This window comes from Lepisma saccharinum, chromosome 1 (assembly GCF_977018435.1).
Source record: "Lepisma saccharinum chromosome 1, izLepSacc3.1, whole genome shotgun sequence".
Lineage (NCBI taxonomy): Eukaryota > Metazoa > Arthropoda > Insecta > Zygentoma > Lepismatidae > Lepisma > Lepisma saccharinum.
Window position 1 is genome coordinate 74,053,182 of NC_139229.1, and position 61,090 is coordinate 74,114,271.

Consider the following 61,090-nt stretch of genomic DNA (forward strand, 5'->3'; position numbering starts at 1 on the left):
AACAATCAGGCTGCGTGGCTTATCGATGGTGGCAACTAGAGAACCGAATGAGGCCTTCCAATAGTCCTGTCCACGTACATCCACAGTATCCTGTCCTGCCGCCTCTATACTTCCTTCTTGTAATTGTCCAATTACGTCTTCATAACTTCGGGTTCCGTTTCAAACACGAGAGAACGACGATCAAAACGGCCAATTGTCAAAACTGCTTCACATGGTCGTATCCTCTGCTTACTGTAGTTCCTCCAAAAAAACCAACTGGAAACTCCACGTATTGCTCCTCACTCAAATACGAAACAGGGGCAGCTTCACGCCGTGTTTGAATGAAATAGCGTGGTCCCCCTTCTACCGAAGATCATCGAAGCAAAGATGAGGTATGTCTAGCCATACGAGTTCCTGCTCACCCCAAGTCGAGGTCGTGACTTCTTACTCCTATGCAACTGACGAACTGATTTTGCTTGCTTGCTTGGTTTCATTAATGGCCTTCACCACGAACTGATTTTTCCTTTCGATCGTGATCGCACAAAAAAAAAGGAATTTACCACTGAGGGCCTCTAGCGGTCAATCGACCAACTAGCCGCCAAATAACAGACTGACGCACGGCGTACCGAAGAATGAGGGGAATGTGGGGCATTTTCACGCGATAAATTAACGTAATACTTTTTTATTACAGTTTGCGTGGAAAAACGTCACAAATTGAACATTCCGTATCTTTGAGGAAAGTATCGTAGAGTGAAATTCATTTAGAAAACTTGTAGAATACAATAAAGGCAAAAATCGTATAGTTTACCTTTCATACTTACAATCTCTCGCCTTTTGTGTATCAAAGTCTTCATTTATTTATTTACTTATTTCAGTCACGTTATCGAAGTCAAATTTTGACAATTGGCGACTGTGGTGAGTGTTTTAAAAAAGACATGGTTCTCAAATCAAGGCCGCCCGCAGGAGTCTTTCTAAAAAGGGGGGGGGAGGAGGGAGTCAATTCCCATAAAGCATTCCACACTCGGGGGAAGCCACTTTCGCAACTTGCTACTTTTGTCGGCGGTTAGACGATTTTTTTTTAACATAAACCGGAAATGAAATAATTTGATGGAAGACGAATGCACTACTGCTTCAAATGATGATAATTTATTTGACTAGAAACTTGTTGGCCCCAAGCCCGTAGCTAGAGGGGCGCAACGCCACCCCCCCCCCCTGAGTGCCTGCTTTGCCCCCCCCTGTGAAAAATACAGAATACATTCCTACCTTGGAATTCTCACTAATCTTTACAATTATATCATGTGGTACTCTAGCAACATAACAAAGACACTTACTGTTTTTGTGATTTATTAGGGTGTATGGGATTCCGTATAATGTCGTATCAGCATTGGGGGAAATAAATTCCCTTCCAGATTCAGACTTCGGGAAATGATTTCGCAATTTTCAGTATCTAGAACAGTTGTGACATTTTGAGTAGTCTTGTATTAGAGATGCCTAATGTGTTTCGATGTTTTTCTTGGGTATGTTGCTATGAACTTGGAACTGCTTAAATTTTTGTTTCCTAAGTCTACCCTTTGGTAATAGCACCTAACTTTTCTATGGTAATAGTGATTCATGTGGTAGAGGGAGGGAGTTGATATTTGATTTTTGTTACTTAGCATTGCTTTCTGCCACTTCTAGCTAATCTCATCAATGAGTGATGACGTGAAATTGATGAAGAGACACTCATAAACGGTGCCGCAGCCGCACAGGGCATTGCTCCCCCCTTCCCACCCCGACCTTGGACGGAAGTCCATTCTAGGCGAAGCAAACATTGAAGTAAAAAAGAACAAGACTAGGAGAATCTAAGAATAGCAGGACAATTGGATACGCATGATGGAATTAGTTTTTACGTGTTCCCTCCATTGTTCTTCCAGACGGCCAAGGGCACTTGCAAGAGGCACAGAGGGGACAATTGCCTCTCCCTCGATTTCACATTTTATACAAATAAAAATACATTTCGTAAAAATTTTTTGCTCGCTTCGCTCGCAATTTCTGCTATTCTTATAGTTCAAGTTCAGAGCCATAGATAGCTATGGGGCGGCGGGAGTCGGTCCTGGTAGTCAAAGGATCTGTATTATTATTTATTTAATTCGATGTTTCTTGCATAATACAACACAATGGTGTTGTTGGATTCTCGTTCGATTCATTTTTGCGCAAAAATCTTGCATGCAGGAAACTAGAGGGAATCATTATGAAGCATGATTTATAAAGGCTCCCTTAATCAGTTCAGAGAGGCCCAAAGCTCTTGGTACATATTAATCGTCTATTAACATTATCGACCTGTAAATATCAAGTAGATACAGTCCCTATCAGCCTATTTATGTTAAACTTTATATTCTTTGGCAATCTGGAAAGGTCATTATCGAAATATTGCTATTTGATGTTGCTCGAAGTTTTCCTTGTTCGTTGCAGTTTCAAGATATCATCCCTTTTCTGTTACTTATCTCTTTTGAGGGAGGGAAGTGCCTCTGTGTCCCTGCTATATCTGCCAATGATACACGATATATTAAAAATTTGCCCCCTCTAGGATTGACTTCGCCTCCCCTACAAAGAATTCCTGGCTACTGGCCTGGTTGGCCCACTGGCATAGTGGTAATATCTGGCGAAATCTCTAGGAGGGGTTTTGAGGAATAAAAATAAAAGTATCTCCAGATCTTTATTTCGATTTGAGCTAAGGATGTTTTTCACACAAAATGGAATATCGACCCAGGACAAGTTTCCCTGTCACGGTCAGTCCTCTTCTTTTCATCTTTTCTCAGTTTACCAGATCGTAAAACCCAAGCGCGGGAGTCCAAATATTTGTACCCTAAAATTTGTGGCCTTAGCTTCACAAAGAATCACGTTATAGTTCCTGTACTCTCTCGGGCAACAAGTTATGGCAGAAAATCGGTCGAAGATTGTGGTCACAAACAAGAAATTCAACTACGTTCCTTCGGACACGTGCACCTTGCACCCGCGTTTGAAAATTGGTTTCTTTTTTCTACACTACATAAGCTTATTGAAACCGATTTCTATCGCTAATATAGATTTCCTTTATTTTCTTTCTTCTACTCTAAAGCGATCGCGTTTGCACAAAAAATGAATGGGAATAAAAGATTCAATAATATTAAATAAATATCTCGGAAGCACGAGGCCCTGTGCGATGGCACGCGTCGCACACCCCTAGCGGCGGCCCTGGTCCAAGCACTTTTACGTGGTTTTTGTTGAAGAGTACTGCAGGACGGCATGGGTTCGAGTCCACCTGGGTGCTTGGCCTGTGTATAGGACCGGTGGGAACCCACCATTGTGAGGAAATTGGGGAGCTACGAGTGAGTGGCGTAACCCGGTCTCGGAAATCTCCTATAACAACTGGGGGTTTCGACGTGCTGACCCCACATCATTCCATTACCGGTTGAAGATCTCCACACCTCTAGGTAATATTGTGGGAGGCAGACTGGCAGTCGAGAGATCGGCCTAGGCCCTTTAAGGGCCGTCGACCCACGGGTTGTTCCGATATTTAGTAGTGGGGGAATAATTATTTTCCCAATCTTCACATAGGGGTTTCTGCAGTAAACCACTTTTGTACATTTGTTTTGCGCCATTATCTGCGAGATTTCATAATGCTCATTCATTATCTATTATTTTGTTTATGGAGGGAGAAAATCGCAACGAATCACAAATAAGACTGCTGTTATTTCTTATTCATGAAATAGATGACATTGAGTGTGGAGAATATGAAAAACGTTGAAAACATAAATCTATTGTTTTCTTCAGAACAGTGGGTTCCAAAACCACCACCAAGCCTTCTTTCCCTTGGGTACGCCACTGAATTCACGACAATGCTAAACACATCACTCCACTTGGGAGAACACTTGTTCTTGGATACAATGTGGTATTGCCAAGTGAACGGATCGCGCGTACCAGTGGCGTAGCGGTAAAATATTGGTACCTTCAGTGAAAAAAGTTCTCGAGAATTCTATAACGTATTGATGATGCCAGAGGAGAATTGACGAAGAATAGTTATCTACCCCCCCCCCCTCTCCAAGAGAGTTGTATAAACAAATTAACATTTACTTCCTTTTTAATAACTCATCAGTGCTCGAAGTGCGTGGGGGGAGGCATGCGCATGGGCGTTTATTACCCCAGTTAACAAAATTTTCATAAATCATCCGCCTAGATAGAAAAATGTGCATATAAGCATTCCCCAACTTCTGCGTTGTTTTCATGTTGATCCATACAACAATCCACCTTTCTATCCCCAAACTTGAACAATCAGACCCGCAGGTAGGAATTTTCCACTTCGAGCACTGAAGACTACATCACAAAATCATAACAGTAGAAAGGAAAACTGGTTATACAGTAATGTCAACAAATATGAACTTCAGAAAATGATGGTAAAATTTAACTCGTGCACTTTATATCTCTGCACGACAAAAGTGATAGGTACTAGCCCTTATAGCAAGGGGGTAGTTGCCCCCTAGCCTTACTTCAGCTAAGTTTTGGGGCCCCTTTGAAGTGTTTAACATCATCATCCTTCGCCGTTTCCTGCCTCTGGCTGGGTCGACATAGAAGTGAAGCCTCTCCATTTTTTCCTGGTCTTCCACCACTCCTCTCTTTCCACAGTGTTCCAATCTTGTCCTCTTCTCCTAACACTGTCCACTATCTGCTCTTCCCACCGACATCTTGGTCTCCCCCTTGGCCTTATTCCCACTCTTTGTGCATTGTAAACTCTTACTGGTAGTCTTTCTGCACCCATCCTGTTCATGTGTCTGAACCATCTCATCTGTGACTAATCTATCCTGTCCTGAAGCTTCACCACACTCACTGTCTCTTGGATCTCCTCATTCCTTATTCTATCCCTTCTAGTCTTCCCCAATATACTCCTTAAAATTTCATCTAAACTGCCTGCATCTTTTGTCATTCTCTGTCATTGTCCAAGTCTGTGCTCCGTACGTAATTATTGGCACATATAGTAAGTAGCCTGGAAGTTTGGCAAAATGCCTCTTTTTATCTACTGCATATATTGATAATTTTTTTCCGGATATACATTTTTTATGTTGTTTCGAATGTTTTAGAAGCCTTTTCATTTTACCTATTTGGGACCACACTATTTTTAATTATAATGCCTTTTTTTGCCTTTTTCAATTAAATTTGACCATTTTCTTTAAAAAAATGTGTATATAAATTATATTTCTCCCAAAAAACGTTGTTGGCATTTATGTTTCTTCCGTTTATTATGTGAATAATTTTCACCTTTTTTAAGTAATATTGAACTCACGCATGTTGAAGGAGAAAAGTGTGAGAAAAAAGTATTTCATGCTGCGTTAGGATATTGCCTTTCGGTTAACATTTCCTTGTGCATGTTTGACTGCTGAAAACCTGTTGCAGAACACCTGCACAATTACGTCATCAAATCCAGCGTCCGTGTCAGGAGGTTATTGACAAGAAACAGCATTAATACCCAAGGGCCTTTGCATGGATTCCAAAATCAAGTTCTCTATCTTTAGTTTAGTTCTGCACTTTGGAGGGAAAGGATCATGTAGTTGTCATCATGCCGAAATTTAGTGTGCCATTAAGTGGTAAGTTACATGGTTACGTGTGTGAATTTGATGAAAGCACATTTTCGACAGACGGTACTATTCTTCTCTGCAAGATATGTGAAAAAACAATCAACCATGAGAACAAATACTTTATATTTCAGCATGTGTCAACAGCAAAACATAAATCTGCAGCTGCTAAAATGATCGGACAGAAGAAGATATCCCTAATTTCAACAGTGGGCACTTCATCCAACAGGGGCCTCCCCCATGGTGCAGTGGTAGCGTCATTGCCTTGTAATCAAGGGGTCCCGGGTTCGATACCCGGTGGAGGCACAAGTGGTTCGGATCCCACTTTAAACTGTAGGTCCAGTCCCGATTAGCCTTACTGTGCATAAAGTGGACTTAAAACACCAACTCAAACCAAACCAAACTTCATCCAACAGGCAATCTCAGTTTTCTCTTGAACTGTGCAAAGCTTTCATGGAAGCAGGAATACCTTTCTGGAAAGTGGAAAACAAGTCACCGAGGAAATTCCTGGAGAAATACACTAAAGAAACGGCGCCGTCGGAATCTACGCTGCGGAAAACATATTTAAGGGTCTGCTACGAAGAATCTCTCCAAAGAATCCGTGCTGAAGCTGGTGGAAAGATGATCTGGATTTCAATTGATGGAACTACTAACACTTGGGACGCTACATAGGCAACGTCATCATAGAAACTATGGAAAACATGCGGAGAATCCTCGTCATTTCTTCTCACATCAGAACAACTAGAGAGAGCCAGCTAATGGTTCATCAATAGCTCAGTTATTCTCAAATTCCCTACTTCTGCTCTGGCCAGATGGTGTACGTCATGATGACGTGTTACTTTTTATCAGTGATGCAGCTCCCTATATGAAGAAGGCTGCCATAGCATTGAAAATTCTCTTCCCGAACATGCTTGATATCACATGTGTAGCCCACGCAATGCACAGAATCGCCGAAGAAGTTAGTGTGTTGCACCCAGAAGTGGACAGGTTGATTTCGAACACAAAGAAGATATTTCTGAAATATCCCTCTCGAACCAGAAAATTTCAGGAAGTTTCTATTATGAAAAACATTCTCTCTGACAGACGACTATCAATGAATGTTGAGAACTTAAAAAAACACCTTGTAGTTATGTGCAATCAAAATGGAGAAAATTGAAATGCTCTTCCCAATGCAGATTTTAACATTTTGCCAGAAATTAAAAGTAAGCGACTTCTTAATGTTATTTTTTCCGGTTTATTTTGCCTATTTTTTCTCATTTTTAGTGCCTATTTTCCACATTATAAATGCCTTTTTGCCTGCCTATTTTAACGAAAATAAATGCCTGAACTTCCAGGCTCTATATTACCATCTTGCATTTCATAGGTACATCCCTGTTCCATATTAATCTTCACACACTTTGATATAGTCCACCACCCACTTGTCCTCTTCTGTTTACCTCATCTATTCCTCCACTTCTCTTAATTATGCTTCCTAGATATGTGAAGCTCTTCTCAACTCTTCCATGTCCAGCAGTATTTAACGATTAAAATAAAAATAAACTACATTGTAAGAATATAAAATAAAATAAAATAAAAATCGAAAATAACCTATAACAAGCAACAGGTGTGGAAAATTTACCTTAGCTATTGTTTGTTTGTGAAGAGGCTTGGGGCCCCCTTGAAAATAGGTGGGAAGTTACTTTTTAAATACCATGCGTAAAATTAACATTAGTGGTAAAAGTTCATGAATTACCAAGTTTGATTGTTTATTGTGTGGCAATAAGACATCCAGTGTCTGAACTCCTGGATTCTCCTGCTAGATTCACAACTGTAGACAATTTACACTTTGTAAGTTTACAACAAACTGTGTAGCTATAAAGGTACGAAACGAGAATTTTTTTTCCTATCGATCACCATCTATGAGCAAATAAGCTAGAGAGTGACCACAAGAAGGAAAACCTTGGACGAAAAGTCCCTGTGCAGATTTCCCTTCTTCCGTTCAGTTCGGGCCATAAGAAAGCATGGTCCACTCTCCCCCTCCCCTCCATGCAGGAGTACGGTGCACAGGAGTCCAGGTCTGCGCAGGTTTTTTTGCTTGCGGTTCCACTATAATCATGGGTTTTGGAGAGAACCAATGTGTCAAATTTGCCAGGATCCCTGGCTGAATCATTTCGTATGATAGATATGGTACTGGGCGACAACCTCCCACACGTTAACAATAAAAAATAATAAAAAGAGTCCTGGAGTTATTTGTGGCATTCATTGACTTGAACAATACATATTATAAGTTCACCGACAAGATAGTAGAAAGGTTGTTTCCTTCAATTTAGTGACCACCTCAAAGAACTTGTTGTCCCAGTCTCACAGGTTTTTCTAAAATAGATTATTTTAATAAGCGACACTATCTCTTGAATTTCTGGAATTTTATAAAATTTCATGAGCACAGAGAAAACATACACCTCGGTTGGGTTGTTGAAACTATTCAACTACGTAAGTGTTTATAAGCAGCCCTTGTCCTAAATTCCACATGGGCATCCAGAAATCCCCTTACCCATGCTTACGTGTTGCGCAAAAGCATTCAAGATTTTCCACCAGCGTCTATGTGGATGTCCAGAAGGTGGCAGCACTGTTAGAAGGCATCACATAGAAGTTATTGAATATTGTAAGAATAATAGTTTTATAATTATTATAATTTAAAATAATGAATATCCCACATTTGCATTAATTATCCCTGGAAAACCTTTTTTTAGGTGGCAGTCCTCATTGCATTGATGGTTTCATACAAATTTGTTAGTTCCTTGAAGACCCAAGAAAGTTGACAAAAAAGGTATATGTAACCCCTCCCTTTCAAAAATCCTTGGCATGCCACTGCATGACACAAATGGTCATCTTGAGTAAGTTGAAACTGGTTACTCTGTACAGTATACGGTTCAATGAATTTTTTTTCTTCTTGAAATCTTAAATTATGGTCTATTAATATTAGATGCGAAAAAGCATGTATTAAATATGAGTTTCACTTAAAAATATTCAGAATTCACACCATATTTGTAAAGGTAACGACAGTAGTCTGGCAATCAAGCCTACACCTCTCATGCTGAACCTGAAATTTTGGGGAGGGCAATGAAGGTACCAAGTCACTCACTATGTGGAATTGCATTATTGTAACATTATTATTACTATTGTCTTTTGTATTTGTAGTTACACATTTGTGTATCAATTTAATTTTTGTGTATTTCTTACAGGTGTATCTGCATATGTATTATTTACATCCAGCTTACTACTCCATATGCAGATTATCATATATGAAGCAAGCATTACATTGACAAGGGTTAGGTGGCAGAGCAGCCCTTAGCTGAATCTCGCCTGCTTAATAAAGAAAATTTATTATTATTATTTGTGCATTCTTACAGAATAGCATATTCTGAATACAAGTTTGACCGATTCCACCTGGATCCACTGGCAATCATTTCTATATTGGATTCACATGACCACAAAATCTTAATTATCCCTTTCTGGCTGCCAGGTTACAGAAAGACGAGCAATTGAATTCCTTGTTCAGCATATTTGCTCAGGATGAAATAATGTATATAATAATAATAATAATCGTGGATCATTTACATATTTTATATGCAATTGGTCCCCTTGTAGGCTCTATGCAAAGATTGATTGTATTTATTTTCCATCGTTTCTCTGCCATTTTTACTACTTGTAGATCAAATACATGAGGAGAAACTCGCAAAGAACACCCACGTCCAGGCTGGGACTCAGATCCAGAACCTTGGGGGGGGGGGGTAAGGAAATGCTGTGTGTACACACTGCATTCAACAAATGTATCATGTGGACCAATGTAAAAATTCTGTTAACATTGAGATTTCATTGTTATTTGTGTTCACACTAAAAGTGACAATAAATGCACTAAAAACTATACTCTTTCCTTGTATTGGCAGAGCAGATTGTGGATTCCGTTGGACCCGGCATAATTTGATCTTTGCATTTCAAAAATAGCTATGCAGCCAAGAGTAAAGAGCAAGAACATTTCAGTGCTTTAAAAAAGAATACATGCAAGAATGTTATCAGATTGCCTTCTCGTAGTGATTGTTGTACGATAAACACCCCACTCGGCTTTTTTTTAAAAAAAAAAACAGGCCAATGCTCGATGTCGCATTCAGAAAATGAAGTCATTCGCCCAATAGTTTCTCTTCGTTATAAACGTTAACGCGAGTGCGTAATACTACAGTTTACGATCAGCGCACCGTATGCATTTTCAAAGACCGGATTAAATCAAGTGAACCACTGATAAACTGATATGAGCCGGCACCAACAATCTACACAGTAAAAATAGTTTGTCATATTTGTTTTAGCTTAATTTTCCTGAGTTGGCACCACTTGTAGTCTCAAGGCCAGACCAGTACGTAGAAGAGTGGTGGGGAAGATGATGTAATAGGAAGTGCTCCGCAGCGATCTGCGCACATCGGGACTTAACTTGTCAGGCTATAGATGGTTAAACATTTCTGGCTTTCACTCCACAAAAGTAATGGAAGATTTTATATATAATTTTAGCTTTTAGTACTTAAATTAAAGAAAAAAAGATGAAAAAGGGTAAAGTGCTCCCCTGTGCTTTGCACCACGCCATAGGAAATTCAATTGTAACAATGCACTACTTTTTGAACATTTATTGTTTTAATTGTATTGTTAATTGACCACTTGAAAATGTAACTGATAGTATTTAATTGTTTTAATCATGTTAGTGATTATGTGTAGTTCCAAACAAATCATCCTTTACCTAACTCTTGAAAAAGACTTGCCGGTAAGTAAAATTGTCAAAATTTTGAGGAATGAAAATGTTTAGTTACAACTGAGAAAAGTATAGTTCTAATTAGTGCTACCATGAATGTGATTACAAGAACAAGCATTTAAATTTGAGTCAGTAATTGATAAATATAAAAATATTTAAGAATCTAACAGGCAGGAAACTGTAAACATAACTTGAGGCCAGTGGTCCGTCAGAGCAATAAAAACACCATTAATTTTTTTTTCAATAATTAAAAATAAATCTTAATTATATCTAAAAATAAAACATATATATTCTTTACAGCATTTTATTGGTCATCCAAAGTGTTATAAGAGCAAATGTTGGTAGATTCAATTTACTAAGTATACAAAACAAAGCGACACACACAGTACATCATCTATAAAATCCTTAAAAAATTGGTTGTGGGGAAACATTATTTTTTCTTACACGACCGCAAACTAACGTACAAAATATTGGGAGAAATATTCTACACTACTATAAATAATCATGTTGCAACAGCAACTGTTACAGCTGATGACCTTTCACACTCTCTAGGTCACGCATTGAGCCACTACGTGGGGGACTAAAATTTAACTAACTACGATTTAGTGGTGATTTAGATTTCAACTGCAAAAATTCAGCTTACAAAAAGCACAATTTTGATTCAATCTTCTCTTTTTTTTATGCAAATTATATAAAAAAAGAGAAATGATTGTTTTATTTAAATACTTCATAGAATTGTGATAGTATTTTTAAAAATTGTTATTTAAAATATATCTACAGTGCTATATTTAGTTAGTAAATTTTATCAAATGCAATAGCAGTTGTGCTTTTTTTTTTTTACTTTGTGTCCACCAGTGAATGGTGAACACACCACCTACTATCAGCTACTGTGACCGCTCTACCATTTCTGCCTCTGAATGCGTGATAGCGTGTCTCATATATACTTATTGACCTCAGTGGCTCGCGTCTCTATAGCGACCAGAATGCCATTCTTCACCAAGCCTGCCGATTCTGCCACTTTCTCGTTCAACAGCGTGAACTTGTTGGAGTACTGCTTGCATCCATTCTCATCTCTCTCGCTCAAGAGGAGTTTCTCGGAGCATTCATCCTTTTCATGCTTCTTGTATGCATGGAAGTAGAAATTGCTAAAGAGGACGAACAGTGACGATACATAGACGATTGACCATCCTGTAAGCCACAGTGGAGCATCACACTTATTCCATATTCCCACGGCAAGGTGAGCAACAATGGCGACGAACTGGACCTGCAACAATACACTCAATTAATGTGAATACTTTCATCATATAATTACACAATGTAGTACTCATGTATTCCTTTCTTATTAATTGCACACATATATATTATATTGGAAAATGCTCAAAAAATATGGAAAGTACTGTATCTGCCAGCATATAAGATGCACTGTTTTCCTTTAAAAATAGGCCTGAAAAACAGGGTGAATCTTATGTGCTGTGCTGATACTCAGTTTTTGATTATCTTCATTTCTGAATTTTTTTTCTGTTGTGAGTTAAAACTATTTCTTTCTTGATTCCTTGCAGTGTGTGATGAAGAACATAAAAATGTATCCTTTTCTAGTTAGATTACGTTAAATTATTTGTTGAAAGTAGATCTACATATTGCTTTATATTACAAATACTGTAAAATTAATTATAAATTCAGTGATAAAGTTCTTTCCCTTAAAAATGAGTTAATTTCATTAAAAGTAGATTTCTCTTGGTTATCTGAGCAGATCCATTGCTTTATCATCATTTTCAAACGCAGCATGCCGAATTTGTTAAGAAATAGCTATTTTTCTTTCTGAAGTGAACAAAAAGTTAATTTTTGTTAACCAGTGTTTTCAAATTGCTTCTTGTTCTCTGCAATGAATCCTAACGATTGCAAAAGAGATAAAGAGGAACAGTAAAGAGCCTCAATTGCAAGTTTCTCATAGACAGATCGCTAAACTGTGGAATATAAAAATCTGGCAATATTTTATACCATGTTTGACAAAAGACCAGGAAAGAAAAATGTAAAAATGCAAGAATGCAACATTTGAGGTTGCACTGCATTCTTTCAAAAGTGATTCTTGTAGAAAGAATTACTTTTTCAAATATACTAGAAGAGTCAAATGAAAACCTTAAAAGTCCAATAAAAATTGTAGGACAGATTGTATACATTTCAAATTTACATGAGGCATCAACTATTATTTAAAAACGACCTCAAGGCTGCAACACTAATCTCTTGAGCTTCAAAATGCCATTATTGTCATTTTAAAGATGGCGCCTCCTCTACACACTTGCACCAGTGAAGAGGAGTGATATCTTGCCCTGTCAGCCTAAAAGTTACAGAAATTTCTCAGCAAATGATAATTCAATATGTTTGTGCATACATACCACACCAGCAAGTTTACTAATGGAGGATAAAGTTCGACAATGGCCTCAGTTTGCAGTAGATGGGCGGAAAGGCCTTTGAAGTGGCTGCATGTGGACCCCAAAGACTTATTCTTAAGGTATACAGGTACTAACTCAAAGTTGAAAATATGTGTAGATCAACAATAGGTCTGTGCTAAAATGCAGCAAACTTGTCTAACCCTACATACAGAAATGTACTAGATAAACAAAAACAAATTAAGGCTTTCCTTTGACTCTCCCTTGTACTTGACAGTTGCTCCAATATTTTTAAAAAATATAAAGGAATCATAAAATGATATGTATATTATCTCACATCACCTAGTGCAAAAGTTAGTTTCGATTTTTCCTTTGTGTCATCCCAAGGAAGAGTTTATAAGTCTGAGCTTCAAATACTTTACTCAGATGTCTTTGACAACACAAAGTTTTCAATGCAAAGTATTTCATTGCAATTCATGTTATCTTTTGAAGCATGTCTCCCATATCCTTGCTCATCTGACATGAAGTAAGGTTTCTCTTTTAGTGGAGAATTTTAGGAGAAGCTACCACTGTAATCAAATTCTACTTCCAATACACATTTCAGTGCAATTGAAGTCCAAGTGCGTTAAGTGGCTTACCAGTTGGATTTGCGTCAGGTAACGCTTCCACCATAGATACTTTCTCATGTGTGGACCCAAAGCAGCCAAGAAGTAGTACGTGTACATTATAACATGCACAAGCGAGTTCAGCATTCCGCTAAAGAAGGCTGGAAAGAAAAAAAATTATCATTATCATTAGTGCTCAGAAACTGAAGATGTAAAACTTCTTCAAAACAAACATAAATTGACCTAAAAATATTTTAAAAAGATCTAGAATCAGAGCAACTGAAGCGATACCGATGCACCTGTATCGGTCAGAATTTATTCAGATACAGGTCAATACTTCTCCAAAGTTTGGGTATTTCACGGGGTCCAGCAACACTTTCATGGAGCTATTTATCCTCAAACTTGAGCAAAATTCAAAGTTGTGTGCAAAAAATTATAAATTAGGGATGGAGCTGATTAATCGGTACTTTATCGGTATCGGCCGATATATCGATAAATATCTGATAATTTAGTGCAAAATTCTGCCATTTTGTTGTAATTTTATGGATAATCTCCATGCCCTAAATTCTAAAAAGTAAATGTCTAAATATGCAATTTCTTTTGCACTGCAGTCACCTTGAAACACATTTATCAAGGAGGTCAATGAACCTTTCAGGTTCTTCAAGGACCATTTCTAATTTTATATCGGATCAGTAGAACATTGGTTATCGGTATCCGCCAAAATTTCACATCGGCCCATCCCTATTATAAATAAATGATACCTATTTTAATATCCTGATGAAGACTGTTTCAAGGCAAAACTGGTAAATTGTAGAATATACAACCTTAGTGACAATGAAGTTCGACCAGTCACAAATATAGGAGTGCGTTGTGAAAGAAGGAGAACACATGCATATGCTGAACATATTTTATTCAGCAGGCTACATGGAACAAAGGAAAACAGAAATTTCCGCTGCAACGCAGCAATGTATGGTGTCCACACAAAATAAAACATTTTCGTCCATCTACACGTGACATTGAAGTTCGACCACTGTTAGAGGGGATCCTGTTTACCATGGTGTGACGCCGCCCCGTCGGCGAATAACTGCGGCAATGCGTCGGGGCATGCTGTGGACGAGTCTTTCAAGGTATTCCACATCGATGCGGTGCCATTCCTCCTGCAGGCAGGCGATAAGAGCAGCCACTGTCGTGGGTCCTCTCTGTTGCACACGTCGCTTAAGAACACGCAACACATTCTCAATGGGCGAGAGGTCGGGACTCGATGGTGGCCATGGCAGAGTTCGCACGTGATGGCGAGTCAACCATTCTCTTGTCAGCCGCGCTGTATGAGGCCTGGCATTGTCATGTTGAAAGATGAGACGCCGCCTGTGGAACAGGTGCCTTCGCACTGTGGGAACATGCCGCTCCAGTATGCGTGTATAGGCGTGTGCATTCACAATGCCCTCACAGACGTGTAGTGGGCCAACCCCAGATGCCGTCATGCATCCCCATACCATCACTGACGCAGGTTTCTGTACCCGACGTGCATAACATTTTGCTTCATTCTGTTCCTCCTTCCGACAAATGACTGTTTTCCGTATTTTCCCGTACACGACATTGAAAATGGATTCGTCCATCCACAAAACCCTGTTCCACTGCCGAAATGTCCATCCCCGGTACATTCGTGCCCACTGTAGTTCAACATGGAAAGAAAGGGTTTACATTTCGCCTTGTACACTCGGTAACCGCATCGCTGTAGGTAACGGCGAATGGTTCTGGTTGACACTTCAATGTGAAAGCGTTCTCGAGTCCACAGTCGTAATTCGGCCACAGAAACATGATTATTGGTCTGGATATAGTGCCTAAATATCCGTAGGTCACGCACGCTCAGCAGGCGTTTTCGACCGGGGGCCTTACCTGGCTCTGTAGTACCCGTATTTTGGTGGTGTTTGATGATGCAGTGGACGGTTGACTTGGTTAAGTTCAGTTGGTGCCCTATTTCCCGTTCACTGAGTCCATCCCATTGCAACTCCACCACTCTTCTCCTCACGGTGTTGTCAATAGGTTTGCCCCTGGTGATGATGATGCACTGCGGTTCCTCGGTGCACAGCACGCGCTTATATACAGCGGACTCCCTTATCGTGTCCGTGACGTCATGCTTCCGTCGAATGCGCCAGTATCTGGAATTTTCCGTATGGGTCTGGTGCCTGGTCGAAGTTCAATGTCACGCGTATAGTTCCCCGTTTTCGTTCTTTACGTGACCTTGGGTGCAACATGCTGAGATCACGATTCTTGCCTGCTCACACGCCTCCTCTTACACACATGCGTCACTTCTGCGGGTCACCCATTCCACCGCCTATGCCTCTGTGCATTTAGTCACGTATTCCTTTCTGGTCGAACTTCACTGTCACCAAGGTTGTACTTGCAGTAGCATCTTAAGCTGAGCCGATTCCGATGCTGGTGTATCGATATTGGCCGAAACCAGTGGTTTTGGTAACATTTTTGATTGAGTTTGGCATTTTAAGTTTACTTTATGCACAGTAAGGGTAATCGGGACTGGCCCTACAGTTTAAAGTGGGATCCAAACCACTCCACCGGGAATCGTGCCCGGGACACCTTGATTACAAGGTGACGATGCTACCACTGCATCTTTGGAGAGGCCTGGTTTTGGTATCAGAAAGTATAAATCAGATTTTATTTACAGATTCCGGCCAATATTTTTCTGGCATTTTGGTCTTTTGCATAAAGATGCTTCATGACATTTTGGTGCAGTCGAATCATCCTGGAAATTATGCAAAATTTAAAGCTCCCATTTATGTTGCACCAATATTGTGCATAAGGCTACAATGGAAAATTTATATATTGGTATTGGTTCAACTCAAGTTAGAACAGTTAACGGAGGAAAAACAATTTCTAAATAACCTTACATGCTAATACCCACCTTGTCCTCCCGGCAGATACAGTGTGCCAACATACCAATTGAAAATCATTGTTGAATGATGATACAAGTGCAGGAATGTTAACTGATTCAATTTCTTCCTTAGAACAAAGAATATCTGTAAAAATATAACAATATCAGGACATTTGTATGCAGTACAGTATCTGTATATGATAGTAACTATAAACCAAAAATTAATGTAAGAGTAAATGGAAAAATATAAGTTTAAATAAAAAAAAGTAAAAAAGTAAAGTGCTCCCCTGTGCTTAGCACCACGCCATGAAGGCGTATAGGGGGTGTGGGGGTAATGCCCCACACTTTCTTGATCCGGTCGTGAGTGGGGATGATGTGATCATCATCATGCCCCTGACCGCCTTTACCCCCAAGGGATTCCCCAGGTACCCATGTTATTCGATGCTGGGTGGGCGCCGGGGCCGCTTCCAACGTTAGAAAAGTTCCCGGATTTGAACCGGCTGGGGATCGAACCCGGAACCTTTAGCAAGGTAGTCAGATGCATTACAGACTGAGCCACCACGGCCAAAATATAAGTTTAAATGAATACACCAATTGGTCTGCAACTGACAATATGTATTGTTAGAAACAGTATTTGTTTTGTGTTTTAGTGTGTTTCTGTATAATTCTGTATGCTTGGGTTTCTTCCATCGTTCAGTGTAGTTTACAAGAGCCAATAAGATTTGAATTTTCAGCCCTCCCTCAAGTGACGAGGAAGTATAAATATGGCCTCTCTGACAGAGCACAGGACAGTGTGTGTGTGAAATGGATAGTAGAAGGGAGAGTGATCTTCGGTCTTCAGTGGCCTCCCATTAGAAACAGCATCCCGAGGTGGTTCCGCTGATGCTAGCTAGCTTTCCACGCTGTAGTTCTGCCGTGGGGCTCAAATTAGAGAAATGTAAATAATGTAAATTAGAAAATTAATGGAAGAATCCGAGCCTTGTTTGTTAAATTGTAAATAAATGTATAAAGCCCATTTCTGCAAGTTTTCAGCCATCACCCTGCAACATTAATTCAGGAAGTTCTTGTCTGTGATTGATTCTTTGGTTCTGAGCACTGTGGTGAGGAAAGAAAGGGGTGGGAACCCAGGACTAATTGTTTACTTGGGTTTTCCTGCCAGAAGCGGTCCTGTAAGGGTAGAGTGTTGCGGAACAGTGTGTGATAGATTGTTAGTCTGGTGCTGGATGCTTTGAAGTCCACTTTATGCTAATCAGGACTGGACTTACAATTTAAAGTGGGATCTGAACAAGTATGCGCCTCCACTGCGTATCAAACCAGGGACCCCTTCATTACAAGGGGTTACCAATATGGCATCGGAGGTGTCAAAATTATGATGAATAAATGTATTAGGGCCAGTCAATAATTATCTACAATTTTGCTGACATTTTCATTAGGTTGGCCACACTGCTTTTTGCTTTGTGCATGCTAAAAGTGTGTGCATTTGTCGTTCCTTCAGTGCATATTTGACCTTCATCACTCATTTTCTCTTGTTGCAGGGTAAATATGACTGAGACACACTCTGTCTGCACAAAAGAACAGTGATTTGTTATTTTGTGATCTGAAGGTGTACCAGAAGTTGAAATCCACTGAACACTTGCATTACACTGTGGGAAAAGTGCTATACCAAGGCGAAGTGTGTTCGAATGGGTTCAGAAGTTTGCACGGTGTTAAGCACAAAGGACAAGCAGAATGCCCATTCATATCCACTACAAATGACAACAATGAGCAAGTCCATGCCATGCCTCTGACAAACTGACAAGTGACTATCAATGAAGTCATCTGCACACTCTTCCCTAATTTCTGATACAAGCCTTTGGTGTATTTCAGCCTCCAGTGCACCATCAGACCACAATTAACGAATCTCGGCTTGCTGTTCTTTGGAGCAAACCAAAAATGCCATGGCCACATTCGCCCTGCAATAATAAAAGAACGTGAGTAATGATGGTCAAACATGTACTAAAGCAACGACACATGCACAATCTCTTGACATGCATGTGCAGAAAGCAGTATGTCCAAACTAAAGAAAATTACAGACAAGTGTGAATAATTGACAGACCATAATATTTGAAATGTATTACTGTCCTAATTGAGAAGAACTGTTACAACAGTGCACGTTTTATATTTGTTTGCTTTGTCCACATCCACGAATTTCATTTTTATGGCAACTATAACAAAATGACAATACTGTAAGTACGGCGACAGCAACATGATAAACTATCAATACAATCTCAGCTGTTGTTGAACAGGTTCATGAACACATTAACTGCCACAGCCAGGTTCTAACGATTCCATTGAAAGTGAATGAATTCATTACAACCCGGGGGGCCTCCCTGATGGCTCAGTGGTAGTGCCGTTGCCTTGTAATCAAGGGGTCCTGGGTTTGATTCCCGGTGGAGGCACATAGTGGTTCGAAACCCAGTTTAAACTGAAGGTCCAGTCCCAATTAGCTTTACTGTGCATAAAATGGACTAAAAACACCGACTCAATCAATCAATCATTACAACCCGGCAGTGTCTGTGACTGTACCTAGGGTGCTGTCGTCACCAGTATAACAATGAAAGACATAAGGCATGACCGACAAGGCAGGGAAGTGAAGTTTTCAAATATGCGAAATAAAGTCCAATAACCACTTTGGTGCAGGAGGCAAAATTGATGAAACCACCCTGGCAGTTAATGTGTTAAAACGTTTTACTTTTTCTAGTTATAATAAATATTCATAACTGTATTGGACACTACCAATCAAAATATCAAATATGGTAGTCATGGACACTTCTGGGTTGCAACAATCATACCGACTTCTAGTGAATTTTTCACAAGTCAAAAGTGTCTGAGGCTGTAGTCAAGAGAAAATTGCCGTTATGGAAACACAGCCCAAAATTCCTGTAATTTATCTTCCCCTTTCAGCAGATAAGTCACGTAATGTAAAAATCCAGTCAGCATTCATTTCAATAACTACCTAACAAAGAAACCTTTCTCCTGACTGGGGCAGTGATTCACATTTCATAGCATGAGAAGGCCAAGTAGCTTAAGGTACTGTCGAAAAGAGCGGATGACTTGCACTCGCTTGGAAAAGTAAGAAAGTACGATGCTTATCATCACATAGCAGACATGACATAATTCACTTTGGGTGCATCAGCACTTGAGGCCATTTTGCACCCTTCAATATATTTGGTAAAATATCTCCTTACCTAAAATTCTGACTTTGAATGAAAAATTAAAACAAGGGGTGTAAAATGCCCCTTTGGAGAAATAAAAAGTGCAATGTTGTAAAGGGACCTGCACAAGACAAACACAACACATTAAAAAGTCAGAATCACTTAAAGCCTTCTCACAGACTGTGGAAGAGGCCAGCTCTTCTCAAAAAGATAAAAACACGTGATAAAACACCGATGTCATCGCCCAACAGGGATGACAAACGGATGGGAAGATTAAAAGCCTGTCGGAGGAAAGCAAGATCGGCACATTCAATAAGAATATGCCAAACACTCAAAACAACAACACAAATACGACACATCCGAGGGTCCAGCCCCTGCAGTAAGTGACTGAGTGTTACATGGCTGTGTGCAATACAAAGTCAGATAACAAGAACTTCTTCATGACGAGGAACGCCAAGCACCAATGATGGGGTTAATAATATGAAGCTTGTTCCCCGTTTCTGCATTCCACTCTTCTTGCCAAGTGTCAAGAAGGCTACAATGGAACACATTCTGCAGGTCGATGAGAACGTCACCGTTTGCATCAGCAGACTTGGCAGCAGCATCAGCTGCTTCATTCCCCTGTATGCCTACTTAGCTAGGAACCCAACAGAAGAGAACATCAGCATTGGCAGATAAAGACTTAAAAATATTGCAACTATTTATAATTTCCTTCAGTTTTTGCCCACTATAATACTACAGAAAGATTACGCTACATAAAAGCAGACTACAGGGTATTACAATGATATCACTCACCGAGTCAAGAAGGTCCACCACTTTTGAAAAGTAGAACCACCAACATGCAGCAGCCATCTGTTGATTAATTTTTTAATATTAAAAAGTTGGTAAACAAAAAAATGCAGGTAGGATAAACAGTTTCGTCAAAAAATTATATAAAATTCTTTCAACAGATTGCATGCTAACTACGTTGAAGGAAATTCAGTGCAATCTAGTCAAAAGGTACAGAATTCAACTACAAGAATGGCAACAAATCTTTATAAATCATTGAAAAGTCTGTAGATACAAAGGAAGGTGCACACGATAATGCATTTTAAATACTAAAACTCACAACAGGTTAAAAAATATGTTGAACGCTACATGGAATTTAACAGGTTTGTGTGATTGCTTACTGAAAATCCTCTTATAATCATATTGAAACGCAAAACATATAAATAAATTATACATTTTCTCTACCGCCATACTTACCTTGAAACTATGGTCAAGTCTCATACTTATCCTCATTTTACTACTAAAGGAAATTTACATTTAAGTGAGTCTGTGGGTGTTGTTGGAAAAAATTTTAATCTACCGCAGAGACAAATATTGAACCAGAAATGATTCACTCAGGGTTTGAAAGTGGGGTTCTACAGTGCATGTTGTGAAAGTGACTGAGATACTAAGCCAATCTATTGCTTGAAAACAATTTCTTTGATACACACTCTTGCATGTGGATTCAAGGAATGCATGTTGCTAGCAAACACCTATAAACAGTAATGACATCAATCTTCAAATTATACAACTATTAAATGGGATATAAGTCCAATGCTGCACACATACATTATTACTAATTTGCTCCCGCCTGTAGCAAGATGTGCACCTGCTTTGTGGTTCACAACAAAATTAAAAACATGCACATTTTGAATTTTTTCCTCCTTGCAATCTCAAATTATGCATTTCTTCCATAGTTTTTTGGTATTTCTTACGAGCTCAAGATATGGTACATAAATAGTTACCTTGGTTTTTAAAACACAAGTTCATTAATTTCACAAAAACTGAAAACTAAATTTGACTATTTTCATAAACCTGCCAGGAAAACTTATACAGGGTGGTCACAAAGTGTGTGTAACCCCCTTTATTTTCGACACTATGATGCTTATGGTTGAATGCTTGATATGAACATACCTGATGGTTTGTGTGTCCAGAACATCGGTATGGAGACAGTCTACTTTGTAGTATGGCCAAACTCTGCACCCTATTTTGGCACACTTCGCGATGCAAGTGTGAATAAGACCCTTTTCCGGGCAGTGATGTCCCCCCCAATACGTTCTGAAGGGCCTCCAAGAAGTCCCAGAGGTGACACAGGTATGTGTTCATATCAAGTAATCAGACTATTACCATCGTAGTGTCGAAAATAAAGGAGGGGGTACACACACCTTGTGGCCACCCTGTATTTTTCTTATTTTATGTTGCATTTTCTGCCACTTTTGGCTAATTACAATGAGGAGGATGAGTAATGATTAGAAAATAGATGATTGATGAAGGGATTCGAACCTGGAAACTTTGGTGGCAAGATGAATGCTCTTCACTACTAAACTGGTGGAAAACTTGCATAATGTATGAAATGTAAAAGGAGTGATGACGTAACATATTTATGCAAGAGGAAATAATTTTGTGCAAAATGTTAAAGAGGACTGTAATATTTTTTTTTAAATGAACTGAATAGCAACGACATAGTCTGTGTACGTATAGGTGTACTACGATATGACATGCAATTTTAGGAGCATTTTGATCTTCAGATAAAGTTCAAAAGGTTCATGTACTTTTACAAGGGTGTACCATAGCAGGTGTTTACCACATGATGTAATTGAGCGGAAGATCCCAAAACTTTAAATCTCTGCATGGCTTTTAACTATGCAACTGCTGAAGATTAGCTTATACAATGGCTGAAAGGTTAAAGGATGTTCAGGTCCTCATCATGATAAACTGGACAAAATGACAAAAATATTTTATGATGAAAGTGTTGTGCCTTAATGCAATTAATCCATAAAATGCATGCAATCCCTCCACCATGCCTCTTAGTGCACTTGTTGCAAGAGTAGGCACTTTCAAAACACGTTTGACAAAAAAGAATCATCATCAGAAAAATATAAGACTTATAAAAATTACACAATGCAACCATTTTTGCTTACAAATTAAAACAAGCAGAAAAGAAAGTTGCTTTGACAACTTCCTTGCAAAATAAAATTATCATCATAGTAAATATGACTAGTTATGAATAAACAAAACACAACACAACACACATAGAAATAAAAATGTCAGCACAAGAAACAAAGTATTGAAGTTAGTATATAATAATTAAAATACAAAACTAAATTACTTTAATAACTGACAAAAAAAAACTCGCTTACAGCTCGTTATTTATGACGACCGAATGACCCGTATATGCTGTACACAGTGGAGTCATGTGACTGCAAGAGCCAATCCGTGTCACAGGTATTGGCTTCTATTGAATATATGACCAGCAATATTTGTGGCAATTTCACTAGTCTGTTTTCCATGGTGTTTTTCTTTCTATACTTGCATGAAATGAGCGACATTTACAGGCAAGATTTTGAAAGAGCTCTCATATTCATCAAGAGTACATGCTTTGTTAAAATGTACTACCGTATCTACTCATGTATAATGCACACTTTTTTCCAAACTTTTTGCTCCCAAAAACTGTGGTGCGTATTATGCACGGAATATTTCAGACAGCCAACATGAAACCGAACAGGGACATTCCATGATTTTGACACACTTGCATTGATTTTGCAGGTTTACGGAATCCTATCATGTTATACGAGGGTGAACCCAAAAGAAACCGGAATTTGTTTTAAAAGCTTTCTTTTTTTTTTTTTTTTTTTTTTTTTTTACAAAACAACCCTATCATTGGAAACATTTTTTAAACTCATCTGTTGTGATGGCTGACAGCTCCTTCCTCCAAAAAAAGTCGCACGGAGCGAGGTCGGGTGAGTTAAGGGCATCGGGCAAGAGAGTCATGCTGATCTTTTGCCAAAAACCTGCACTCGGAGCTCTTCTTTCAAAGCATGGCATGTGTCGACACACTTTTTGTTGGTCACTCAGATTCCGAGGTACAAACTTTGCAGCGACCCTTCTCATTCCCAAATCTTCCGTTAAAATTCACTGAACCGAGCTCCAAGATAGTCCAGATAACTTCCCCAGCTCTGCAATGGTTCGTCGTTGGTCTTCGAGCACAAGTTCACGAATTTTATCGACATTTTCTTCCGTTCTGGAAGTTGATGGACGTCCAGAACGGGGTTTGCCATCAATCGACATGTCACCTTTCTTGAAGTGAGAAAACCACTCGTACACTTGAGTTTTCTCCATAGCGCTGTCCTTGTAAACTGTGTTCAACATCACAACCGCAATCGTGAGGAATTGGAGAGTTGCGAATGAGGAGCATAACCCGGATGACCTACAACAACTGGGGGCTCGTCATGCTGGCCACACTTCATCCTGTAATTGGTTGGATGGTCTCCCACTTCAGCAGATGGGAGTGAGGAGGGCAGTTGGTAGGTAGATCCTGGCCTTCACGCACTGTTGCGCCACGGGTTATTATTATGCATTTTTTATAGGTTGCTTGTAGCATATGTTCATCCAACTATCTTTGCACTGTTGAACATGGGGCTGGGATACAGTGATCAGTTTCTGAAGCATCTTACACAGGGTGGCTACTCTAGGACCATGATAAAATTCAAATATAATTCCCGGTTTTCAAGGTGAACTTTCCAAAAATTCAAGCAGATGTTTTCTCTATTTCAACCTTGTGTATTACCACCTCTCAACATCCACACACAAATATCTTAATAATATAAAGGGTCTATGTGATTCCAACATCCAAAAATTCTGATTCAATTAAACGATATACGTAATATAATTAAAATATTTAATTTAAGGTACGGAGTTTCTATTTACAATCAGAGGTACAAATTTTGTCTGGGGGGGGGGGGGGTCAAGTACCATGATAAACGTACTAATAATAATAATAGTGTTGATAATAATATTATTTTAACATTATTATTGTTATTATTGATTTGTTTATTTTACTTCGATTCTTGTGCCACTTTTGGCTAATTTGCGAAGATTGGGATGAGTGATATGATGAAATAGGGTGCAAATAATTTCACGGGACGCCAATACATTCTCTCTCTTACAACTTTTGGGCCTCCCCTATGGTGTAGTGGTAACATTGTCACGTTGTGAACAAGGGGTCCCGGGTTCGATACCCGGTGGAGGCACATGGCACAGTGGTTCCGAACCATGTTAAACTGTAGGTTCAGTCCCGATTAGCCTTTCTGTGCATAAAGTGCACTTAAAGTAAAGTGCTCCCCTTTGCTTAGCACCATGCCATGAAGGCATATAGGGAGTGTGGAGGTAACGCCCCACACTTTCTTGATCCGGTCATGTAAAGTGCACTTAAAACCACAAATCAATCAATCAATTTTACAACTTTTTATTTCCATAAAATGTGAAGTTGTGGGCGGTAATTGTCACCTGCAGGTCCACTTGGCCGTCAATGTTTGCCCCATTGGCCCCCTAGAACTCATTTCTATCCAAGGTTGGAGGGACAATGTCTCCCTGCCCTCTGTGGTTGCGTCATTGTTTACAATTTCACATAATCAGACTTGAAGTACATCTACAAACACAAGTCACAGATGTTACGAGATGTACTAATCTACAAAAAATTGATAATTCTCAAACTCAAATTTACCTAATCTACCTCAAGATATTTTGCACGAGAGAATTAATTATTTTTCACACAGCTTTCATTGCCTTCCTGGATAAAATGAAAGCTCAACTTTGAAAAACTTGCCTCAGGGCATTTATAAATACATGAATAATTTGAATAGGATTTGGATTAATAAAAGTTGTAATTTTTCACGACTACGGAGAAAAATTCAAGTAGAATTCATGCATAATTCCCGGTGAGTAGCCACCCTTTTATATATGTAGCAAAGCAAAATTGAAGAAATATTAACTATTTTCAAAAACATATTGTATTCATCTTATTCGCTTTTTTTCTGTGATGAAAAATGAGCAAAAATGCTTCATTTTGTTTCCGTAGTTTAGCTTTTATAGTTTTGGCACCCAAATGTGATGTTTTGGGTGTAAAACGGCACATAAATATCATGCTTCAAATCTCTGAAACTTTCAATTTCATGCTCTTCAGGGGAGCAAGGTGAAAAAACTAAGAAATTGGGGAACATTTATAACATCTTCCTATGTTGAGGCCACAGTGATTGAATATATATCGGAGGAAAATGTTACATCCAGGAATGTAAAATTGGACATTCATTGTACTCAAAATAAACATATCTGAAGTAATATGTAACGTGAAGAGTATCGCAAGAGAGATTTGTTTTGTGGCAAAACAAAGAAGCTAATTTCTTGTGCCCAGCCCCTCTCCCAAATAAATATAAAGATTTTTTTCCCCATGTTCCACACACTACTATATTCCAGTCAATATTAATTCCACAAATGAGCTTGTAACTAAAAAAAAAAAAAAAGACTGGAGTTGTACCACCACAATAACTACATGGACCAAAATTTCCCTCTCAAAAAGTTAGTTGTGGGGGAAATAGCAATGCAACGTTTGTCATCTGTACAGTTCAACCATTTATTTGAGAGCCCAGTATCAAAAGGTTCACTCATTATATTCGGGAGAGGGGTGCGGATAGGTGATAGTTTCCCATGCTGTGTAGCCATCAGAAATATGAACTCCGCACAAATATTTCGATTCTCAAGATTTTGACACTGGAATGTGAAAGATTTACATATAATCCAGAAAAGCATGGTTTCCTACTATAGTCGTTTTCACGTTCAGAAGACACAATGGGCTCTTATGGGCAATGCTTTTCTTATGGGAAATACGAGCACGCTGTTGTGAAATTTCTGGATTTACAAATTTAGCTTAAGTAAAATCAGTACCTGCAGTTTTGCAGGAAATTTTGTAGAGAATACGATGGTGAACACAAAAAACTGGTAACTTGCTTACATAATTTTAGATAAATTAAAAACGAAAATTTTCTGTGAAAATACAATTTTTACATTGTTTTCATTCCTAACGTTGAAACATGCCGTAAAATTGAAGCATTCATTATTAAAAAAATTGACACTGTTTTTTAATTGTTATAGGTGACGGTGGTACTCAGAATTTATCAATACTTTACAGCATATTTGCATTAAAAAATATTCAAATAAAGTATGTGGAGATTTCTTATATTCGTGCAGTAGAAAATGTCATCGATGGCCATTTTTTGTTCTGTAATTCCAAGTAAAAACTTCCAGCGACAAAGTTCTGGAGAAAATAATGAAATTATTTTTTATAACCACTCAAAGGTTCCCAGAAATATTACTTCCATGCATTTGGAGTTTCTTTTTAACCCGAACCACACGCGAAGTAAGGAGACGTTGTCTGGCCATCTTGAGCTGGCTCACCGCAGCATTCCGGCTAATCACCACCAAGTTTTCGAGTTGTTATTTTATTTCCATTCAGTAAAAATATGAACTTCATGCAGTTTGTTATAATAGAATTGAAATTACTTAAATTTAATAATTGACAATTATTTCCAATGCTGCTGTTGTGAGCAACATTAGTGCTGTCGCAAATACACACGTTGTTTTTGTTTACATTACTGTTGACATTAATACTGAAATGAAGATCACCTTTCAGTTTCCAAGGTACACATAAATTCATAGACACCATATTAACCTTTGAAAGGCTTTCCAACACGTGACAAAATATGGGGCTTCAAGATAGAAATATGACATGCCTTGCTTGAGTCATTCACCCCTTATCAGTTCACGTGGGCCATAACTCATTTGTTTGTTTGGGTTGCAACTTGAATCTAACCCATGTGCCAGGTTCCCCTTACTTGAGTGAGAGATCTGCTTTGGTCTGTTTAGACTTTTTTTCTCTCTCGAAAAAGTGTTTTCAGTTGTGTGAGCGCTCAGTGATTTTTACTTTTTTAAGTGATTTCTGAAGTGTCATATTCGTGCATTACACTCGCATGTGTAGTGATCGCAATGGATCATAGTAAAAAGGGTAACTGTAACGTTCACAGTATAATATTAATATTTACATATAATTATCATTATATATACAAAATACGTAACACCTTCATTGTGAAGGAAGGTCATCATTTCCCGGCGACATGAGCTAGCGCTGTATTGGCAACACTGTGGGTTTCTCCATAAGCAGCGTTGTGTCTTCTGAACGTGAAAACAACTTTAGAACTGGAAACAAAGACACATTACAGCATGGATACAGTAGTTTTCATGTAAGTTCCTGTCTTTACAACTAATACAATAAAAAAAATAGTAACAAATGTACATTAGTGATTGCAGTTCATTGTGCTGGCATTCTCTACTGAAACTATCAGATAAACAGAAACTAAACGAACAAAAAAAACAATAAAACTACTACTTACTTGTGATTTGTTGATGTGTGCATGAGGAAAAATAAAGCATTTTTTTTCTATTAACGAATGCAGAAATCAATCTTTAAGCGTGAGAAGCGGCTGAAGTACTAATCAGAAATAAGGCATATTTAGCAAAGAAGCACCAACCCTCCTCATACAAATCACAATATTCGATACCTGTCAAAATATGTACAAATATCAGCATATTACAAACAGAAACAAACTAAAAACAAATAATAATGCATTCTCTTAAAAAACCTTAAAATTTTCTTTTTTGCATAATGCATGCATGCATTTTCATTTTCTATAGAAAATTAATACCGATTTGCATTAAACTTCAACGATTGTCAGGATATGTACATTGTCATGTTCTGACACAATAACAAAAAATTCAAATCATTAATCCGTGCATATCATCTCCAGTCCTATACTTATACTCAATGGGCAATAATAATAATAAACCTTCCATTTAGGCATAGGCAATGAGCAATTAATTATGCAGAACTTTTAATGAAGATTAGGGAGAAAAAATTTATTGCCTTTTACAGTATTAAATTCTAAACATTCTAAACTCACATTGGTAGCACAAAAATAAACTGTAAATTTATCATACAATCAATTAAATTGGCTAGGCCTGTAATTATTAGTGATGAGCCATTATACAGATTGGTATCAGAAAATTTCACTGCAGGGGGTCTACCAAAATGACAAATCCAAAATTCTGGACTTTATTTTTCATCTTCTTTTCATTTTTCTTAACCGTTATTTACACGACCTCTACTTAAGTTGGAAATCAGCAATTCTTTGTGATTAGCCAAAGGGGCAGAAAAGTGAAGTAAAATAAGCTAAATCAGGCAGTCATTGTGACAGCTAAAATTCTTCACAACAAGTGCAATTCCTTTACTTTTGATTGACTTCTTGACCTACTTGTTGATTTATTTACTTTTTTCTTGACTGGTAGACACCTTACACTGGGAATTTGTTCACCAATTTATTTTGAACAAGTATTATGTGAAAAAAAATAATTTTATGATTAAATTACATGAACTTCAATATTTAGTGAAATACTTTCACATTTTAAAACTAAACTCATGCAGAGGAATACTTACATACAATATTTTTTAGACCATAAGATGCACTATTTCATTGAAAAATACTGTCTGAAATTTAATTTTGTCTTATCATCCAAAGATCTATCAATGCATGCTGAAGTGGTCCAAAAAAACACAGTAATATTTTCAATATTTTTCAATAACTATTATTTGTTATAAAATTTCAATATTGGGTATTAGGTTCGGTTCAAAGTGTTCTTAGCTCAAGTCTACAATTATATTTTTCTCCCGTCAAAATTTTGAGCCAGTTGTAAGTGAAATTGCAATGAAAGAGATGGAATGTTTCAAATTTGCCTAATGGGTAAATTAAGTAACTGAAGACATAAATAAATATAGCTTTATCCAGTTTACAGTTTAGTATTTCTAGCATTTTTACTTACCCTTATGGCAAGAGGATTCAATGATCGATCCAATGGCTGACAAGATAGCTTATAGTCCGCAAGATACGAAGTAATTACAAACTAGGGGAGGAAAAAGTAACATTAGTCATTGACATTCAAAAAGAAGGGGTGAAAGGGCAAATTCATCCATTAAACTATGACAGTTAGGTCTCACTTATCGCACCAAACGCAAACACCTTCTTGGTCAAGCACCATATTTTGTCTTCTGATGTCAGGATAAATGCTTTCTTTGTTAAAACTAAATGTAGTGTATTAATACTAAGAGATTTAAACCTAACAACGAAAACATTCCACACTTACATCAGAAAATAAAATACGGCACTTGACCAAGAAAATGTTTGGTGTGGTGAGTCACCCCTGGGCATTCCACGAAATGTGGTCCTACTCTATGTAAATAACAAAATGAATTTATCTGGATATTAGCATCCTTTTTAATTTCTTTAAGGTTTAAATGTTTGTGAATACATATAATTTACATATTTCATCAACAAAAATTATCATCATCTCTACCTAATGTGCTTCACAGACAAATGGAGTTAAATTTTGCTACATTTATAAAGCATCACTAGGGGCATGCATATTTCGTTTTTAACGAAAAAACGAAATTTGAAAAATCACATTGTAGTGTTAATTTTTGATGTTTTTGAAAGGTGTGAGATGCATTTTGTGACCATATTTTGTCACGAAATAATACGAAATGAACTGCAAAAAGCGAAATTAACTCTTAAACACGAAATTCAGGGTTTATTCACCGACGCGAGACCTTCTGAGGTCTGAATTATCCTGAGAGTTATGCAATTCCCGGAAAATTGATTAATTCTGCTGTTAATATTGGAGAAGCAAAAATGGACTCCTTTATACAGAAATAAACTTAATACTCTGATAACTACGTAATGTGCTATTAGAAGTGAAATGTTAATTCTGTGGAATAAGTGGTTTTTAAATCAAATTTAGGATTATATTCACAATTTTAAAACCAATATGTCTTTTTATATACCACTTTTCATCCATTTTTTCACCGCAATAACACCGATATTTTATTTTATTTACTGCTTTTGAACCCGAAATTGACTCCGTTTTTGTACCGAAATTTTGCTTTTTTATTTACCAAAAATATGTGCCTCTAATCATCACACATCTACAATCTATTTTCATTAATGCGGTTCATTTATTTAAGCTATCATCATACTCAAGATTTTTTCATTTGCTACCGGACAACACACTGTAATTCATAATTCTATGAAATCAGTTCTTTATGAATATTTTCATCCAATCTCATGCCTAGAACTTTACATTTTGAACGCTGGAATGACCCACCTGCACAAGTCTTGCGGTACGTATTTTCTTCCTGCACAATGTTTTAACTCTTATCAAACAATTATCCTCTCAAGAATTGCAATGCGTGACAACTGATTATTACTGTGTCAGTAATATGATAGTTTAAAAATCACATTATCCGCGAATGTTATTAGCCCCTCTTGACATTCATGCACTATTCATAGTTCGTTTTGTTGTTTTACCATTTCCCAGAAAACAATCTATTATTTAAAAGTATATTTTTTACCAACTTCAATCAGTTTTAATGCAATCCACATGCTGAGAAACTTTAAAATACCCAACACTGAAGTGTTATATTGTCTGATACACTTAACCAGTATTTAGCAGTTAATTATAATTTCCAGAGATACAAAACAAAAATTAACATGCATTGGCTGTAAAGATACATACTTTTAGTCAAAATAAAGTTAGCCTATTTTTAGTGGAGTTATTTATAGTTATACACTACAGAAAATAATTATTTTATTGCTGGTACATACAGAAGTACTCCAATTTATTACACAACTTTTGTATTACAGATTATGTTGTTTATGAATGTTTTCTGTTTTTTTTTCTTAAGCTCGTGGAGATGTGTTATTGTAAAGTACATCTATTACCTTAGTGTAAAGCAGAACAGCCTGAAGGCTTCTCACAAGTGAATATAGCACCCAACACGAAATTCCATAACAACAGCTATAATTGTACATTGTTCGGTTAGGAGTGTTAGGCTTGGATTTGATAGCAATTTCCGTGTTATTTCGCTAATTTCGTGTCCATACAAACTGTTTTTACAAATAAAAAGCAGCGAGTTTTTACTTATGCTGGCCATACTTTGGATCAAATCTATCTTTTTATTTGTGCTTTGCGCATGCTGGAAACAATTTTATATTACGTAAAACACCAAAATCTGTCAATTAAAAAAAGTAATTAACAAGATTCTCAAGGGGCTACAGTGGGTTAACAGCTTTGCATCAACATCAGTTGCTGCCTTTAATATTTGGTTTTGATAATTTGATATTATTATATTATTTTGTTCAATGCAGTAATTTTTTAGAAGTAGGTAATTTTAAAACTAAAGTTCTGTAATTAAAATTTTCAACATTGGGGGAAATTTATTTATTTCACCTGAAATAATTATAATATAATTAGCAATGCATAAGAACTGGAAACAATGTGCAAGATGTTTCAATAGAACATTTGTAAATTCATTTTCAAGTTAAACTTGATTGTTTGTGCTTCTTGTTACATATCATCACTAGCCTATCATGTTTTTCATTACTGTGATATATTTACTAAATCTTCGATAGGCATGCAGGTTGTGGAACAAAAAGGATGGAAAGTTGTTATCTGGATATTTTAAAAACATTTATAAAGCGCCCAAAGACTTATGAATGTCACGTTAACCAGAAATATATTCTTTTGATATTGGTCAATAGCAAATATCTGTAAATGTTCACATAAAAAAATATTTAGCCTTTGGTAAAATTTTACTTTGGTAAAATTTCAATCTCCAGGAAACGTATTTCTTCAATTTTACAAGAGAAAGTACTTACAGAACTGAGTTTCTGTAGACTTTAGAAAGAACGTCTAAGGTTTCTCCCTTCGGTCATGTACACTATGTGGAAGAAAGTTATTGGACACCCCGGTTTCAACTCTGAAACGAACTCCTCATGGAAAAGAGAGTACAGACGGGTGTATATATACAGCAGCAGGAGGCTTCTCAGATCATTCGCTGATAAAATGACGGACAGGAAAGAGCTCAGCATGTTTGAAAGAGGGATCATAGTACGCTGCTCCATAGGAGGCATGAGTATACGTAGCAAAGCTGATGCCCGACAGGTCCCTAAATCAACTGTAACCTTTGTCATCAAGAAGTGGAAGGAAAAGGGACATTGTACTATGAAGTGAAAGACTCACGAAATTGGACGACCAGGACAGGAGAGTGCTGAGAGGGAGATTTGGAAAAACAGAACCCATCCGATGCATTCGACTGCAGAAGAGTTTCAAAGTGCGACAAATTTGACTGTTTCGACCAAGACACTTCGCAAGGAGGCCCATGCGCTCGGTTATCATCGTCGAGCCGCTGCCCACAAACCCCTGACAACAAAAAAACAATAAACGGCAGAGACTATGCTGGTGTAAAGAGCGGAGAAACTGGACGGTGGAGCAATGGCAGAAGGTCCAATGGAGCGATGAATCACGCTTCACACTGTTTCAATCAGATGGGAGAATGTGGGTATGGCGATTACCCGGAGAACGTCTGTTACCCAAGTTTGTAGTGCACAGTGAAGTATGGTGGTGGTGGAATCATGTTCTGGGGTTGTTTCAGCTGACATGGCGTGGGTCCACTATTACCGGTGTATGGTCACATGACGTCTGCGTTCTACCGATTTAATCCCGACAACTCCATGCACCCCACGTTGTGGCATTTCTATGGAAATGAAGAATGTGTGTTCCAGGACGATTATGCGACTTGTCATGTTTCCAGGGCTACCATGGAGTGGTATGCAGAAAATAATGTCACCCGACTGGATTGGCCTGCTCAGAACTCTGACCTCAACCCTATCGAATATCTATGGGACGAACTGGACCGTCAATTGAGGTCGTGATCGCCTCGCCCTTCTCCACTTCCAGGGTTGGTGACTGTACTGCAGGAGGAATGGCGGAATATCTCACTCGGTGTACTACACGACCTTGTGGACAGTTTACCACGACGAGTGGCTGCTGTTATCGCTGCCAAAGGCGGACCGACCTCCTACTGATTGCAAGAAAACTGATGGTATCTGCTGACATGTGGTGTCCAATGACATTCTTCCACATAGTGTATTTTACGACATTAATGTCTCTCCGATGCACAAAAGCTCTTTCCTCCATTACATGAATCAGATGTTCTGTGCGTTTGATGACGTAACCCCCGGTCAGTGTTTCCAACCACGCGGTTTTGTAACTGTGTAAACGTTCCAGAATGTACATGTTAATGTGCATCATTTTTCAGTATGAACTTGCGAAAAACCAGAATATATGTTATACTGACATGAATTATATTGAATTTTTCTGATGTTGATTAACAATTTTAACTGTTTGCCTTACCTAAGCTAACCTAACCTTGCCGTGCATGGTTCGTGGGGCTATTGAATGGTTTTAGGGGCTATCCGTGTGTAATTCGTCGTACTAGGTATTTTAATGAAATGTTCATCGTACTAGGTATTTTTCGGTGAAGAAGGTAGGAAACACTGCATACCCACTGATGATCGACAACGCTAGTCAACCTATGGCTGCCATATTGCGTGTTACACAAGTGAAAAAGCAACAAAGAATAATTACTCGATATGTCGAAATATAAATTATTTTAGTTTTCAAGGTGCCATTATGCTTTTTACACGAAAACAAACAATTTTTCACATACAAAGTGATTTTTTTGATTCCTTTCTTCGCTTCTGTAACACACATTATGGCGGCCACATCTTGGCTCATGTTGTAGGTATACAGTGTTTCCAACCTTCTTCACCGAAAAACACGGGTAGCTGACGGATAGCCCCACGAACCATTTCCGATAACGTTAGGTTAGGCAAACAGTGAAAAAAAAAAGGTTGGAAACAGTGACAGGGGTTTACGTCATCAAACCTACGCAGCATGCAGTTCACGTAGCGAAAGCAATGGCAATTGTGCATCAGTGAGATATTTCTCTTGAAAAATACATGATTTCCGGGTCAAATATATTCCACGATGAAAGAAAATACTTCGACGAACGTTTGAAAGCTTGCAGAAACTTATTTCCGATATACAGAATACTTTAAGTGAGGTATATGTGCATGTAATTTATAAATGTAACATATTCTGTGTGTTTCCAGAAATATATTTACCTCTTTAAATATATAAAAGGATAGACAAATCTGAAAGAGATTGTAGATCAAAAGCACTGGCTTCATATTGAATGGCGGTCGATTCTTCATGTATTTTGGTCCATAAAATACAAAGATCACATAGCAGACAAAGATGCATGTAACAGGTACTGGAGAATTTACCAAAAACCAATGTCGTACTTTGGCATCTGTAAAACATGAAAAATTAAAAACATTAAAGTAAACATCATCAGTTGTATTATTTTTCATCAATTACATGCTCAATGGATGAGTATATTCAGGTATGATTGTGAGAGTATGTTATTTCGAAATATAAGTAACAATCTACTCCTTGAAAATCTTGGTAAAAGTTCGGTATATTGGAGACACATTAAAATCTGATAATTTGTGATTCGCATGGTTCGTACTTACCTATTGTGTATTGCGAAACAAGTTAAAGGTGCCATTATGCTTTTTACACGAAAACAAACAATTTTTCACATTTACAGTGATTTTTTTTATTTCTTTCTTAGCTTCCGTGACACACAATACGGCGGGCACATTTTGACTCAAGTTGTGGGAATGCAGTGTTTCCAACCTTCTTCACCGAAAAATACCAACTATGGTGTTTGTCACGTGTGCAAATTGTACATTATGCACGGGTACCTGACTGATAGCCCCACGAACCATTTCCGATAAGGTTAGGTTAGGCAAGCATAGTGAAAAAAAAGAGGGGTAGAGGGGTTGGAAACACTGACAGGGGATTACGTCATCGAACGTACGCAGCATGCAGTTCACGTAGGCGAAGCAAATGAAAGCAATCACAATTGTGCGTTGGCGAGATATTTCTCTTGAAAAATACATGATTTCCCGGTCAAATATATTCCACGATGAAAGAAAACACCTCGACGAACGTTGGAAACCTTGTAGAAACTCATTTCCGTAAGTCGTTTCGGTAAATTTCTCGTATCGGACAAACGAATTTCTTCAAACTTACAGGATAAATTACTTACCGAATGTAGTTTTTTTATATACTTGTGGAAGTTCGGGGAAGTGTTTTCTCGCATTGTTCATTGAATTTTGCCAGTAAATCATGTATTTTTCGATATAACTGTGTGACCAATGCACAAAAGCTCTTGCATTCATTTACTTCCAGGTGGATGTAGCCTGTGTGTGATGATGTAATCCCGGTCAGTGTTCCCAAACACATGTTTATGTAACTTAAGAAGGTACGTTTCCTAAAATGGTTCGTGGGGCTATGCAGGAATGGTATGTGGGGCTACGCATATTTTTTTCGAAACCAATTTTTAACTATTGTAACCTATGTGTGACCTACCTAACCTAACCTTACCGGGAATGGTTTGTGGGGCTAAGTAGGTATTTTTGGGTGCAGTGGGGTGGAAACAGTGCATGTGAACTGTGAAACTGTGACCGCCATTTTGCGTGTTACCGAAGACAAAAAGAAACGAAGAAAACTTACTCGATATGTCGCAAATAGAGCTTATTTCCGTGAAATAAGCGAAATGCCACCTTCAGCAATTCAGCAATATTTCTCAATGCAGAATACGTAAGTACGAATATTCAAATTAAATAAACTAGCAAATTTCAGCAGTTTTTCTGATACGAGAAATTTACCGTACTTTCTTCTGTTAAATTGAAGAAATGTGTCTCCGATATACCGAACTTTTACCAAAATATTTTGGCTCGGGTACCCTTTTCTACACCCTCGATTTTTCGCACATTCAAATATTCTTGTTACGAAAATTAGTTCTTCATAAGAAACGATGTTTCTAAATAGCGCGGAAAGTAATTTTTTAGATCTACGTGCTAGGAAACTTACGCTTTTCAATATTTAGATTCCTTATGTAACGTCGAAACGGTTTTGCAGGGATTTGATCATGGCGCATCTTAGATTCATGTCACAGGCGCACGTCTGAACATTTTCTTTTTCTTCTTATCTTTGACTTGTGCAATGGGATAATTTGCATTTTTTTCTTGTTATGAAGGACTTGTGCAATGGGATAATTTGCGATTTCAATATATTATTTATGTAATTTATTCGCGGATTGGATATTTGAGACATTGCAATTGTTTTGTGCGACTTTAGACATTGGAATTGATTTGTGTGACATTGAATTAATACAAAAGGACTAAATATGAGATTGACACACGTTCAACGGATGAAGGACAGAGGACTTTGTTCGACGAGACATACGGGACATTGTACTTGACTTACAGGGAGATGGTCTGCTGCCCCACGAACCATTGGCGCTAGGCCCATGAACCATTGGCGCTAGGCCCACGAACCATTGGCGCTAGCCCCACGAACCATTGGCGCTAGCCCCACGAACCATTGGCGCTAGCCCCACGAACCATTGACGCTGGCCCCACGAACCATTGACGCTGGCCCCACGAACCATTGGCGCTGGCCTCACGAACCATTGGCGCTAGCATAACGAACCATTGGCGCTAGCCCCACGAACCATTGGCGCTAGCCCCACAAACCATTGGCGCTAGCCCCACGAACCATTGGCGCTAGCCCCACGAACCATTGGCGCTAGCCCCACAAACCATTGGCGCTAGCCCCACGAACCATTGGCACGTGGATAGGTTAGTTCAGTTAGGTTGAGATCAATAGTTAAAATTTGGGCATGAGTTTACAATACCGGACCACTCTCCAATTTCTATAAAATTTCGCCTACTTACTAATTTTGGTGTCCTGATGACGTATCTGTAGTTCATATTTGGCGGTCACTTGTTAAAATTGTACATTTACGTATAGAACTCGTAAAATAACCTTGCGATTTACCACGGTGATTGTCCATACACAGCAATTCGGTACCATCTTAATGGTCTTCCTTTACGCACAACAATCTTGCAACCTTGAATATTGAAGTCAGACGAGGAATGCCTACGAGGTTAGGTTAGGCCTGTTAGGTTAGGTATCATTAGCATAAATACAAAGAAAAATTAATATTTTGGCTAAGAGAAATATACCTTGCCTTACCTAACTTGAAAAAGCTCTCTTCCGTGACGTCAGAACACAATGTTGCTAAAGTGTTGTGCGATAAGGGACACCCATTCGGGGGAAATGGCGTGTTCCGTGGAGCTAGTGTTCTTATGGTAGGGTTACGTTACGTTAAGAAAACATAGTTTATTTCGTTTTTTTCTCGATTTCCATACTCGACCGCCAATTATTACATGCAGATTCGTGATTAGGAGGTCTCAATTAGTGAGTAGACGAAATTTCATAGCAATTGGAGAGTGGTCCGGTATTGTAAACTCGTTCCAAAATTTGGTGTCGTGTTAGTATCACGATCTAGAAATTGGAAATAATTGTGAACCATTTCATGCGACAAAATTTCGACTTTAAACGGCTGTACAGTCGTAAATACTTCTTTCCGCGCTCCAATTTGTTTTTATTCACAAATAGGATCAAATAATGTTCATAATGAAAAAAAAAATATTTCAAAATTCGAGGGTGTAGAATAGGGTAACCGACCCAATATTTTCAGATGTTTTCAAACTGGACAGCTTGAATTTTTTTTTAAAAAATGTAAAAGCACAATTATAATTTATAAACAACATAGGCAAATTCAAGCATAATAAAGGAACCAATACTTCAATTTACAAACTTCCTCATGTGAACTAGCAAAAGTAAAAATGTCCACTTGAGTGGAAATATATGTTGAATATACGCTTAATTTCCTTATTTACCTGGTTTATCCATCATTTTTCCAATTGAAGAATGCAAGCTGAATTTTAACGCTCTGAAGGGAACAATTTTTGACAAGCCCGCAGGGCTTAGATACAGCACCAGTGCCGGAAAATTTATACTCTAAAGGTAAATACGGTCAACAATTCTCCATAACGTCTGCCGTTATGATCACCTTCCGAAATTATAGAACACCACCTTTAGCCTCTTCTATTGCAAATACTTCATTTACTTCCACTGCGGGTTTGCAGTTACCGAACGAGCTTTTCCACTTCAACACAAAAGGGTGTTACTAATTGTACAATAGATGAAAATATGTTCTCATTGTTAATCTATTTTTATAAACTACAATTGTTACTAATACGTAACAACACTGTCCTGTTCTTCTATTTCAAATTTGAATTTTTACATAATAATTCATGAGTAATTTAATAATTAAACTTCATATAGAGGCGTAAACATTTGTTATTGGCGATTTTAAGAAACTGGGAATAAGATCTCTTTACCTTTTGTGTTGTGCAGATAACGAAATACCTTACCTGCAATTGAGGTGAGATCGTGTTCGAAAGGGTGGTGTCCTGTCTCCTAATTTCGTATGTATTGCCTGCTGCAACTTGCGTGACTGCCAACACGCTGTTTGCTGCAGGTAAATGGCACGGATGGCTCCAGCCACATTAGACAGGAAAAAACAAATGTAAAAGAAAAGTTTTGAAGTGAAAAATATTCCCTTGTGACTCTATTGTACTGTTAGATGAAGCTGCGGCGCCAGGATTAATCATGTAGGGGTGCTGAGCTGAGGGGGCGCAGTTTGAAAATAAAGAAAACGTGAAATATGTATGCATGTTTTAGCAATCAACTTTTAGTAGGCAATAAAATGTCAATGTAACTGAAGAACAGGGGCGCCGACAGGCACGTATTCAGAAATTATTTTCGGGGGGGGGGGGGGGCTAAACATAATTTTTGCAGGGGTATAGATAACTTCGCAAGGTCGATAGTGGCGATTCAGTTCTAAAACAGTGGGGGGGGGGCAAGAAAAGTTTACTTTTTCTTCGTAGACAAATGTTAGCATTAAAAAGCCATACTGAGGGGGCCAAAAATGGAGAGCAACTGTCTCCTAAATCTGCCACTGTTGGAGCTGCTGTTTTTATTTTTTTTTTTTATTATTTTTTTTTTTTTCAGAACGAGATATCGGGACATTTATCACTCGACTCCTTTGTTGCAATATACGGACGTTGGGTTTGTGCCGAAACGATCTCAGTATGTGTATGTGTGTTCGTTTCACGAAGCTGTTATGCAATGGACAATCCATTTGAATGTGTTCTCCCAGGTTTTCATATGATCCTTTATGGTGTTATCGCCTTCCTTCGAAACGTAACCTTAACAAAAATCCTAATTTTCCATCCATGTGACTTGGATCTTCAAGATTTAGGAAGAATTTAGACCGAAGGCACACACACGTTGTTTGCAATTACCCAAACAACATAAACACCGTAGCGGCACGACAGGCTGCACAAGCCTGTGTTCGATTTATGAAATCCTCAAGCGACACGCATAGCTTGTAGCTTCGGTGTGAAACCTCCCTCGGTGGGTATTATCGAAGAGATGGTGGGGGTGGAGAAATATCCAACTCTTACATATTAGGCCTTAATTGACACGTGGGTTCTGGGGGAGATTCTGAAATAAACTTTGGGGGACAGTATCCAACTCTAGGTCTTAGATTATGGCGGGTAGTTAGTTAGAGGGGAATTGAGCATTAAATTCAAGTGGGGGATCCAGTTCTTGTGTATTATTATTGTCTTAGACTTTTGCGGAAATTCTGGTGTGGAGACTGAGAATTATTTTTTTGGAGGAGGCAATATCCACTCTTCAATATCAAAGTAAATCTAAAATTGGCATGGAAATTTTGGTGGTAGGATTGAGTGTTACATTTAAAGAGGGAGATAGAAAGCTCTTAATAGTGTGTTAAATCTTAAATTGTCAAGGTATTTCTGTAGTGGAAAGAGAGTTCGAACATTACATTTTTGAGTCTGCATCAGGGGCGGCGCCAGAAATTTTCGATCGGGTGGGCAGAAACTCCTTATTGATAAATTAAGGTGGGCAATATAAATGTAAGACCATATATACAAAGCATTCCCTGACATTCGCTGCGAGACTCGGCGGCAAGCGGCCCTGCATCAGCGTTTGTCTTTCCCGGTGAACGGGGTCCGCGACAGTCGCTAGAGTCGGCTATTAAAATTACAGTCTTCATATTGTGTACTAACCTTGACTACAGAAGGTGTTGAAAATGATGTCCCTCTGCTGCAACACATTCCTGACATCTCCGAAGGAAATTGGCATTTACACGTGAAAGTTCGTCTACTGTAATTCTCCCGATTTCATGTATTATACTCTCTTTTAACTCGGATGGTGTGCGGATTGTCTTTGTATACTTTATTTTTAGATTTCCTCATTTTTCTTTCCACTTTCATTCAGAACTGACCCTGTTACTCTAAACTTTTTTTTTTCAAGGTTTAATATAGTGGTCCTATGTGGAACGGGAACACCAGGAAATTTCGTTGCAAAACGTCGTCGCACTTCTCCACAATTCCTCTTTCCGAAGTAACACTCGACAAGATAAATCCTCTGTTGTAATGTAAACTTTTGTGGTGCCATATTAAGCCACAATCTTCAACACACGGACACGACACAACACAACTTTCGAGGGAGGATTATACTGGCGTCAGTCTGCAACGTCAACAGAAAGGGAAAGAGAGCGAAGGCAGGAAGAGCGAAAAAAACAGACTGTAGCGTGCGACTGTCGCAGACCCGTTCACCGGGAAAGTCAAGCGCTGACGCCGGGCCGCTTGCCACTGAGTCTCGTAGCGAATGTCAGGGAATGCTCTAGTGTATATGTGTATGTAAGACGTATGTATCCCCCTCTCTCTTACACTCCCGATTCTCCTCCTACTTCTTTTCCCTTTCCATTTCTCTTTTTCCTCTTTATCTTTTCTAATCTATTGTCACATCTTGTTCCATTTCCTTTCGCTTTGTCTCTGATGGACACAATTATTTCATGCGCAGCCATACCCCAGCCATACATTCTAATCACATTCTTTCATGCATGTTAATACAGTGAAATAAATGTGAATTAGGTTAGCTTGTGTTGCAAATACAAGGCACATACTTGATTTTATGTATTCGGCGTCAATGATAGAAAGTGCGATGGTAGACAATCGTGAAGCTTATCGTAATTTAAATGCATGTTCCTGAGCATAGTATTTTCATCGTATAAGTTTTTGACTGAAAGAGTTTTCTTACTCCTTGGGGGTCACTTTTCTTAGCATACAAGGTTTGTACAACTGAGAAATCTATCTGAATGTTTGTAGTAGCGGCGATTGGGTGCCAACATTTGAGGGGCAAGGACAATATACTTTTTCTTGGTAGAAAAGGCTTAGCATAAAGAGGCCATAGTGCGGGGGCAAAAAGTGGCAAAATGTGGCGGGGAACTGCATCCCCCACTTCCCGCTCCTCCTAATCGCCGCCACTGAATGTTTGGATCGTCTTATTAGGAATGATTTAAATCACACACGGAAGACAAATTCTTTGTTCATGGAAGTATTCCTAGCCTAATGAAAGGCTATATTGACAAAATATCACTCATAACTCATAAGTAATAAACAGGTAAGATTGAAAAATCTGTTCAGAATTGAAGAGATTATTAGTTAAGTTGCTATTTGTTTTCGGAACTGTCATGTTACTTATGCGGGAGAAGCAATACACGTATGGTTACATGAACATATTTTTTGAAGTAACAAAATGATTTAGGACACAAAGAATTCATCGAAGTTGATCACCGTGCCAATAATAATTCATATAGATATGTTTCATAAATGACTTGGGTTGTATGGTGTGACCATTTCGAACACACTAGAATGTCAACCTCTACCCTGTGCAGCATACCCTGGAAACTTTATTCATTCAGGGCAACGAGTCCCTGGCGCTTGGAACCACTGTCAAAGAAATAATTTATGAGGGTTTGTATTTTGAGTGTCAGCATGTGTTTGTTTTCGCCCCTTCGTTACTTTCATCTAATCGCCATCGAACCTTATCGTCGTCATTATCAAAATTAACAGAAAAGACTAAATAAAGCAAATCAACCACAACTTACTCTTCCAAAAATGGAGTTTCAGTAGTTCATACCTCTCAGAAAGTTGAGGTGGTAGTTTCAATTGCACAGAGTTTCATTAGTGGATCAAGGCAGCTAATTCCGTGAACAATGACGTTGTTTTCCAAAAGTCTCAAATATTTGTCTCAGGCAATCACCCTCTTAAAATGGACGCATCTTCTGTTGTGATAAAATGCCACGTTTGGTGCGAGTTCTTTCTGTATATTTTTCCCCAATGGCATAACGCTGTCGCATTATAATAAAGAGGTCCCGTGTTCTACTCCCCCCTCCTCTGGTGGGAGCACAATGCACAATGGTTCGGACTACACGTTAAACTCTAGGTTTAGTCCCGATTAGCCTATTTGAGCATAAAACTGGGCTTAATAACAAACTAACAAAATCGTCTTCTGGATACTTGGTGACAACTTTTTTTCTTTACTTCAACTGCATCTACAGATTCTGTTGACATTTTCGGCTGATTCATGTGGCAAAATTTATGTGTAGGACGAGAATTTCTAAATAGGATAAGCCACTCATTAGTAATTGAATAATTCTGTAGCTTTTTCCATACATAACTGGTTTACTAAAATTTATTCACTTCAGTATTGTAGTGATTATTGTGATTGCTTCTTATTAGTAGAATGAATATAAAGTTGATATTTCGCATACCATATTGATATTTCAAGATAACAGGTATATAAAAATTGTTATGAAATAAAAAAGGGAACACTTCTGGAATTTCAATGCAGAGCTAATTAAAATTATATTATACTCTCTAGCATACTTAAACCCGAAGGTTTATGGCTGCAGCAACACAAGCCTCCCATCTGTCCCTGTCCGGGGCAAGATCAATCCAATCTTTCCCATCCTTGCCGATTTCTTTTAGGTCCATCTCAACGATATCCTTCCATTCTCGTCTTGGCCTTCCTACAGGTCTCTTACCATCAGGTTTCCCAACAAGAATCCTGTAAACTATTCTTTCCTCTGCCATTCGTGTAACATGGCCTGCCCATCTAAGTCTTCTTGATTAAATTATTCTAATAATAATAATTAAAAAGTCGAAATAATGTATTGTGTTGCCGGAGGAAGTAACGCTAAGATGATGTTTTTATTTGTTTATTTGAAGATTATTTTAACCATACCCAGGCCGGGATTTATATACGTGTGTGGAGGCCCGGAGCTGCAGTCCTCAAGTTCAACCTAAATTCTGATCTAATCTTGATCATACCCTGCATAATTTTGAGCCTCCTAAGCATACTAACTGCTTTTAATCACAGTTTTTATTTCAATAGCTCTAGTAATTACTTTCACTTTCTAATGACAAAATTGGCTTTTATGGGATGATAATATATGAACATTTCATACATGTTATGAACACCAGAACACACTTATTTATGGAATCATTCATATAGCTATCTCCAAGTATATGTACTTATTGAATTTGATTGGGTGGGCAATCGGGTGGGCACAGGAATTTTTGGGTGGGCGCTTGCCCACCCGTGCCCACCCCTGTCGCCGTCCCTGGTCTGCATTTAGCGATATGGTATCCAAACGTTTTCGACCCCAAACGTGCCAAAGCGAAGCTGGAAAAGAGTAAATATCTCGGGATCCTAAGAAAGTATTGACACCCCATTAAATAATGCTCATGTTCGTTGCGACAACACCGAGAGAGCAAGAAAAGTTTGCATACAATATTATCAATAACAGGGTTATCCTTCAGGGTTCTAGAACATTCTCCGCCTTTCCTCGATAATTATATCTCTTCTTAAATTATAATCACAATATTTTATTTAACCTCACAATCCAGAAACCTAATTTTATCTAATGTAAACCGAAAAATTTCGGAGGGGACTCGAGCCCCCTGAGCCCCCCTCTGGATAAGTGCCTGGGCGCCGACTTGTCAAAATTATTGGGGGGGGGGCCTCTGATCACTTAAATAAATTAATGAATGACTCACTCTCTCCCTTTTTTAAGTTTTGGCCTCAGTGTTCGGAATCTCATAAAAGCCCATGAATTCCTCAAAAATATAAAAAAAAAAATATTCACAGTTAGAATGCAGAATATTAATTGTCCATGGATGGATATGTCACAAGTTTCGTCAACCATAATAGCAAAATATTCCCGACTTTTAATATCTGCTACCACGGAGCGGAAAACAGATCTCCCTGATATGTCAATGGTCTCGTTCTGAATGTCATGTTAGAGCCATTTGTAGTCCAAACGTCCCATCCACTACACTAGTTCATGCACATCGTCTTTTGAAACTGTTTTTAATAAAAATTTTAACAATACTCATGGTTAGATACTTAGTATAGTAATAAGTAATGTGTTTTGCTATCTCTGGTCATAGCCCCCCTAAAGTTGATGGTTTAGCGGTCTCAGTCCCCCAAATTTGATGGTCTAGAACATTTCAAATGTGTATTTAAAGTTAAGTTCATGTGGCACAATTCAGAGTAAACTTTACAAGAGAAGCAAAATATTACATTAGATCCTCTTAAGCAAAATTATTTAGGGGGCTGTGCCCCCACATCGTTAACATTGGGGGTGCTCGAGCTCCCCCAAGCCCCATGGAGTCGGCGCCTATGCTGAAGAATACTTCTCATTTTAGCACAAAAACATGTTGAAAATTTCATTTAGTTTATTTTACTTCGCTTTTGCGCCACTTTTGGCTTATTTGCAAAAATTCTAATTCAAATACTTTATTTGAGTGGGCGAGGTTCAGCCCATGCTCGCCGACTACGTGGGTGCTCCGGGGCTCCGGTGCTCCGGGGCTCGAGCACCTACAAGATTTTTAGTTTGATAAAAACAAAATAAAATAAATATTTCTCACTTGCCATTATCAAAAAATAATTGGTCTCTGGCCAAGTCAAATGCAATCCCCACAATAACAATGGAAGTATATTGTATTGCGAATAGAACCCCGTCTATTCGACGTGCTTTGATGTTTCCTTACAAGTGACATACTACAATACGCCCACTCCATTCGTCAACAATTGTTTTAAAATAACTACTTGCCGATATTGAGCACTAATAAAGAATAAACCGAAACACGAGGAAGCCGATTGTGGCCGACTACCTCAATAGTTCATTTTTTCTTATTTTGTTTATTTCAATCAGATAAGGGCGGAGTGAAGTTTTTCATGTAATCTGGATTGTTATCGTTTTGTTTATTCTCCAGAGACAATGGCTTGGAAGGACGCGGGAGCTTAGATTGTAGACTAGGAAGTTCTCATTTTCAGAAATAAAAGGGGTCAATAGTTAGTACAAAGAAGTGGGTTTACTGACCGGATGCGTGGAGCAAAAGCTCTTTTCGCCGGGCAAAAATTTTCGCAATTTTCAAACGTGGCACGGGACGCGTGTGGAAAGCTGAAACACAATATTGAGTATTGCTTCTTTACATACTTTCGAATTCGAACAGTAGGTTTGCTAGTCGCTATGGATAAATTCGTCATACGTTTGTCGTCGTCATCACAGGTGGATATTACTGACACTGAACATAGTGAAAAGCATGTTCAGTCAAAAAATAAGGAACCCGAGAATGTGTCTTCTGCCAGTTCCTGTAGTACATTAGCATATAACGGTGAAATATTGAGTGACAGGTAATTGATCTAATTGCCCGTTATTGAGAATTAATTACAATTAGTAATATTAAAATCCGTCGCGAATAAAGGTGTCTACAGCGCAGAAGAAATAGCTTGGCAGTGACGTCATCTCCCACCTTCACCTCTCCTTCCAGAAGCGAAGGCTCATTCGCTAGAGCGGACGACAAGGTGGCGTGCAAACCAATCGAAATCATTCCGAGAGGGGTGATGCAGGCGTGCAAACCCCCACACTGCTAATTAGTCTAACAAACCGCAGCTACGAGCGAGGGATTGCAGGCTATTTTGTTTCTTTGTTAGGGAGGGTTTTTTGGTTGGTTTTGTCATTGTTGTAGAATGAGCAGTGGAGTAAAGAAAGGTAAGCCCTTGCACAGCGATACAAGAGAAATAGTTTTCAATGTGTCTAAGTACTTTGATTGCGATGAAAACAAAACCACAGCTGTTCACAGAACGCCCGTGGCGACAGGTGTCAGTGAAAGATCTGTGTGGAGAATTTTGAAGAAGAAACACAAAAGTGTTGCGATTGTGAGCGGGAAATCTTTTTCAACGGCGGGCAAAAACCGACCGAACGCCCAGCAACGTGTCACAAATCTGGATTCTTTTGATGAAGCAGTCGTGCGCCAAACAATCCATTGTTTAATACACGAAAGGCATTGTTGTCACCATACATAAACTGATGAAGGAACTGCAAGAAAATGTTAATTTTAAGGTTTCGCGTTGGTCGTTGCGTATGATCATAAGAAAATTAGGATTCAGATTTAAAAAAGCACAGCGTAAACAGCAGGAAGCTACTCCTTGAACGAAACAGCATCGTTGCGTTGCGTGAAGTTAAAGAACTGCGCACAGAGCAAACCGCCGGTCTTTCATTTATATGGATGAAAGTTTCGTGAACACACACCACACTGTCCCCAAAGTTTGGCTGGATTCCAAAGATTCGGGGGGGGTTAAAAGTGCCAACAGGAAAGGGTCCCAGGTTTATTATTGTGCATGCCGGTGGTGAAAGTGGATTTTTGGAGGGGCGAAGTTAGTGTTCCTTTCAAAAACAACTTCTGGTGACTATCATGCGGAGATGAACGCTAACCATTTTATGTTGTGGTTCGAAGAACAGCTTCTTTCCAATCTGCCCCCAAACTTGTTATTGTGTGTGACAATCCTCCATACCACAACAAGTTACTGAAAAAAATCCCAACATCAAACAGCAGAAGGATGAAATGAAGTCGTGGCTATCATCTCACAATATTCCGCATGCAGAAGGTTTGCTGAAAGCCGAATTATATGAAATAATTAAAATAAACAAACATAAAATAAACATCTAGCAGTGCTAACATTAAATTGAAGATTGGTAGTTTGCACCGCGATCCTTGCTGCTCGTACTCTTAGGGCCGGTTTTTCAATGTTCAGTTAAGGTTCATGTTAGCACGTAACTGGAAGTTAGTGAAAACTTCGGTTTTTCAATGTACAGTTAACTCGTAACTGGAACTCTGGTGGCGATTATCTTTACTGGTGCTTCTTCTTGCAGTTACCAGTCTAACTGGAAGTTACGAAGCAACATGGATGCCTCGTGCAGCTATCGAAGTTCCACACTCGTAACTTCACCGTCAGATTAAACAAGATATGATTCATAAAACTTTTAAATTCGTACAGAAAAATACTCGTTTTGTTTGGCAGAGCTTACCAACGTCCATGCAAATATGGAAATTAAGCAGCGTAGTAGCTAGAATTCGCTTGGCAAGGTTGTGTTAGAGAATTTGTGTCCATGATATCCGGTCTACCAGGCGGGAAAATCTCCAAACAGTAATTTGGTGCAGTGGTTAGCAGCACCACCTCTCGGAGCGTGTTGTCTTTTGTAATGCGAGTTCAAGTCCTGGTCACGGATATTTTTTTTCTTGTCAATTATTTATTACGTATGTTGCCTTCAATTTACGCTTTATTGTTGAATGATCTTCTCGGAGAAATATTACAGTAAATTTTAAAATTATTTTTACTCGTACCTTCATATTTTTAGAAGTTTAGAAAGCATGCTTACTATTAACATGATGTTTTTTCGCTCAACAACATGCATAGAGAGGTACAAAGCATGCAGTCAAATGTACAATATTTACATATTATTAATAATAATAGTGTTTATATCAACAAGCAGGTATTATTAATGTCTCGACTTTCGAGATCTTCAAGCTTCTTCTACAAGGAAGTGTCTGCGCTTGCGCCTCATAACATCATTTTCCCCACGTGGAATTGACCTTTATTAGAAGAAAACCAAATTTGTAGTGCTGTCTTTCGTTAATTTATTTCGTAAGCATACAAGATGGATACGCAGCCATTGTTCATATCGTTTCCCAATGCAATAACGTGCTTTAGAGCGCGGCGCGCTTGTAGTTCTATATTTAAACGCCAGTCTGTGTGCCAGTCGACGCGGTTTGGAACTATACTAACAGATGGCGCGCAAATCGATTTCCTGTAATTTCCGTGCTTCAGAATTGCCAACACACTGTTTCGGAGAACGAACCATGGTTTAGTTAACTGGCAGTTACTTTCACATTGAAAAACCCGGTGCTGGTTAAGACTGGCTGTTATCTCCAACTGGCAGTTTGTTAACAGAAAGATTAACAGGACATTGAAAAACTGGCCCTTACTCGTGCTATGGTTCCTTTCATAGTAGTTGGCAACGCTGACTTAGCAGGGAGTGACGTTACTGCCAGGTTATTTCTTCCCGGCTGTAGTGACTGCCTTAGCCAACGCTAGCTTGCTCAACCACCGTTTTTCGCCCGAATCCGGATTTACATGCTTTCATATGGAGGATAGCAGGAAAAGAGGAACTTCTAAACCAATGGACGGAATTGGATGAGATTTTAACCAGCGGAAGACCAAATCATGAAAGTACAGATTCCAGAATTTCAGCCTAATCAGAACAGAACTATAGGAGTTATAAATTATTAAAGATCCCTCGCTGGATACAATGGAAGACGGTACCCTGTTGAGATAGCCCTTGGTGAACGTGTCCAACACAATAGCGGAGGATTTAGCCTAATCTCTGCACGAGGGGCTGATAGCAGAGGTCAAAGGACGGCCTGAGCGTTGACCAGGATAGGAGGACAACGGTCAAAGCACCGAAAACAATAAATAGGCACCTAAACACAGAGGCTGGAACGTCACCACGTTCAAATCTTGAATAAAAGGGATGATTCGGAATAGCGAGAAAACAGTTTGCCTAGAATCGCCACCGGAGTGTGAGCTACGCGCGACCTAGCTGCGAGTCGCGATCGGACCCGTGGTCTGGATTTGTTTTTTGACTCGAGTGAGTGTTTAGAGCTGTGGAGTAGAGCAGAGTAGACCCAGGGGGTCGTTTCCCCCTCGCCGTCAACGCATCCGTGCACATACGTGTGGTTATGTGAGAATAACGCCAGACACGTCCACCTGTGTCAATCGTCCGAAACAACGTCCTAAGTAGTAGAAGTTAATAACAATTGATAGCAAAGTTAATACCGAAGTGCATAACAGCCAATACTGAAGTTAATAACATTTCATATCCATGTGTGTCCATGGGAAACCGCGAATGGCTCATTGCGTATGTTCGGCCCATCGCCTAAGCCACGTATCTACGTACAAGTAAAAGCGAAGGACTGACCTATTACTGCGCTAGTTGTCGTATGGAGTCGACAGTATACGTGTAGCGTCATGGACGTGCCAACGAAGTCAACGAGTGAAACCAGGATAACTGCGAAGTACGACACCGGAGTGGGGACGCCTACCAAAACTGTAGGACCACTTTCACCCGACCCAGGTCAGAGGGAATGCTGCAAAGGTAAGATCCAACCATGTGCGTGTGTGAGAGAGATGACGCCAATCTATCGCGAAACTGCGTAAATCAAATCATTGCATAACTTAAATCAGTGCTATGGCATACCTAGACATCCTTATTCCGGCGGACTAATCAACGTTATAGATCAGAGTATATGTTAACAGCTAAACAATAGTTCATTGAAATATATTTGTACCTTCAGAAAAGATAAAAGGGTTCGCACAAAGAACAATTATTCACATTATACTTAAAATCCTAAACGGTAAATTGTAAAAGGCAATGTAGCCAAGAAATAGCATGAGTATGGTCAAAGTATTAATTAATCTAACATTTGTAATTGTCATATTGTCACAATATGCCATGGAATGTGTGTATGAATGAGAGAGAGAGAGAAAGAGGGCAAGATGTACTGTCTATTTATCTGTGTTTTAATATATGTGTATATTCAGAACCACCTTAGTACTATGTCACGTCATTTCAGGTGCTTGAAAACAAATCCTCCTAGGTTTATTCTCGGTAACTCCGACTGTAGGCACTTATCCTGACCGTCTTATAATTCATGTAATGTTTAATTAGAGTGACAGGTGTGTCACGGGGGAGTCCTTGTGCGTTGTTGCGTTGCTTTATCGTTGCTTAGCTTAGTTAGTTTTTTTTATAAGCACGTAACAAGCAACAAGTGTCAAGAAATCGTCAGGCAGGTCATACCATGAAGGAGGGAAAAAGACATTTCCTTGGATTTATTACGACAAAGAATTGGACAAAGTGTTCTGTAGTGTGTGTAAAAACGCTTTTGGTTCCAGTATAGTGCTTCCGTCGGCAACTGCTACTTCTGCAGACAGGGATTCGTGTAATGCATTTGTTCCAAATGGATTTTTCCAGTGGCAAAAGGCAATTGAACGTTTCAGGGTTCACGAAAAATGTACACTTCATCGTTCGTCCGTGACTGCTCTGGCAACTACGAAACAAGGAACCAATGTGTCATCTCTTAAATTAGGAGATATGAAAAATGCACGCAAGGCGATTTTAAAAATAATAACGCCCCTCCAATTTTTAAGTCAGCAAGGAATAGCAATTCGGGGTCACACCGATGATGCATCAAATATTCATCAGTTGCTGCTGCTTAGAGCAGAAGATGCTCCTGAGTTGAAATCTTAGCTGCAGCAAACTACATATAAGTGGGTTTTCACGATATATTGAATGAAATTGTCTCTTTATTATCCAGCGATGTACAGCAAAATATTGTGAAATCTATTAAGGCGGCACAATATTTTTCCCTTATTGTAGATGAGACTTCCGACATATCAGTGAAGGAACAAATATCCATATGCTTCAGATTTGTCGATGAAAATGTGCAAGTTGAAGAGGTGCTTATCAGAAGCGTGCGATAAGGAAAGGCGGGGCAAGCGCCACTTGCGTTGTTTTTTAAAACACTTTTGATATCTTAAGTCCGTGTTTTTCAATGCCTTTATACACCTTAGAATGGAATTTATTTACTATAAGATATTTACATTACAGAATTTTCATTTCCCCTATTTCCGGTTCTATTGGCTTCAAACATAAACCGGCTGCACCCTTGATGACGCTGGGCGATGCGGCAAGACTGACCGCTTTAGAAGAAGAGGACTGCTCGCCTTTCTCCCCGTTTTTCGAGTGACTTATACAGTTCTTGCATGGTCACTGTCGATCCCCTTTCACGAAGAAAAAAGACCGAGGGCAAGCGACACCAAGCCCGCATCTGTCTTTGGCAAGGGTGTTGGAAAGAATTCGTACACACTGGCCACAAGGTTTCTGTGCGTCCGTAGCACCACATCACGCGGTACGATTTTCATGTTTGAAACTCTATAGTAATTAACAAATTACATTATGAAGTTAGCCAGTGATCACCAGTCGTACGCTATTTATAAGAAATGAAATCACAGCCGGTACTTGAACATATCCGTCATAAGCGTGGGTGCTGCGGATGCGTGTTGTTTTTTACTGTGACATTGTGCTGTGTTTTTCTGTTCTTTGTGTAGTGTTTTTGTACCTGATGTAAAAGTATGATTCTACATTGAAAATTTCCGCCATGGTTGACATACCAGACGAGCCATCGATTTGCAGTGTTGCAGGTAAGGACTTTATTAGGAGCCTTCTTTCAAAACCATTCAGTTCGAGAACATAACGTGAAAGGTTGGACATTGTGAACCATGAACGACCGTGTCCTGAATTGTTCATAACCAAACCAACTAAGAAAGATGGGAAAGTTTTCATTAGGCAGTTTAAAACATCTCGGTACAACAATATTATGTTGTTATGTGGCAGCAATGATCTCAATAAATTATTTTGTTGGCCATGCGTTTTATTCAATACAAATTTAGGACCATGGAACTCAGTGGCGTGCCCAAGGGGGGGGGGGGTTGATGTGTGTTATAACTCTCCTTTCGCCAAGTATTCCTAAAAAAGAACGTCAAAGGTAGGAAAATATGACAAAATGAGGGCTGACTACCAAGAAAAAGTATACATAACCCCTCCCTTTCGAAAATCCTGAGCACGCCACTGATGGAACTATATAGGCTACGGTGAGTGACTTGAGCAATTTTTATAATGCAGTGCAAAGACATGAACTTTCGCAGAATCACATCTGCGCTTGCATCCAATTGAAGACAAGTCATGATTCATAATTCTAGCCAAGTAAGAAACCGAAACCCGTCCGTTTTATTTAATATCGAAACTTTATGCTAATAGGATGTTTCTTATTTTCAGGGTTAAAGAAGAACGTAATTTAATTTACAGTTGCCCTCAAATATCAGGTAAATCATAATTTTATTCATGGTTAGTAGACATTTGACACGTAGCACTCAAAGAAAGGCGATAGAAGGAGAGAGAGAGCGATAAAAGAGGGGAATATAGGGAGACAGGGAGGATAAAGACAGTGAGAGATCATAGATGATGAACAGGAGAAAGAGAATGAAGGGAATGAGAAAGAAAGAGAGGGAGAGAGAGAGAGAGAGAGAGAGAGTTTGTGTGTGTGTGTGTGTGTGTGTGTGTGTGTGTGTGTGTGTGAGAGAGAGAGAGAGAGAGACAGAGAGAGAGAGAGAGAGAGAGAGAGAGAGAGAGAGAGAGCGAGTTGAATAAGTGGTAGTTGATAGAAGCGAGAAATAGCACTCAAAGAATTGTCATTTAACACTCAAAGCGTTAACACTCAAAGAATTGCCCTTTAACACTCAAAGCACAGAGAAGAAGTGATAAAGATGGAAGAGAGAGAGAGAGAGAGAGATAGAGATAGATACAGAAAGAGCACGCACACACACACACACACAGAGAGAGAGAGAGAGAGAGAGAGAGAGAGAGAGACAGAGAGAGAAAGACAGAGAGAGAGAGAGAGAGAGAGAGGATAAACCGAGATACAGGGAGAGATGAAGAGAGAAAGGGTTGAAAAAATTGGATATGTTTTTGTTATCTACCACTCAAAGCCCAAAAAGAGACTATAAAAAATGGGCTATAGAGAGATAGAGAGGATAGAGAGAGTGAGAGATCATAGTTGATGAACACGAGGAAGAGAGAGAGCTAAAAAAATGGCGAAGAACGATGTATTTTGGACATGCTTTTCACATCTATCTCTCAAAGAAAGAAGATAAAGAGAGAGAAAGAGAGAGAGAAGGAAATGAGAAAGAGGGTTTGTGTGTGTGTGAGAGAGAGAGAGAAAGAGAGAGACAGAAAGAGGAAATGAGAAAGAGGGTGAAGAGTGCGAGTTGAATAAGTGGTAATTGATGGAAGAATATTCACACAAAACAGAGAGAGAGAGACAGGGGGAATAAGAAAGATGGAGAGAGAGAAAGAGGAAATAAGAGGGAGAGAGAGAAAGATGAAATAAGAGGGAGAAAGAGAAAATGAGAAAGAGGGAGAGAGAGAGGGAGAAATGAATAAATAGTAGCCTAATTGATGGAAGAATACTCACACAAAACAGCCATGCTTTGTTTGGGAGTCGAACCCAGTGGTGAGTTTGAAGGCGAGAACGAAATCTGAGCTGATTGAGAATATAGGAAGAATGGCATTGCTGATCATCCGTGGAACTGTTGTCTTGTGCTGAATTTTTGAAAGTAATGAAATTTCCGATGTTGTTTTCAAAATCCTAGAATGGAACTGTGACACCCTTTCTCCAGCACATTTACTGGTTTCCAACAGGAAGGTGTTTCAAAGGTACTGTAATGGCACATTTTCTTGGATCTATGACCGTTCATCGGCAGGAAGTGTATTTTCTATTTTGATGTCGATTGTCTGTTAATACCCTGAAGTGTTAACGGGAGACGCACTATTTCGGAAGATTGACTTCCTCCGATTTGGTGTCGTCGGATTAAAAATGGAGACAAACAAGCACAATGTGTTTGCGGAAAATTTTGTGCACCGATAACGTTGAAGTAGTTACTGTATCGACAACAGTATAAAATTAGATGATTGTCACCAGCTGTCACATTTCCGAAAGAAGCTCAAGAAGACGCAAGCTGTATTTGCCGACTTGTATCTGTAAATTAATACCAGGTAAGACTGTAGTAAGTTGTTATAATTTTACTGATTAATATTGCATTGTGTATTTGAGATAAAAGTTTAATGCGAATTTTGTGCATTTTGTTAACTTTTTATTAGACTAATTGCGATGATGATGATGACAAAATTAAAAATGGCTTCTAGAGTTTATTTTATGCTCGGATAGGTTAATCAGGACTGGGTTTATATTTTAAATTAAGATCCGAACCAGTGCTCGGTGTTTCTAGACCGATATTTTAATACATCAGTCGCAGTGAGGGTTCACAAGTGGGAAATGCCACAAAGATGTGAACTTATAATTTTTTTTTGGCACTGGCACCAACCGCTACGATTCTTAACTTTTTGCTTTGTAGCTACTGTCTCAGAGAATGGTAGTAAGACATCTAAATGTCTTTCAAAATAAAATTTGTTGTGATTTTAGTTTAGAGCAAAGATGAATTGAAAAATCTGCCGAAAACGCTAATATTATTTTTTTCTTTTCAGATTAACACTGCAGAATCGCCCTTCTACTTTGTGTGAAGCATATTTGAAAATAAAAAAATCGGTAAGTAAATTTTAAAAGAACATTATATTTTTAAATTAACGATTCAGTGAATATTGCAGTGAATATATTGATATTACTTCTATGTATTGGTTATTGCTAACTTGAAAAAACGAGTCAGTGTGCAATATCTTTCTAGACCAAGATTTCCTTGAATACATCGCGACGATGAGACTGAATGTTGACAAGATGAAAACGGTTTTATTAAGGTTATTTTATGCTCGCATAGGTTAATTTTGACTGGATGACTGGATCTATATATTTTAAATGCAGATTATAACTAGTGTGCAATGATTCTACGCCAAGACACATCACAACTATTACTGTATCATCGAGTATCAAGAGTCAAACATAAAATAGGATTCGAACTTAGATTTTTTTGGCATTATAGGATGCAAACAATTTTTAACGATTTTGATTTTCATTGATTGATTGATTTGCTTTATTTTATTTTGTGCTTTTTGACTAATTTGCGATGAGAGGGATGAAAATTGATGAATGGACACTCACAAACATTTATGCCCAAGCGGGACTTCTAGCCTCGGAGCGCGATGCTAACCATTCGGCCACGGCGTCCGACATTTTAACGATTTTGAATTCTAGCTAACTTCACCGAATGGAAGAATGGTAGCAATGCATGCAAATAATTTTCAAATAAAATTTGTTGCATACAATAATCTGTTTAAATTTATTAGAATTTTAATTAATTGAACAATGTACGGAAAACACTAATATCATTTTTTTTTTCTTTTCAGGTTATTCGTGCGGATCGTCTTTTCTACTTTGTTTGAAGTGTATTTGATAATACGAAGCGGTAAGTAATTTTTAAACAAGAACAATATTTTTTGTTTTATTTTTAATAGATTCAGTTACAGTGTAGTACATATAATTATTTCATTACTATGAAAACGATGATGTTGCTTCGGAGTTTACTATTGAGGGGTTACAGTGTAGTGCATATAATTATTTCATTACTATGAAAACGAGTGATGTTGCTTCGGAGTTAACTATTGAGGGGGGGGGGGGCGGTGGAAGATGAAATGTGTTAATTACATTCACAATAGAACAGTTTGTATTACAGTGAGGATTTTCTTAACTACCCAAGAAGCTAGGGTTATTTGAAAAATGATTTTTTTTACTACCCAAGAAGTATTTGAAAGAGATAGATATTTGTATTTAGAAAAACAGAGAAATTTGAAGAAAATGGTGCTGGGGCATTTACGATTCGAACCTAAGACTTTTGATTTTGATGTGCACCAAGATTTTCTATTTTTATTTTATGTTATTTCTTCTACCACTTTTGGCTAAACGCGACGATGAGTGATCATGTGATGAAGGGATATTTACAAATAACATCTTTGCCTAATTCGGGATTCGAACAAGGGACCCCTTTGGCGCGCCAGCATTCTTAAAATATAACTTTTGTAATTTAATGTAGCTTTTTCTACCGATCCGTAACCGCGACGGTGAGGATAAGTGATGATATGATGCAATTGATGAAAGAACACAAAGAAAAAACACCAATGCAAAAAAAAAAAAAAAAATCACTAATCGAACCTAGGATCTCTGGTGCTGTGCTAACCACTTCACCAAGCGGTAGGATATTTCGGAATATGGTTTTTTTGGCATAAAGTTATGTGCATCGGAATATAATATTGTGTCAACCATGTAAATGTATGTATCTTCACGGTAATTTCGAAGAGAACGCCCCTCTGCGGAAATTTTTGTGAGTTTTTTCTAAGCGTGTGTGGCGATGTGGTTTCAATTTTTTATCCCATTTTAAATTGTAGGTCCAGTCCCAATTAGCCTTACTGTGCATAAAATGGATCTAAAATACCAAATCAATCAATCAGACAACAACCAAAAGGTATGATATTTGTGAATCTGGTCTTCTGACATAAAGTTATGTGCATTGGAATATAATATTGTGTCAACTATGTAAAAGTATGTACTTTCACGGAAATATCGAAGAGGAAATGATTGATAGCAATTGTATTATATGTAATAAATTTATAAAATTAAAAAATAACTACCTTGAGACTTACCCAGATTTCATTTTTCAGCGAAATGACCATCGACGCAAACATGGTAATTGTGAACCCCAGGGAAGTGGACGTAGTGTGTGTATGAAACGACCGAGGATATTACCCTTGTTTTCACAGTCGAGTATTCATGATGGCAGGGAAGAACACCATCGAAGTAGACAATGATATTGTTACGGAAATTTTAACGTTCTGTACATGTTCGCACGATTATGTCGACGTGTACTGTCTCTGGAACTCATTGAAGCGTTACACTCCAGATTACGCTGTGATTTGCAATGGATGTTACGAATGTTTCGATAATCAGGATGGACATTTTTGTGAGATGGACCATTTTTTGAAATGCGGCGGCAAAGGTGTAGAATCTGAATGTCATCGGTGTGTCATCGAAGTGTGAGGCAGTATTTCCAGGAACCAGAGAATACGTTATATGTATTTCAGTTCTATCAACGGAGCCACCCTGAATTCAAGGGAGATCCGCTAGGAGATGAGTAGGTATTCTACAATACCCTTTGCACTCTTTGTGAGATGTCTTCACTGTTGAAAGAACTGTGCTACGCATTGCAGAGAATGAGCGGACATATTGTGCGACCAGATGGCGAGATAGGTGTTAAGGTAATGGATGATGTTTTGTATAGATAAGTGATAATTTTTAAACAAGAACAATATTTTTTTGTTTTATTTTTAATAGTTTCAGTTACAGTGTAGCGCAAATAATTATTTAATTACTATGAAAACTAGTGATGTTGCTTCGGAGTTTACTACTAAGCGTATTGAGGGGCGGTGGAAGATGAAATGTGTTAACTATATTCACAATAGAATAGTTTGTATTACCGTGAGGATTTTTCTTTACTACCCAAGAACCTAGCGTTACTTGAAAGAGATAGATGTTTGTATTTAGCAAAACAGAGAAATTTGAAGAAAATGGTGCTGGCGCATTTACGATTCGAACCCAAGACTTTTGATTTTGATGTGCGCCAAGATTTTTTTTATTTTATGCTATTTTTTCTACCACTTTTGGCTAAACGCGACGATGAGTGACGATGTGATGAAGGGATACTTACAAATAACATTTTGACCTAATTCGGGATTCGAATAAGGGACCTCTTTGGCGCGCCAGCATTCTTAAAATGTAACTTTTGTAATTTAATGTCGCTTTTTCTACCGTTAATGTGAGTGAAGTATAGGTTTTGTTTAAAACTGTTGGTCCACTGCTTTTTCTACCCCCCCCCCCAAAAAAAAGTAAAATGGGTGGATAAGTTATTGTTAGAGAAAATGTTTGTCATATGAACTTGAATGTCCACAAGTGGATAGTGTGAAGCGTTCTTTCACGCTGTCGAAAAATACCGTGGTATTATGAAAAGTAAAAATGTGATAAGTATAGAGAACATGCCAAATGTGAAAATGTAAACGCTCATGCAATTAAATGTTTGGAAATTATACTGTTTTTTATTGTAATGATTACAAGAAATAAAATATGTTTAAAGTTTATGAATGATTAGTTACATTTTTTGAAGTACATAATTGGTGCATATATAAATTATTTACAATGAAATGAATGGTGATGTATATAAATTTATGCAATATGTAATAAGATAGAGGGCATGGTGGTTCGGATTTCACTTTTCAAACTGTAGGTCCTATCCTGATTAGTCACTTTGTGAATGAAATGGATGTAAAAACATACTGAAACTATTAACTCAGAGTGGTTGGAATTCGACTTTAAATTAATTAACTTAATGAACTAATGATGTAATGGTAACCTATTTTATTGTCTTGTATTTAACTGTTCTGAGTTTGACAACTAATGAAAATATCTATTCTATGTCCATCTCAAATTTACCAGCAGTAATGTTGTCACCTTGTAATAAAAATGCCTGGCTGAATACCCGGTGGGAACACATATTGTCCGGACCCACAAGGTCTTTGGAGATGTGTGGGGAGAAAGTTCTCGGAATTGTAAGATTTGGGCGTAAAGTCTTGGAAGTTCACAACAGTCAAACTTGATAAATGTGTGTAAATTAAGAAGAGAGATTCCATAAATAATAGAAGTGGTTAACACATTTAATCTACGTGAATATGGAAAAGGTAAAATAATTGAGAGATTTTTGTTTTTTTTGTTTTGTTTTTCGCAAGTTGTAGTTGTAATGTTGTTAACATGCAATGATGCAAATAATATACTTATAATACCGGTTAACACAAGTGTTCAAGGTTCCAAGGATGGAAACATGGTGGAGACACCAGTCTACGGTCGAACCAGGGACTCTTGAAGACAAATTTAAAAGGTTCAAAGGTTGCTGGTTAGATACCCGATGTAGGTACCATCACTCCAATTCACATTGTTGTAATGAGAGAAAAGTGGCAGGAATGCGACAGTAAAGAAATTAAGATAGTCAAGCAGTGACATTATGATCAAGGGGTCCCAGAATCGAGACCCGATGATGATACACCAATTTCAAAGTTGCATCTTATACCTTGATATTTTAACAGAGCTGTGTTCGAGTTCAGGTTCTTGTGATAAATACGTCCAACAGAAGTGTTATTTTATCGCGTTTTCTGCAAATGAACCGATTCGTACAACGGAACTAACATTTTCTGATTTTGCATATTAAGACAAAACCGGTGTCAAGCGGAATAATGGCATGCAGGGAGAAAAGAGAGATGAAGATAAAGAGAGGGAGAAGAAATAGAAAGAATAACTATTTTTATTTTGTTTTTTCCATGTGCGGCTGTGAAAAAGGAAAGAAAGAAACAGAGAAAGAGTCAGATAGAGGAACAAAGCAGAAAATAAAAAGATATACAAATTCCCTCCTTTTGTCTTCTTTCTTTTTTTATCGTAACTCGAAAGGAGAGAAAAATAAATAAAATACAAAGAGTGATAAAAACAAACCGAAAGAAACATGAGAGAAAAAACATTTCCTCCCTTTTGTCTCTCAGAGTATATTTTTCACTCTTGTTTTCTCTCTCTTTAGATTCACACAGAGCTGCGACAAAGCAATAAAACACAACACCAATCATTTGTCGAGCAGATAACTGAACAGTAAACTGACTCTCGAAGACAAATTTGAAAATGTCAAAGTGTCCCTGGTTCGAGACTCGATGGAGCATTCGCCTACGAACATCTCAAATTCACCTCATATACCTATTTCATATTTTGATAAGAAAAACCGTTGGAACAATTTGTGGGTGGTTTTTTAAGTGTGGTAGGGGAAAAATGTTGAGAATGGGAGAGAGTAAAGGAGTGGTGAGGGTTGGAATTGAACAATGAACAAACGTTTTACAAGGTTGAGAATTAAATAGTATCCAAGAATGTTCCAGGGTGTATTAGAATTTTGGAAATCTCTTAGATTACACCCTTCACTGCACTGTTGCTTTTTTTCCCCAATACATTCACACAGATCTGATATAAAGCAATTAAACACAACACAACACAAAACATTTGACTAGCAGAAAACTGAACAGTAAACTGACTCTTGACGACAAGTTTGAAAAGATTAAAGGGGGTTTCTGGTTCGATACTCGATGACATTCGTCTACGGACATCTTATATTTCTTTTATATGCTTTTTCTTGTATCTTGATAACAAAAAACCGTTGGAACAATCTGAAAGATTTAATGGTGATAAGGGAAAACAGTTGGGAGTGAAGGGAAGTAAAAAATGGGCGTGTGTTGGATTTGATCAATGAACAAACTTTTTTACAACATTGAGTATGAATTATTATCCGAAAATGTTCTAGGACGTATTATTTTTTTGGAAATTGAACAGTTTCTACACGTCATGCGATATATTGCTACAAATGGGATGATTTGTAATTGAAAAATGTGTCAAGACGGATTTGTTATCACCTAAGTAATATTTGGTGCAAAATTGAGTATTGGCATGCCAAACTGGGAAAGAAATTGCAAGAGGGCGCATATGAAGTTTTAGATAAGGTATATTTTGTGATGTCATGTGATCTATGTTTTACCACTTTTTGATAATGGTGAAGGTAAAGGAATAGTGGTAAAGATTGATTGAGTTGGTGTTTAAGTCCACTTTATGCACAGTAAGGCCAATCGAGACTGGACCTACCGTTTAAAGTGGGATCCGAACCATGTGCTTCCACCGGGTATCGAACCCTGGAGACAGAGAGAGAAAGAGGAAATGAGAAAGAGAGAACACAAACACCCACAGAGAGAGAGAGAGAGAGAGAGAGAGAAAGAGGAAATAAGAAAGGTAGAACAACACAGAGAGAGAGAGAGAGAGAGAGGTAGAGGGAGAGAGAGAGAGTTTTGAGAGGTATAAGATACAAACTATAAGCTCTCTCTCTCCCTCTACCTCTCTCTCTCTCTCTCTCTCTCTGTGTTGTTCTACCTTTCTTATTTCCTCTTTCTCTCTCTCTCTCTCTCTCTCTCTCTCT

General features: G+C 38.4%; 1 protein-coding gene across 2 annotated transcripts; it reads right to left on the reverse strand.

The window, feature by feature from the left end:
• Window positions 1–10,639: 10,639 nt before the first annotated feature.
• On the reverse strand, window positions 10,640–38,671 carry LOC145979608 (very long chain fatty acid elongase 4-like). Of its 2 annotated transcripts, none has more exons than XM_083112607.1 (7): window positions 38,581–38,671; window positions 34,348–34,535; window positions 29,147–29,227; window positions 20,210–20,266; window positions 16,251–16,365; window positions 13,364–13,491; window positions 10,640–11,602 (listed from the first exon to the last, which is right to left on the reverse strand). In XM_083112607.1, the coding sequence occupies exons 2-7, from the start codon at window positions 34,435–34,437 to the stop codon at window positions 11,273–11,275; spliced, it is 801 nt and encodes a 266-aa protein (XP_082968733.1). In that variant the 5' UTR covers window positions 34,438–34,535; window positions 38,581–38,671; the 3' UTR covers window positions 10,640–11,272. The 2 variants fall into 2 exon arrangements, with proteins under 2 accessions (XP_082968733.1, XP_082968713.1); XM_083112587.1 differs by lacking the exon at window positions 38,581–38,671 and adding an exon at window positions 38,044–38,322.
• Between the last annotated feature and the right edge of the window lie 22,419 nt (window positions 38,672–61,090).

What these genes read in the sequence shown, in the direction of transcription:
- LOC145979608 (XM_083112587.1), bottom strand. An exon ending in CCTTTTATATATTTAAAGAG is followed by an intron (nt 29,228 to 34,347) that starts GTAAATATATTT and finishes TTCCTCCCCTAG; the next exon opens with TTTGTAATTACTTCGTATCT. An exon ending in TGAATCCTCTTGCCATAAGG is followed by an intron (nt 20,267 to 29,146) that starts GTAAGTAAAAAT and finishes ATTAATCAACAG; the next exon opens with ATGGCTGCTGCATGTTGGTG.